Genomic DNA, 62,927 nt, shown 5'->3' with positions numbered 1-62,927 from the left:
TCAGATTCCTCAAGTCTCCAGCTACAATAAATTCAGCCTCAGGATATGCGGTTTCCAGTTTGCACAAATCCAGTGTATTTCCTTGAGAACCGTTGAGGTGTCGGGTTGAGGGGGAATATACACGGCCGTGACAATGACTGAAGAGAATAGTGAAGTATTTCTGATTGTTACCACAATTACACCATGAGTAGTTAATCATGAAACATACACCTCTGACTTTATTTTTCACGGAGAGCTCTTTCTTCATGTCTGTGCGGTGTATGGAGAACCCCGCTGGCTGTATGGATAGTATATCCGAAGAGAGCCATGATTTTGTGAAACAGAGTATGTTACAGTCTCTGAACATTAGCGAGTAATAAACTTGGAAAGGGTGGATGGTTTGCACGCCTCCTTAGTTGGACTAAAAGCACACTGTATTCCTCTTCTTCATTGGCGACGTCTTGGAGCAGCCCTGGGATGAGTGGAAATGCCTCGGTGGGTACGAACAAAGGATCCAATTCAGGAAAGTCTCATTTCTGGTCAAAATGCTGGTGAGAGACTGCCGATCTAATATCCACAATATATTTTCTACTGTAGGTATTTTCCACCAACAGAAACCTGATGGTGGACAATTCGTCATATACTGTATATTTTATGATTATGAATATGGCATCAAAATGTTGAAAATCTTATTTCCCTCCAGCTGATCATTGTCTGTAGCTGGCTCTGATCATAGTGTAGGCCTAATGAAACATGCAGGGAGAATTGGTTGGCAAAACCTCAACCTTTATGACCCGGAGCCCTGCGTAGCATTGACTGTGGCGGGGTGCATTTATGTTATGGCACGTTGGTCCAGCAGTACATTTATTTTTATTTTTTTGTTTATTTTTTGAATTTCACCCCCTTTTTTCTCCCCAATTTCATGGTATCCATTTGTTAGTAGTTACTATCTTGCCTCATCGCTACAACTCCCGTACGGGCTCGGGAGAGACGAAGGTCGAAAGTCATGTGTCATTTGAAACACAACCCAACCTAGCCGCACTGCTTCTTAACACAGCGCACATCCAACCCGGAAGTCAGCCGCACCAATGTGTCGGAGGAAACACCATGCACCTGGCGACCTTGTTAGCGTGCACTGCGCCCGGCCCGCGCTGGAGTGCGATGAGACAAGGATATCCCTACCGGCCAAATCCTCCCTAACCCGGACAATGCTAGGCCAATTATGTGTCCAGACTCCAGTCCTTCCAGATCAGTGAGCACTGAAGAGATTGAGAGCAGGGCATGGTGGCAACAAATCAACTGGTAATACAGTAGTATTACTAGTAGTACTAGCAGTATACTGTGCACTTTACTGTACAGTGAATTTTAATCACCGCCCTCCTGTCCCACAGGAGACTTTGCCTCTTGCCAGGCATTTGTTAATAAGAAGGTATTCTTAATTGACCTGCCTGTTAAAAAAATGTAAAATAAATACAAATAAAGTGAGTGTCTGAATGTGTCCCCCTACTGCTGAAATATGGATCTCTATGCAGACGAACAAGGCACATGTTACATTTGTTGCATACTGCCCGCCATGCATTCTCACACTTACTGACAGATGTATAAATGTATAAATCGAGCAGAGCCATGCAATCTCCATAGACAAACATCAGCAGTTGAATGGCCTTACTGAAGAGCTGTGACTTTCAACATGACACCGTCATAGAATGCCACATTTCCAACAAGTCAGTTCAACTTTTTGCTTCGTTAGAGCTGCCCCGGTCAACTGGAAGTGCTATTATTGTGAAGTGGAAATGTCTAGGAGCAACAACGGCTCAGCCGAGAAGTGGTAGTCTACATAAGCTCACAGATTGGAACTGGCGAGTGCTGAAGCGCGTAAAAATCATCTATGTTTGCAATACTCATTGTCGAGTTCCAAACTGCCTCTGGAAGTAACATAAGTACAAGAATTGTTTGTCGGGAGTTTCATGAAATGGGTTTCCATGGCCGAGCAGCTGCACACAAGCCTAAGATCAATATGCACAATGCCACGAATTGGCTGGAGTGGTGTAAAGCTCGCCACAGTTGGACTCTGGTGCAGTGGAAACGCGTCCTCTGGAGTGATGAATCGCACTTCCTCATCTGGCAGTCCAACGGACAAATCTGGGTTTGGCGGATGCCAGGAGAACGCTACCTGCCCCAGTGCCAAGTGTATAGTTTAGTGCAAGAGGAATAATGGTCTGGGGCTGTTTTTCATGGTCCAGGCTCCTTCGTTCCAGTGAAGAGAAACCTTAACATGACAACATACAATGACATTCTAGACGATTCTGCTCTTCCAACTTTGTGGCAACAGTTTGGGGAAGGCCCTTTCCTGTTTCAGCATAACAATGCTCCTGTGCACAAAGCGAGGTCCATACAGAAATGGTTAGTCGAGATTGGTGTGGAAGAACTTGACTGGCCTGTACAGAGCCCTGACCTCAACCCCATCGAACACCTTAGGGATGAATTGGAACGACGACAGAGCCAGGCCAAATCGGCCAACATCAGTGTCGAGCCTCACGAATGCTCGTGGCTGAATGGACGCAATTCCAGGGAGCAATGTTCCAACATCTAATGGAAAGCCTTCCCAGAAGAGTGGAGGCTGTTATAGCAGCAAAGGGGGAGGACCAACTCCATATTAATGCCAATGATTTTAGAATGAGATACTCGACGAGCAGGTGTTCTTTACCTGCTTTACAGTAGCCATGGATGACTTTAGACATTAAATTCAAGTGATCTAAGAGTAGCTATCACGTCAATGGTATTTGTCAATGCAAAATATCTTAGCCAGTCTTACTGATGCATGTTGAAGTTGGACTGAGAATAAATAATGAAAACATTGCTTAAAAATATTTTATTTACAGGCCACATTTGGATACAGAAATAAACGTTCAAAGATTACAGTGTCAAAAGACTTAAGCTTATTTCGTTTTGAAAGATCACAACCTATAGCCGTTGAAACAAGCAATCTGCAGAATAGAAAGACATACCATGACCAATAATACTTCACACAAATGAAAAACTGATCTAAAATGCAGTCAAATAAATACTGTACAATTAATAGTAGCCTTCTGGATATTAGGACCCTGCCAGCAGGCCAGTAATGCCATGCACGATCAAACATGTTGGATGCTGAAAAGTTAAACAGTTGAGTAACTGGAAAGCAACTCATGAGCTTTGCTTCTAAGAAGCTTTGTCTTTTTGTTATTGTTGTTTACAAGGGCTGGGAGTAGGTGAAGTCAAGTTTCTCTGATTGAATCTCTACAGCATATATAGGCAACCGCAAATGGCTAAATAGCTAGACAGGAGCGCAGCACAATTAACACGAGGTTGTAGAATAAGTCAGTCAAAGATGGGAACTCGGTTCTGGGTGGGTGGCACTTAAAGCTATTTGACATGCTTAAACCTGGAAGTTAGTGCAATATGTCTTGCCAGGTAGCACACAAGAATAGTGAAGATTTAGTGATGGCTTAATTTTACTTGGGGTCCCCTCTGTTGGCATGCTCTGTGCCAAATGAAATAAATGTTTTTATATTCAAAAGAGATTGCTTCCTTTGGGTCGACCTAAATATTTGAAATTCTTAGTCTAGAAAACGGTCACCATCAAACAGCCCTGAGCAGTCGTAACTTTGTCCACCATTCACGGTTTGAAGTGACAACAATTAACATGGAAAAAAAAAACACGATTTTGGAATGAAAGTTGGACAGGCTACAATTCCATTTCTATAAAAAAGGACTCAATGGGTACAACTAAAAGGGTTCTTAGTGACACTTGTAATACCAACTACACATAAAAAAAAAAAGAATAAAAAAAAGTGAATAGATCAATGATCAGAAAATGTGTCCACAATGATGTGTCATTTCATGTTGCTTATCAAAACAAACGTTTCTTAAGTCAAGAGCATGGGTCCCTGAGAAAGACACAAACTGGAGCAATCTCTCACTAAAAATGTAAGAGGTCTTTCAAGCCATTCATGGTGCTCACATTTTTGGCATTATCACAAAAAAAAGACCAATTCAAAATCCAACCTGAGGTCTTTCAAGCCAATATGAGGGTATATATAGTGACAGGGAAAATAAGCATACCCTTTAACAATAACTGGATCAGTAGCCTTAATTACATACAATAGCAAACTGTCACTTAAAGAAAAAAATCCACTCTTTTTTAAAAATTAGTCCACTGTTGATACAGTCCCAAAATGTTTTGCATATCAGCAGTCAAGTTTTCAAGATAGGATTTTAAGAAGCAAAGTGTCACTTTGCTTCTTGAAAATCCTATCTTGAAAACTTGACTTCTGACATGCAAAACATTTTGGGACGGTATCAACAGTGGACCAATGAAAAAAAAAAAGCCAAAATACAGTTGAGTGGATTTTTCCTTTGACACATTAATAAAAAAATAAATATTCTTTTAATTTCATACAAACAGCCAAATGTTCTTGACCAATCTTTTTTAATCAAAGTATCATACTTAGCCCAACTAGAAGATAGGAAATGTGTATAATCTTTTGTAGATTTTTGCTGAAATCCACCCATACAAATGTAAGAGGCAAAGTATACAACATCTTAGGGAAGAAAATCCCACATCCGTTACACTATCTATCGTAACAGGATTGTCATAGTCATTAACTCCCCCCCCTCATTACAGAATTCAATACCAGCAAAAGAAACAGAACAATAAACACCAAAAGAGAAAGTTAAATAAATTATGGATAACTTATTTTCTGTAAATAAATTCTGTACATTTTTTACTTTATATAAAAGCTTTTTGCAATTTCAGAAACCTTTAATAATAACAGCACTCTCAAGCTCCTGCCCTAATTTGACCAATAGATGGCACCAAAGGAACACATTTGATATGATCAACTATAGAGTGATCAACTATAGAGCAATAAGGCTCGTAACTCTTTTAGTAAACAGAAGCAGTATTCTTAATGTGGTGGGAGAGGTATTTTTTGGAATGGCTTAATGCATTAGGATTCATAGATAGCTTTTTACATACTGGGAGGCTGATAAGGCAAGGTGACTAGAGTGCTGCATCAAAATATCTCCCCCCTCTCTCAAATGCAATCACTGTTGTGATCGTGACAGGAGGCTAGGCAAAAAGGATAGCATGAATATACACTATAGCACCATTTCAAATTTGTTCCAACACCATAGCACCATTCTTGCTCTTCAGTCAGACTAACACAAGACAATCTCCCAAAAAGGTGATGAAAACCAGGTAGCAGAAAGCAGCATCTTCACTTGCCATTCTCGGCTTAAGCACAACATGTTTTGCTTGTCGTGGCATAACAAGTAGTGTTGGTTGGAAGGGCTAGTGCAAGCCTTGGGTAAAGCACCAGCCAAAACAGATACAAAAGCGTGTGGCTCAGATGCAAAGTTGTTGTATCAAAAGACGTAATTTAAATTCCCACTGCCATGCATCTTTGGACAATCCTGTGTTGTTGCGGTGCTTCAACTCTGAAACAAAGCCAAATGTACGGTCTCTCTCTTTTGATGACTACAACATATACAATCCAATGTCACTGCTGAGAATCCATGCAGTTGTTTTTCCAGCGGAACCATCACTTCACCATGGCAAACGGTGCGCTCGCTCGTGTCTTTGTCATCTAGCATGTGGAGTCAGTGATTCAGGGCAGTCCATCCAAGCGATGATTTTTGATAGAATGTGAGAGTCGAAGCTGAAAGAGACGCATCCTCAGTATATGGGCAGGGGTCGAGTTGTTCCTTAAAGTTTTTACTGGGGACATAAGGGTCTTGAGTGCTATAGCAAAAAGTGGTTGTTCCTGCTCAGCTTGAGAATCTTCCCCAGTCTCTGCTTGGTGGTGGCCATACCCTTCTTAGGACGTTTTCCTGAGAAGAAGAAACATTGCACAGAGATCAATAACAAAAGGAGGAGAGAGAACAAGAATGCTACACTCATTTCAACTACTATAGATTAACTAGGTCAAATAAAAATATGGAGTCAAACCTTTAGTCGCTTGATTACTGATGGGTGGGGTGTTTGGGGCGGACCTCTTGGAGGGGTGCAGGGGGGGTGACAGAGTGGTCTCACAGTACTGATAGTCAGTCCCTGGGCTGGGGTCCAGGCAGAGGGGGCTAGAGGCAGCCCGAGAGGGGCTCTGGTCCCCCCAGGCCTCGCTGCTGTTACTCCCACTGCTCTGACTGTCCATGAAGTTCTTGTTCTCCTGGATCCTCTGGCTGAGTTCAGCTCGACACTCCTTACGCATATGCTGCTGGGCCCTCCGCTCATCCTAAAGGACAGGGAGACATTGTTACTTTACATTAGATCCCAACTTGTTACCTAGAGAGGAAGATTAGTCATTCCAATACAGAGTGAGTGATTCTGATGTCCTCAAAATAGAGACGTCAGTCTTTAGAGGTGTCGGCGTCAGCATGTGCAGTCATGACCCATTCAACCTTGGCTATTGTCATTACCTGAAGGCTCAGTGTGGAGTTGCTGTCTGAATCCTGGCTCTCCTCCCCTGACGCAGGCTCTCTTTCACCTACAGGACAACCACAGGGAAAGTTTACTTCATCTGAAATGGATTGAATTAGGTCAATAAATTGAGACCTTGATGTTTATAAGAATTTCAGGACTGTAGCGCACCACAGTCAGGGGAGCGATGGGCTGGGCTGGACCACCAGGGCTCCTGGGCAGTGCTACTCTCCTCTGGTCGCTGAGGGTACAGCAGCCCTGCCATGGACAGCATGCCCTCAACAGCCTCCTCTTCTGTGGTTGGCGAGGTAGGATGTTCTCTACAAAGGCCAGCAAGTAAAGGAACAACTTCATATAATTTCTTAACTCAACTGGATAATGAATGATTCATGCATGACTCCTCAGCCACTGTGGCTAATGTAATACTAATGTCTCCCCATTGGATTCCTATTGCATTGAATTGCATTGCATACAGAATGCGTAGAACAAGAAGGCCATTTGGTCCATTTATCCATGCGTCCCCGTACCCTTTGAGTGGTTTGTGTTGGTGGCTGAGGGCCTGGCTGGCCTGCTGCAGGTCCGTCACACTGCCTGTGCCTCGCTCTGTCCTGCACAGCTCCTTATCCTCCTCATCTGAGCTCCCTGAATCCTTCCCAGAGTCCCTTTTCTGCACAAGGTCACACAGATGTGTCAGCCTTTATAACTTAAAAACTCTTCCTCTGTGTGAAGGAGAGACCGGGCCCTTTGGGGAGGACGTGCGATTAGTTACCTGTGTAGAGCAACGCTCTTCGGACTCAGAGTCTGAGATGTCGGAGTACACCGCAGTTCCTTTCCTCAGATCGGAATTCACTCTTTCGAAAAACTCTGAGGAAAAAAAAAGAGAAGGATGAATTACATATCTCTGCAATGGAATTTTAACTTTTCATTTGAATTCTCTGGCATTCAAAGATGAGCCTACCTAAACCGTTGATTGACAGCCGGTGACTTGACCAGTTAGACTCACTGCTGAGAGAGCTCGGTATCTCCCCTCTCTCTGGGTCTCTGTGCTGTTCCTGCATGGTGTCATTGATTTCTGTTTTCACCAGGACCCCTCCCAACTGATGGCCACCAGTCCTCTCACCTTCCCACACCGGACTATTCTTCACCTTGGTGTGACAACGCTCATCTCTGTGCACACATACACACACTAGTAAGAATGGGAGAAAAAGCCTGGAGGCAAACAACATAATTTGGCACTGAAAGCCATTTTACCTCATTTTATTTAGGCTAAATTTTGATGTAAGTGGTGAGTTGAAACATGTAAAGATTGCATAGTGCAGGTGGTCCATCTGAACATGTTTAGGCTGTACAACACCAGCTCTGTGTTGTAACATGTTGAGATCGCAGCCAGTAACGTGAGCATTATCAAAGCCAACCGGAGGTGTTGGATGGTGAGTAGAGTGAGTCACTGCTCTACCTGTTGGGAGGTGATGCATGACTGAGGACTTAGCGTGCGAGCAGAGAGATGCCGGCTGGCAGAGGAACCATTAACCCAGGCTCCAGATCCTTGGCTCCTTCCTTGAAAAGGTCACAGGCAGCCGGGGGCCAAGGGTGCCAGGGAGGGGGTGGGGTTCTTCTGGCTCACCTGATAATCCGGCCGTGGCACATCACCAGACGTAGGTTGTTGTCCAGGCTCCGCTCCACAGCTGCAGCAGATGCCACAGATGCCTTGTTGAACTTGGCCGTCACCGTGGAGCTGAACGGGGCATCCTGCGAAAAGAGCATAGAGATTTACTTTAACAAAAGTTGATAATTAACCTAGCCTCAGTGTAGGAGTTGGACATTGGGTTAGACCAAAGCAGCATGGGGGAAGATGGTAGTGTGTCAGTACCCTCACCTCCTCAAAGGGTCCCACTTCCAGCCTCTTGAGCACCTGTCGCGTGTGCAGCTCCAGGATCTCCAGGTTGGAGGGCGTCTTGGGCGCGTGGTGATGATGGTGGTGGTGCCGTAGCCGTCTGGCAGTCCTGCGAGCATGATGCCTAGCCCGGTCCAGAGTCGACCGAGTCAGCGGGCATCCTCCACTTCCCTGAGATTTCATTGGCTTGCTACCTCCAGCACCACTCTGCTGCTCCTCCTGTGGTTAAGAAGAGATACTAGTCAGTACAGAACCAGAACGCTGCAATAACCAGCTTGAAAGAAACACAGTGCCTTTGACCTGGTACTTAGAAAAGAGAAAAATGGAAATAAAAAAGAATGAGGGACAGCCTTTTACTCGGAACACAAATTGTTTAGAACCAGCTCCAAGTCGTCACACAACAGCTTGAGGCCCTCTCTCCCAGCCCCATCACAAGGCCTTACCTCCAGGTAGCGGATTTCCTTTGTGAGTTCTTTAATTAGACGGTTGGGTCTGATATGGTCCGGGACCTCGCTGGCCGGCTCTGTGACCTGAGGAGAGGCAGAGAGCGTTGGGACAATGAGGGCTCGTACAGTCTGTCTGCAGATGGTGGTTACAGTTTCCCAGCCTGGTCTTAGTCATACCACCACATTGGATACAACCTGCCCACTATTGACCTTTATAGAAGGTGCCCAATGTAGATGACATTAGAATGTATATAATGTGACCAAACGTCCTATTCTGTAGTCAGGTGTTACACGCACAAAAGAAGCTGATTTGTCATCTACAAATAAGGTTTCCTGTAGTATCTTACCTCTCGCTTCAGCCAGTTCTTCAGTGCAGTAATCAAGGCTTTCACTCCTTCTGTCAGGTAGGCTGGGGGCTGGCAGTTATCCTCTCGTAACTCTGAGAAGCCAGGAATCATATGAGAAGGATGTCAAAAAAAAAAGTGCAGAAAGTTACCAAAAGGGGACATCACCGACACAGCAACAAACTCTTCCTCCAAGTTGTATTTCTCTCACCCTTTAGAGTCTCCAGTAGATTCTTTGCCACATACCAGCAGATGGCCTCAAAGTAAGGGAATTTGAATAGGTCAGGAGTCTTCAACCGCCGCTCCATCTCATAACACCTGTAGTTGAGGATGCAGCAACCGAGGTCACACACACACACACACACACACACACACACACACACACACACACACACACACACACACACACACACACACACACACACACACACACACACACACACACACACACACACAATTGCTGGCCATTAAAAAGAGCAGTGTATTTAGCCATTCATTTCAATGTTATTGCTCTACAAAAGTAAAGAAAGGCAACAGAATGAGCAGAGGACAGAGGGTTTTCTGTGTGCTCACCTGAGCTGCATGCCTATGTTGAGATTGTGGAGGAAGTTCCCTCCGAAAGCCATGCAGTCCTGAGAGGTGAGAACAGCATGGATCCATCCTGGGGAACACAGAGGAGGATAGACCACATCAACAGCTGACCCACAGATGTGGAGCAAAAGGCCAGTAGCAGGCAGAAGACAAACATGCAATAAATCCAACATTTCATTTGAGATTCTTGTTCTCCAGCTGTGTTTCAGCCACATCAAAGGGTTTAGGAAATGGTTGAAAAACCTTCCACGTTGCAGCAGCGCATCCACAGAGGCGTGACGATGCTGGGCTGGGAGGCCCTAAACATTATAAATGCCCGGCCATGGAGGGTGCACAGAGAGCTGCTGTGGCCCCAGCAGAGGGAGGATGGGAGCCACTCAAGTGATTATATGGATGGCTGATAACGGTTGGGGTCCTCTCTCATCCGCTGCCTGTCTGCTACATATCCGCCATCAAGAGCCCAACCGTGTGACCTTCCCTACCAGGGGCCTTTGGCTTCCCGCAATAAACCATTTCAGAAATGGTATTTATGGTACAGCAGGGCACTGTGAATGCAGTTCATGAAATCATAATTTGTACATTCATCCAATAGCAGGTGGGCCCATGCTGATGGATCATTGTGCCACAGTTAAAATGATCAAATACTCTTTACTAAAAAATTAACATTCATTTTTGGACATCAGGAAATAGACACAGATTTGTTGTATTTGTACAATGACATTTTCCCCTGGGGAATGGTGGTTTTATTCGTTTATGTACCGAGGACCTGTGTGTGTGTGTGTGTGTGTGTGTGTGTGTGTGTGTGTGTGTGTGTGTGTGTGTGTGTGTGTGTGTGTAACCCAATATGGAACTGGGCCAGGGCTCTCTCCCAGCAGGGAGCCACTAAGAATCTCACGCTCTCAGTGTCTGCTAGCATCATCAGTCCAGAGACCTTTCACATCCCCAGCAATCCAACGGGGAAAAGCAGCCTTGTGGGAAGCTGTGTTGTTTCCCTCAAGTCAAAAAAATGTCACTATAAATAACTTGGAAATCTGCTTCTCCACCCTGTGGCTAGAGAAACTGGATAAATAATTAAATATGCCCTTTTACATGATATGCATCAATTCATTTTGGAGTGTCATCACCTATTTGACTTGCCATGTAATCGAAAGACCATATATATTTGATGTAGGGAAGTTCTGTGAACAACAGTGGGTGTCATGTGGTGCTATTGTCCTCGGTGACAGAGGAGGTCCACTCAGGCCCTTCAGAGCGCACAGTGGAAGACACAAATAACACAGGTCATCCTGTGAGGCGTTATATCAAAGGCTAGCTGCTCCGCTCAGTGCTAAATGGAAAAGCAGCTTTACGGCTCGTGTTTTTGAATGCCCTTGTGTCTGCAGCAGAGCTTTGGAAATATAGTGCTGTACACGAGGAATGTTGCAACAGTAGAGCAACTTGAACCCTTTGAACTCAGACAAGTTCCTTAAAAAAAAAAAAAAAAAACCTGACTTTGTCCTGTGGTGGAAAAGGAGACCGCTGCTTCTCGTAGCTTCTCCTAACCTGTCGGGATGAGGACAGTGGTTCCCTGCGGCACCACACACTTGTAGCACTTGTCCACCTTGTCGCCGAAGAACACCTCGCTCTGGTTGGGGGAGGAACTCCACGCCTCGTATAGTGCAAGATTAGCCTGGGTCGGCTTGATTAAGTAGAAGATCTTCTCTCCCTTCAGGACAGAGAAGAAAATATATATATATATATATATCTTTTTTTAAATTAGCAGAACATTATTCCAGTGCAATGGAATTATTAATAATACAAAACAATTTACACAAGTGTATCTGGAGGGGGAGATTTTCGGGGGAAGGCAAATTAACAAGACCCAGCATGTAGTCATTGGTGCTACAGTAAAACACTTGAGGGGTGACAAACCTCAGGAGAAGCATGAGGATATTCAAGCTAGGCTGTCAGACTACATAATCAACGCAAAAACGCCCCGAAGAAGACTATAAACAACTCTGGTGCCTAAACCCTAGCACATTTTACAAAAGGGATACACTGCTGTCTGTGAAGATATAAATCATGCTGAGCATAGCAATTCCACAGCTTACCCAGAGTACGTGGTACCACACGGATGTGCCTCCGAAGTCTATGTGGAAGTCTGTGTAGCTGTCCTTCACCCCCATCAGACAGTACTTCTGGACAAAAGGCTTAGGGAAGAAGGAGTCATCTGGCCAGTAGTTCTCAACCCAGGACATCTTCTGAGCGATATCAGGCACCACCACCAGCTCTGCCATCCTGAGAGGATATAAAGGAGTGTTTAGGGAAGTTCTACCAGTAAAGGCTGATTCGTTTTTAACGCTACTCATCTTTCAATACACCTATTACTGCACTCTAATGAGGCAGTATTGTTCATCACGTTACACAGCTTCATATCTATCCATCACTGTTCACCAAATTAACCAGGCCTTTACCAAGAAGATTCATTTAATAACGAATTTCTCCCCACCTCTTTGCTAATTTAGAGTGGTTTATTCTACCAGCTGTGCTGCTTCTCTGTGTAGCCCACGCATCACAGTAGGAAGGAAACCGCACAAAATGGACTATAATGTTGGGGATAAAGTTCGGAATTACACAATTTCATGTGTACAACATCTAAAGACCTGCATCACTATACTGAGAAGTTTGTCATTTTTTAAATGATATATTTTGGTGTTTTTTGAGCCTTAGTTCCTGTTTTCCCGTGACTCCCATACCGCAGAACAAGCAATGAGGAAGTCTATTGCGGGTGGGGTAAGTTTCTCAAAACCAAGTGAAATCGGAAAAAAATAAGTGTCTGGACCCTTCTATAATATGCCATTTACATAACAAATAGGATTATTCTAAAAATTGTGAAAATTCGGTGAATCCTAAAAATACGTAAGTGAATCCAAATGATACAATGATCAAAGCAGTAGCAGGATATGTGTTAATAGCGAAAAGTAACCAATACTTACTTGGTGTCTGAAAACTCCAGACTGATCACGTTCAGCACCTTTGGCCGATAAGGTTTGTAGTAATACTTGACGAACTCTCGAAGCTTCATTTTGCTGTCTGCCTGTCTGGCAACATCAATGACATCCACAATTTTGTCACCACCTGCAAGAAAGTAATGCTTCAGCTTAGAATATGGTTTCTGTGATGCAGAAAGTAGTCTGGAGGAAGTTCAAGATGGGATGGGACAGGCATTAACACTTGTAGAATGTAGTATGTTAAGTAAGGACAGGGGCCAGGTGGATTTGATATTACAGCATCGCCCCATTACTGCACAGTACTACTGACCAATACATGCGAAACCTGCCTTCTAAAAATACTGTAATATATTGAAATCTACCAGGGATACTCACAGGTCTAATCCACCACCCTCACCCCAGCCCAGACAGAGGGCCAGCCAGAGACAGACTACAGTTCTCATGTGCAGATGTCCAATGATGGAGGGTGCAAGGAGTGAAGCTTGCTGACATTTTCAGAATCCCCATAATACTCCTGAAGGAAGTGCATTGAAACATTCAAGGCAATCTCTCCGCATCCCATTACTGTCCTTCCATTGATGGAAGCTGGAGGAGCCTAGTAAGGGTTGGCTAATGTCTTTCATGTGTGTCAATAACACCACCTGTGTACAGCTGGCAAACTGCAAAAAAACAAAAAAAATGGCAGTGGGGGGTTGTGAACAGACTTGCAGTTAACACAGGGCATGACAGGACAGCTGGTGGCTGTGCAAGGACAGCCCTGTTGGGGCCCTGCTGGCCACCACCTGATGAAAGGGAACAGCTGGAGGCAGAGCAGCCTCACATACAGAGAACAGCCAGAGGAGCACTAGTGTACAGATGGGAAGGGGAGCTGCCTGGGCGTAGAACCACCAACGACAAGTTGGGGCAAAAAAAATCTCTCCAGCCACCAATGTCCTGGGCGAATATTTATGGTCCTCATTTTATCTTTCCATCCAGTGACACAGTCAGGGACTAGGAGCACAGGTCTCCTGGAGAATAGACAGGGCGGTGCTGGTCCCAGGTACTTTGAAAGTGTGATGTTAAAACCATGCTCCAAAAGGTCAAAAGACACTTTACAACAGGTTTGCCATTAGGGTAAATGGAGAGACGGCCATGGAAAAAACATATTGTTCAATACTTACAGGTCCCTGCTGAGCCTAGCAGGCAGAGTGCCAACTGAGGTGAATGGATGAGCTTGGGCAGCTGGCCTGTGGTGAATGCTTGGTAAAGCACGGGGCATTTAAACATTGTGAATATGAACAACGTTAAAGAATATTTTCCAACTAATAAACCCCCAAAAGAGACACACACATGAATACATTAAACCATTTGACGGTCATTGTCAGGCTGACACCTCAACCTACACTGATAACTCTACAGGCTTATGCCTAATCCAAGGAGCTTTCAGGAGTCCAAGAGCCATGAAAACCACAACATATCACTGTGAGAATGGAAGACTGTTCTTCTGCCAGTGACAAATAATATGCTGCTCAGAAACAGAGGAGTGGGCAGAATGTCTCTGACACACATCTCTGACACAGATGTGAGATCGAATTTGGAGCCTGAGTTCCCAAAAAGGAGGACCATACCATTAATCTTTTCTAATATCTACAGTTCGAATATCACACCATGACTGTAGGCATGAAAGAAAAAAACCCAGAGACACAATAAATCCCATGCTAAGAAAAACAATGGCCAGTGCTTCACTTTTAGTAGTCTTCTGGTTATGGTAATATGATACACTGGTCACAGGGACAAATTCTCAGGTTAGCAGCAATAGTGGGACGGTTTTGTCTCCACTCTTTCTGTTTGTGTAGACAGAAGGAGCAGAGTGAACGTAATTTGAACCTAAAAGAAACTTAGCCGGACATAAACCTGAGATGTCTGATAATGTACCGGGGATGTAAGGGGATCTCATAAGTACCAGACTCAATAGTGGAGAGAGGTGATAAACCACGGTGCTCCGTAAGCTAAGCCACTTTTAGCGACACACTTATTTCATTATTGGTGGATTAATGTAACATGTAAAAAGGTGGACCCAGTGAACCTCTCAGCTCTGTGAACTGAGATGGTCCCGAGGCGCATTAAGTTACAGTAATGTACAGACACGTTACACTGCAAGCACTTAGGATTAATATTTAACCCTCGACAAGATGCTCAGCTAGCATCTCATTAACAAACACGTTTGATTAAACATCCCACTCAGCGGTAAACGGTCCAGAAATGTCTAGAGAGCTGGTGTACATAGAAACAGAACATTAGCACACTGAAACAATTCTTTTGAAAATGGGTCTGTTTAGAAAATAAGTATGTCACAGTAAAATGTACACAAAGAAAACAAAGGCACCAAAACAGCACACTCGGTGAGAGGGCTCCAATTGAACAAACCTAATGTAATGGTAAATCTTAGTGCTGGTGGTAGTGTTGCAGGTTCTGGGGTGTATCAGAAATATTTGAGCTATTTTCACAGCGGGAATTTATGGGCGCAATAGCTGGCGGTGGTGAAAAAGGGCTGGGTTTTGATGAATAAATTAGTTGCAGGTGTGTCGAGGCTTAGCCCTTCACTGGCCAATGAGAACATGCTTCATGGCTAAATATGTGGTTGCTTCAAGTTGTGTATTTAAGGTATTTTTATATCAACTACAAATCGAATGTTAGTCCGTAATAAATAGCCTACAGAAACAAAATGCAGGCCTATCCCATATTAGATAATTATGTTGAACACATTGTTCTAAGTAGGGTAATTGCATGGTTTCAATAAAAAAATAAATATATATTTTAAAACATAGCATTCAAACTGATATAGGCCTACTGTAAATTGCCTTGTCTGAGCTATGCCAAACATTACACAATATTAAATAAGACCTAAAAAGACAGTGAATGATTCTAATAAAACAACTTGTTTTAAGTAGGCTGTGTCTAAATACAGTTACAGGCACCATAATTGCTCCCCGTGGGCATATAATATTATGACAACGTAGACTAGGGATAGTTTTACCCATATCTACACTTTTAAAAAGAACTGGAAACAGATCCAATGTAAAGATAAAAGGGGTGGTGGGGGGGGGTCCACTTACTGCACCCAAATATAATGTTTTATAAACATCATGGAACCATGTTAGAGATCATTTTCGCACCTCTCCAAACATAGCAGACAGCTTCTAAAATGCATTGCATGCGAGCCATGCATTCTAACAAAGCCATGGACAGTGAATCCTTCTAATAAGTTTGGTTTTTAATCCAATTAAACTAAAACAAGCAATATGTTTTTTTTAAACGGCAACTATATTTCTAAATAGGATGGGGTCAGAATCATGATATCAAGCATTGCATCTCTCGTTCCATGAACAGGCACACGTAGGCCTAAGGCCAAGAGCTTTTTGGCAGGAGTAGCCTATAATGTTTGTCCTATCCATTGAAGATATACCTAGGCTACTATTTAATAAACTATACAATATCCTAACCCTACAACAGTTACAACAGTTATAACAAACATGTAGCCTATCTAGTGTTCTACATTAAATTGGCTTCAACATGGAAGTCTTAGGCTATAGACTAGGGGTATTCAACTCTTACCCAAGGAGGTCCGCACGACTGCTGGTTTTCAATAACTAATTGCACCCACCTGGTATTCCAGGTCTAAATCAGTGGACATGGCTTCGAGGTCCAGAGTTGAGTATGAGGGCGTCTCCCGAGTGCCGCAACAGTCTAAGGCACTCTAAGGCATTGCAGTGCTAGAGGGGTCACTACAGACCGGGTTCGATCCCAGGCTGTGTAGTAGCCGGCCGCGACCGGGAGACCCATGAGGCGGCGCTCAATTGGCCCAGCTTCGTCCGGGTTATGGGAGGGTTTGGCCAGCCGGGATGTCCTTGTCCCATCTCACTCTAGTGAGTCCTGTGGCGGGCCGGGAGCATGCACGCTGACACGGTCGCTGTACGGTGTTTCCTACGAGACATTGGTACGGCTGGCTTCTGGGTTAAGCGAGCAGAGTGTCAAAAAGCAGCGTGGCTTGGTGGGGTCGTGTTTCGGCGGACACATGGCTCTCGACCTTTGCAGTGATGGAACAAGACTCACTACCAATTGGATATCACAAAATTGTGGAGAAAAATAATAATATTTTTTTTTATACCTTTGAGTGCTTTTTGTAAATGCATTGCATATTCAAACCACTAAGCCAACCATCACAGTTGATATGGACAGTAGTAACTTTGCCACGTGAAAGGTAAACAAACAGGCAAATATAGCCTACATGCGGATCCAGAACCATGGACAGTGATAGGAATTCCCGCGATTTGACAGAAATCCAACAAGGGAAAGTGGAAGAGGCATTTTTTGATAGCAGTCTTTTTAAAATAACTTGATGATCCTAAACAGGCTTCCTACAGTCACTGTCACCTTTAATGCAGAGTCCATACATTTCATAGAAGATGGAGAAAAATAAATGAAAATGGGGGATTTCATTAACTCTTTTGCTGATTATGATATTTTCAATAAGCCTACTGTGTGCGCCTCCGCTGACAAATTCAATGCCATCAGCAAATCGCTTTCCTGCTAAGACCAGCTTTTGGTCGGTGTTAAATATCTCTAGTTGCACTGGTTGAAATTGGCATATAGGTGCATGTTTTTTTAAGGACACTTCAGATTTCAACACCTCCTACCTCAGCGCAAGGCAGCTGATGGTAGACAGGTAAATTAACAACCCTTGCACAAAGGTTGGAAAAAAGCAGAGCGCTGGGTTTTACAAGTGAAAATTGCCTATGAGTGTGCGTTTCACACTAGCGCCGCCTTAACGCCAATCGGAAAGTGTCCAGAAAGCAGTCTATTTTTCAAATGTTCTCCTCTTACCAACGTACACCTCCACATCCCTTACAGAGAAGCTGGAGAGGGGCAGCTTGAGACCAAGTCCATCCAGTTTGGGAACGGTGATGGGGTAGCGGAAGCCCTGCTTCTCCAGGTACTTCTGTGTTACCTGATGGCCCTGCATCTGTACCATGATTTCATCCGCACTGCAACAAAGGAAAGAGGGGCATTTATATTACATTATTGGCAATCTACCTCGACTTATTCTACAAGATCTTGGCTCCTTCAGTACCTGGGAAAGGTCCTGTTCTGCAGCTCTCGTACAAACACAGAGGTCCCTGCTTGCACCGGCCTGCTGCCATCGTCAGGCTCTGTGTAGTCATGCCGGTGCCAGTTGTTACGTTTTTTCACTGGGAAGACAAGACAGCGAGTTGTAAAACTCCTCAACCGTCAGAGTCAATGATCAAACAGAGAAGATACTACACCAAGTTTGCAGGGGTCTGAGGGACATAGAAGTCTTGCATTATGGATCGTCTCCATTTCAGAAGATCATAAAGCCCACATTATCTCCAGCCGAACAAGGGCCATCTTCAATCTCAATTTGATGATTACACCATCATTCAATTACCCTAATGCGCCCGCCGTATACTCTGTGAGGTCAGACGTCTAGTGGAGAGCCAAATATTAAATCAACCGTGCTGGAGTGACAGAGTGTGTGGTGGTACTTACTCAAGGAGGGTCCGTGTTGGACATCACATTTGGGACAGTGGTAAACATCGATGTCCACGGCATGGTGCTCTTCCACTTGGACACAGCTGGAGAGGGAAGAGAACATTTTGATATTTAGACTCAGTTTTATGAAATAAGCTGGTTCTCAACACACAACATATCTGTAGTAAATATAGTTTAAACGTAGGGAGTGATCCAACATCACCCTCCAAATAGAATGGTTTACCAAGAAAACCTTCCAAAAGGACTAATTCGAGGTAAAAAGGATTGATTTGTTATTGCCCATTTGAATCCATTGCACAGGATGCAAACAGGTGACTGATGTTTCGACTTCAAGCTGACATCTTCCTCAGAGTGACCTGACCATTGCACATAGCTCCTATTTATAGCCTAGTGGCCCATTGAGACAATGTAAAACAAATATAATGATAATAATAAGAGGAAGTGTGTCTCGTTAATCAACAGGCCGTCAAAATGTACATAGGTGATATTTGGGTGTCTGTGAATCCGGAGACAAAACTACTGTTCCTAAATAACTGTTGCAAAATGTAAAATTACTACCCCTTCTCATTCAAGAAGGGATCCAGCCAAGTGGTCAACCAACTAGGGTACACATCAACAGCCATCTGTAGTAGGCAGGGATTAGGAGGAAAGGAAAGTCTCAAAGCTGCCATCTTTAAACTTGTCAGCAGTTTTAAGCTTTAGGAATGCATGGAATCCAAATCTAAGAGGCCTTTATCAAAATCACATAACGAAGTTATAAAAAGATTTCAGCTCACTTCCTTTCACATACAAAACATCCTGCCATCCTGATCCATTTGTCAAATAAGGATATCAAAATCCACAAGTCATTTTGACTACCTTAGCACCCTTGTTTTCTCAACGTTAACAACGTCAACCCCCTCAAGAAAGAGTGAGAACTATAAATCTGTGGTATATCTGGAGGTATCCATATGAAGCTTCTGCCTCGAACCCTTGGAAACTCTTTTCCACCTGCTCCTCCCTCCTTTATCCCCCCCCCCCCCCCGGACGACATTGTCAATCACTTTGAAAATAAAAGGTTGATGACATCCGCTACTCATTCACTCAGCCTATTGAGTCCACTGGTCTCCCTCACACAGAACTACGCTACGCCTTGACCTCTTTCTCCCCTCTCTCTCCAGATGACATCCTACAACTAGTGAGGTCTGGCCAACCTGCCCACTCGACTCATCTGATATCAAAACCTATAGACCTGTATCCCTTCTTTCTTTTCTTTCCAAAACACTTGAGCGTGCTGTCTCTGATCAACTTTCTCTTTATCTCTCTCAGAACAATCATCTTGACCCTTAACTAGGGTTGCACATTTTGGGGAATATTCAGGAGGTGGAAACTTTCCGTGGGAATATATGCAAATAAATACCATTTAAATGTAGATGTTTCTTGCATTGCATATATTTAACAAATCAGATAGAGACAGAAACATTGACCTTTTACCTTTCATAAGTAGACATAATTGCAAATGATTAAATCCTTACAATAGAAATAAAATAAACTATTTAGTTACGAATTGAACTTTAATTAAATGAGTTGACTCTTCACATGGGATAATTTCACTGAACAACAAAAGGGAATATTGAATGATCTCCAATGATCCATCGCATCTCCCAAAAACGTTTTCAACATATATCTGCAAAATGATAGTCTAGAAACTAAAGCTTTGGATGTCTTCCACTCAGGCTTCCATGTCATCTCCCTGGACCTCATCAATGTCCACCTCTTGAACATCAGACTCTTAGGCCTCATCTTCACTGTCACATTCAAACCTTGAGGATGGTTCGTTTTCAGGCTCAAAAAGTAAAAAATTTGCCCGGATGACCACCAATTTTTCAACCATTGTATTGGTCAGCCTGTTGCGTGCGTGTTCCCAAACAAGGGCCAGTTGCGCTCTGAGGCGGCTGATGTTGGTGGGATTTGGAGGATGATGGAGGCAACGGGAAAGAGCCTCAGATTCACAAAGTCCCTTCCACCAGGTGGCTGATGAGATATGTTGGCACGACTGCCATATTGCATCTTCATCCCAAAGCCCTTGCTTGGAAGTGTACTTCGTCAGACTGCCAACAACCTTGCCCTAATCCAGGCCAAGGTGGAGAGACACGGTAGTGATGACACCATAGGCCTTGTTGATCTCTGCACCCGACAGGATGCTCTTGCCAGCATACCTGGGGTCCAACATGTACGCTGTGGAGTGTATGGACTTTAGGCAGAAGTCTTCACGCTTTTTGATGTATTTAGAACTGCAGTTTCCTCTGCTTGGAGCAACAGTGAAGTGGGCAGGACAGTACGGATTTCTCCTCTCACATCTGCAAGCAGAGTCTGAACATCAGACAGGATGCCATTGTCTCCCTCAATCCGTGCAATGGCTACTGCTATAGGTTTCAGGAGTTTCAAGCTGCTTACCACTCCCTCCCAAAATACATCATCCAGGAGGACCCTCTTGATGGGGCTGTCCATATCGGCAGACTCTGATATGACCATTTCTTGGAGAGACTCCTTCCCCTCCAGGACACTGTCAAACATGTTGACAACACCACCCTAACGGGTATTGCTGGGGCAGCTTCAATGTGATGCTCTTATTCTTCTCACTTTGCTTGGTGAGGTAGATTGCTGCTATAACTTGATGACCCTTCACATACCTAACCATTTCCTTGGCTCTCTTGTAGAGTGTATCCATTGTTTTCAGTGACATGATGTCCTTGAGGAGCAGATTCAATGCATGAGCAGCACAGCCAATGGGTGTGATGTGAGGGTAGGCCTCCTCCACTTTAGACCAAGCAGCCTTCATGTTCGCAGCATTGTCGGTCACCAGTGCAAATACCTTCTCTGGTCCAAGGTTATTGATGACTGCCTTCAGCTCATCTGCAATGTAGAGACCGGTGTGTCTGTTGTCCCTTGTGTCTGTGCTCTCGTAGAATACTGGATGAGGGGTGGAGATGTAGTTAATTATTCCTTGCCTATGAACATTCGACCACCCCATCAGAGATGATTGCAATACATCTGCTTTCTGTATGATTTGCTTGACCTTCACTTGAACTCTGTTGAACTCGGTATCCAGCAAATGAATAGATAAAGCATGTCTGGTTGGAGGGGTGTATGCTGGGCAAAGAACACTCAGAAATCTCTTCCAATACACATTGCCTGTGAGCATCAGAGGTGAACCAGTTGAATACACGGCTCGAGCAAGACATTCATCAGCATTTCTCTGACTACGTTCCACCATAGAGTTAAAACAACTTCTATTTCCAGGAGGACCATGAGCTGTTGCTACCGATAAGGTGTCCAATTCATCATTTTCACCTCAAATAGAATAGAGGGAATTTTGTCAGAGGTCGCTTGTTGCAAGTGCTGAGGGAACTTTATGCACTTGGCCAGATGATTCTGCATCTTTGTTGCATTCTTCACACATGATTTGGCACAGTATTTGCAAATGTACACAGCCTTTCCTTCTACATTAGCTGCAGTGAAATGTCTCCACACATCAGATAGTGCCTGTGGTATTTTCCTGTAAAGATTATAAAAATATTCAATACAATTCCACGGCTCAGACAGTGTAGTAGTGTGGGCTCAATAGCATCTCATTCGAGTGCAAGATCTTGAGAATCAGCTGTACATGTGATGTAAAAGTGCACTGTGCATGTGATGGAAGAATGCCCTGTGCATGCAGAGGATTGTAATTCCATTGAATTGGAGATAGTTTAACCAAAATATTCCACAAGAACTAGAATTGCCTTGTGTATCCCACAAAAAATGTTTTTTTTGATGAATTTAAGCAAGATTCCCCAAATTCCAGGGCTTAACTTCCTATTGAAAATTTCAGACCCTTTTGCAACTGGTTGGAAGCATGCATAAAATGAACATTGGGTAACACAGGCAGGCCCCCCATCCATCCCAAAAAGGTTTCTCATATGACATTGACATGTCACAAAACAAAGCTTTATTCTGCTTATGTACAACGTTCTTTGTACCGTAGAATGCTGAAGTGTGAAAAATATTGACCAGAGTTAGCCTCCTATGCCCTGGGAATGACAGTGGTCCCCCCTCATGGTGTTGTGGTTTAACCTCCTACACAGGCTGATTCGTGGCTCCAGATGTTTGGTCTACTCTGGGACAATGGTGGTGGGTGGCATCCATTAGGCCACAGAGTGTGGGAACCAGCCCCGCCGGAGCAGCAGTTGAGGTGCCCACATCAAAGCCTCCAGCTCTCCCCTTCCACCAGGCTGGACGGAACACTGGTGTGAGGGGAGGGTGCCACAGGTTAAGGTGGAGGAGAGGAGAGGACCGGCCGATAGGCTGAAAACAAACAGTTTCTGTTCAGTGCCCAGAGGCGGGCCTGGGAGCAGTTCTAGCTGATATCTGCTTTGATCTGAGCGTAATTGCAGGAAACAAGGGAAGCAGTAAACAGAGAGTAGAGGGTCAATTCACTTACACCATGTAGTGTATACCAACTTAAATTGTCATGTGAATCCATAATAAAATCAGTTGTATTTGTTATGTAGTCCTTGTGAATTATTGTTGTGTGTTCCTTTTGATACACCTTATATGTCCTACGGGAGCCTCCGTACCTGCCTGCGCTAAAACAGTTATGTTAGTTCAAGAACGTGAGGAGAGTTGAAGCTAGAATACCCGAGCAGTTTCTAAAGAATTTAGCTAGTCTCGTTCATCTACATAATAGTATTCTCTTGAGAAATCGGAGTTCCTCAAGTTTCCCAGCCATAGTCTGCCTAAACTACATGCCTATGATCGAAAACAATACAAGTAGGCTGCAATTCTTTTCAAATATGTAGCCTATTTGGCTGAAACCTTAGCTTACAGCTCAATACAATTGAAACTACATATTTAGTCTACTTAGGAAAGATCATAACAATTCCTCCAATTCCTTTTCAACAAACGACTGACTCAATTTATCTGCTTATTTTACCAGCATTGCAGCAAGTAGACGTGAGAAAAATAGACTTGATTTCTAATTTGACGAGCTGATGCCGTACACACACGCAGCCAGTCTATTCTCTCATTCATCATGTGCATTTTAATTCCAGCGTGTAACTGTCCAAACATTTTTTTATATAGTACCAGTCAAAAGCTTGGAATCATTCAATGGTTTTTCTTTATTTCTACATTGTAGAATAATCGTGAAGACAAAACTATGAACACATATGGAATCATGTAGTAACCAACAACAACAAAAAAAGTGTTAAATCAAAATATATTTTAGATTATTCAAAGTAGCCACCCTTTGCACTCTTGGCATTCTCTCAACCAGCTTCATGAGGTAACCAAGATGGAGTAGCAGTGGGATGTCTGTTTTGATTGTCTTGTCCCATCCCGTCCCTTGTATATATAGTTTTCTTCGTATATATCGTTTTTCTTCGTATATATATTTTTTATCTCATTTTCCACCTACAGACTGAACATACTCTCCTGCAACCCACCTAAACCAATGTGGTATGGATCTGCCATTTTTTACACTTTAGAACTGGAACCCCTAGCTACGAGCTAGTAGTCAGTTAGCCACTGCTAGTGATTATCACTGTTAACTTGGACATCTGCCAGCCTCAGCTCAGGCAATTCCTGCCAGCCTGCACAGCTCAATATCAGCCCAGAGCATATCGGACTGCTTTTCTCTACCACATCTCCGGATTCCCACCCCCACATCTGAAACTTTACTCCGGATCCGAATGGCTACTCCTGGCTACAGTCTCTGTCCCGAAGCAAGCACCAGTTAGCCTCGAGCTTGGCCCATCTCCCAGCTAGGTGAAGAAATCCATCAAATAATTCCTGGGCTTCAATTACCTCTTTTGCCAATTGGCCTGGACCCCTTGCTGCCGACGCGGAGCCCCGCCAATCCATCACGACTGGTCTGCTGACATAACCGCCCGACGGGGTTTCAACAGGCTCTCCCGTTGCGACGTCCACCTGAGGCCCATCTGCTAGCTCCAGCCTGCAAGCAGTCTGAATCGCCGTGCTTCCAGCACGCCTAGCTACTCACTGGACCCTATGGTTACTCGGCTACACATGCCTCTGCCTAATGTCAATATGCCTCATAAAGTGCTGTTTTGGTTAGTAATTTTTGTCTTATTTCACTGTAGAGCCTCCAGCCCTGCTAAATATGCCTTATGTTCCATGCAGTGACCGCACCTGGCTTAAATGGTGTCTCTAGAGACAAAACCTCTCTCATTGTCACTCAATGCCTAGGCTTACCTCACTGTACTCACATCCTACCATACCCTTCCTTGTCTGTACATTATGCCTTGAATCTATTCTTCTGCGCCCAGAAACCTGCTCCTTTTACTCTCTGTTCCGAAAGGACTAGACAACCATTAAAAAAAAAACTTTAGCCGTACTCGTCCTACTCCTCCGTTCCTCTGGTGATGTAGAGGTTAACCCAGGCCCTGCAGCCACCAGCATCACTCCCATTCCACAGGCGCTCTCATTTGTTGACTTTTGTAACCGTAAAAGCATTGGTTTCATGCATGTTAACATTAGAAGCCTCCTCCCTAAGTTTGTTTTATTCACCGATTTAGCACACGCCAACCCAGATGTCCTAGCTGTATCTGAATCCTGGTTTAGGAAGGGCACCAAGAATCCTGAAATTTATCCCTAACTATATTATTTTTGAACAAGACAGAACTGCCAAAAGGGGGCAGTGTTGCAATCTACTGCAGAGTTAGCCTGCAGAGTTGTCATACTATCCAGTTCTGTGACCAAACAATTCGAGCTTCTACTTTTAAAAATCCACCTTCCCAGAAATAAATCTTTCACCATTGCCGCTTGTTATAGACCCCCCAGCAGTGCCCTGGACACCATATTTGAACTGATCACCCCCCATCTATCTTCAGAGTTCATCCTATTAGGATACCTAAACTGGGACATGCTTAACACCCCGGCCATCCTACAATCGAAGCTAGATGCCTTCAATCTCACACAAATTAATCAAGGAACCTACCAGGTACAACCCTAAATCCAAAACCATGGGCAATCTCTTAAGATATCATCCTGACCAACTTGCCCTCTAAATACACCTCTGCTGTCTTCAACCAGGATCTCAGCGATCACTGCCTCATTACCTGCGTGCGTTAAGGGTCCGCGGTCAAATGACCACCCCTCATCACTGTCACACTCCTTAAAACACTTCCGAGTCAGGTCGATGAGAAAGGCCTGCTCGCTTGTATCCTTGAAGAACATTGACCTCATCTCATCAGTAGAGGATGTCTGGTTGCTCTTCAAAAGTGCTTTCCTCTCAATCTTAAATAAGCATGCCCTATAAAAAAATTGAACTAAGAACAGATATAGACCTTGGTTCACCCCAGACTTGACTGCCCTTGACCAGCACAAAAACATCCTGTGGCGTACTGCATTCGCATCAAATAGCCCCCGCGATATGCAACTTTTCAGGGAAGTCGGGAACCAATATTCTCAGTCAGTTAGGAAAGCTAAGGCTAGCAATTCCAAAAAGTTTTGGGACACTGTAGAGTCCATGGAGAATAAAAGCACATCCTCCCATATGCCCACTGCACTGAGGATAGGAAACAGTGTCACCACCGATAAATCTACAATCATTTCAAAGCATTTTTCCACGGCTGGCCATGCTTTCCACCTGGCTACCCCTACACCGGCCAACATCTCAGCCCCCCCTTCCCCAATTCTCGGAACGACTGTTTTCTCTGTATATATATAAAATGTCGCTCTTGCTGCTGATGATTGTCTGATCCACCTCTACGCAGCTCACACCATTCTGTATACAACTGGCCCTTCTTTGGACACTGTGCTAACAAACCTCCAAACGAGCTTCAACGCCATACAACACTCCTTCTGTGGCCTCAAACTGCTCTTAGAATGCTAGTAAATCTAATTTCATGCTCTTCAACCGATTGCTGCCCGCACCCTCCCGCACGACTAGCATCACTACTCTGGATGGTTCTGACCTAGAATAATGTGGACAACTACAAATACCTAGGTGTCTGGTTAGACTGTAAACTCTCCTTCCAGACTCACATTAAGCATCTCCAATCCAAAGTTAAATCTAGAATCAGCTTCCTATTTCGCAACAAAGCCTCCTTCACTCATGCTGCCAAACATACCCTCGTAAAACCGACTATCCTACCGATCCTTGACTTCAGCAATGTCATTTACAAAATAGCCCAACACTTTACTCAGCAAACTGGATGTAGTCTATCACAGTGCCATCCGTTTATTCACCAAAGCCCCATATACTACCCACCACTGTGACTTGTATGCTCTCGTTGGCTGGCCCTCGCTACATATCTTTCGCCAAACCCACTGGCTCCAGGTCATCTATAAGCCTTTGCTAGGTAAAGCACCGCCTTATCTCACCTCACTGGTCACCATATTAACACTCACCCGTAGGACGCGCTCCAGCAGGTATATTGCACGGGTCACCCCCAAAGCCAACACTTACTTTGGCTGCCTTCCCTTCCAGTTCTCTGCTGCTAATGACTGGAACGAATTGCAAAAATCACTGAAGCTAGAGTCCTATATCTCCCTCTCGAACCTTAAGCATCAGCTGTCAGAGCAGCTTACCGATCACTGTACCTGTACACAGCCAGCCAATCTGTAAATAGCACACGACTACCTCCTCCCCATGTTATTACTTACCCTCTTGCACCCCAGGATCTCCACTTGCACATCATCGTCTGCACATCTATCACTCCAGTATCAATGCTAAATTGTAATTATTTTCACCTCTAGGGCCTATTTATTGCCTACCTCCCTACATTTGCACACACTGTACATACAAAAATCTATTTTTTGTGTTATTGACTGTACGTTTGTTTATGTGTAACTCTGTTGTTGTTTTTGGTCGCACTGCTTTGCTTTATCTTGACCAGGTCGCAGTTGTAAATGAGGACTTGTTCTCAACTGGCCTACCTGGTTAAATAAAGGTGAAATAAAAATTTATAAAATCACCTGGAATGCATTTCAATTAACAGGTGTGCCTTGTTAAAAAGTTAATTGTGGAATTTATTTCCTCCAAGTGCAGTCGCAAAAACCAGCAAACGCTATGATGAAACTGGCTCTCATGAGGAACACTACAGGAAAGGAAGACCCAGAGTTACTTCTGCTGCAGAGGATAAGTTCATTAGAAATTGCAGTCCAAATAAATGCTTCACAGAGTTCAAGTAACAAACAACATCAACTGTTCAGAGGAGACGGTGTGAAAACAGGCCTTCATGGTCGGATTTCTGCAAAGAAACCACTACTAAAGGACACCAATAATAAGAAGAAACATTCTTAGGCCAAGAAACACGAGCAATGGACATTAGACTGGTGGAAATATGTCCATTGGTCTGATGAGTCCAAATTTGAGATTTTTTGTTCCAACCCAGTATCTTTGTGAGATGCAGAGTTGGTGAACAGATGATCTCCGCATGAGTGGTTCCCACCGTGAAACATGGAGGTGGTGGTGTGATGGTGGTTTGCTGGTGACACTGTCAGTGATTTATTTAGAATTCAAGGCACACTTTACCAGCATGGCTACCACAGCATTCTGCAGCGATACGCCACCCCACCTGGTTTGAGCTTAGTGGGACTGTCATTTGTTTTTCAACAGGACAATGACCCAAAACACACCTCCAGGCTGTGTAAGGGATATTTGACCAAGGAGAGTGATGCATCAGATGACCTGGCCACCACAATAACCAGACCTCAACTCAATTGAGATGGTTTGGGATGAGTTGGACCACAAAGTGCCAGGTCGCAATTGTAAATGAGAACTTGTTCTCAACTCACACTGACAGCGTCGTGAAGAAGGCGCAGCAGCGCCTATTCAACCTCAGGAGGCTGAAAAAATTTGGCTTGTCACCAAAAGCACTCACAAACTTCTACAGATGCACAATCGAGAGCATCCTGGCGGGCTGCATCACCGCCTGGTACGGCAACTGCTCTGCCCTCAACCGTAAGGCTCTCCAGAGGGTAGTGAGGACTGCACAACGCATCACCGGGGGCAAACTACCTGCCCTCCAGGACACCTACACCACCCGTTGTTACAGGAAGGCCATAAAGATCATCAAGGACATCAACCACCCGAACCACTGCCTGTTCACCCCGCTATCATCCAGAAGGCGAGGTCAGTACAGGTGCATCAAAGCTGGGACCGAGAGACTGAAAAACAGCTTCTATCTCAAGGCCATCAGACTGTTAAATAGCCACCACTAACATTGAGTGGCTGCTGCCAACACACTGTCATTGACACTGACCCAACTCCAGCCATTTTAATAATGGGAATTGATGGAAATGATGTAAATATATATATATATATATATATATATATATATATATATATATATATATATATATATATATATATATATATATATATCACTAGCCACTTTAAACAATGCTACCTTATATAATGTTACTTACCCTACATTATTCATCTCATATGCATATGTATATACTGTACTCTACAACATTGACTGCATCCTTATGTAACACATGTATCACTAGCCACTTTAACTATGCCACTTTGTTTACTTTGTCTACACACTCATCTCATATGTATATACTGTACTCGATACCATCTACTGTATGCTGCTCTGTACCATCACTCATTCATATATCCTTATGTACATGTTCCTTATCCCCTTACACTGTGTATAATACAGTAGTTGTTTTTTTTTTTTTTTTTTGGAATTGTTAGTTAGATTACTTGTTGGTTATCACTGCATTGTCGGAACTAGAAGCACAAGCATTTCGCTACACTCGCATTAACATCTGCTAACCATGTGTATGTGACAAATAAAATTTGATTTGATTTGATTTGATTTGAACTTGCCTACCTGGTTAAATAAAGGTGAAATAAAAATAAATAAAAAAGTGAAGGAAAAGCAGCCAACAAGTGCTCAGCATGTGGGAACTCCAAGATTGTTGGAAAAGCAATCCTCATCAAGCTGGTTGAGAGAATGCCAAGAGTGTACAAAGCTGTCAAGGCAAAGGGTGGTTACTTTGAAGAATCTAAAGTATATTTTGATTTGTTTAACACTTTGTTTACTACATGATTCCATGTGTTATTTCATAGTTTTGATGTCTTCACTATTATTCTACAATGTATAAAATAGTCAAAACAAAGAAAAACCCTTGAATGAGTAGGTGTGTCCAAACTTTTGACTGGTACTGTAGATTTTTACAGACAGAATGATAAGAAAAGTATTTATCCACAATGGACAAGTCTGGTCCTGTAGTGTCTTAACAAAACATTTACGCTGACTTCATCCAGTGTCCACAATAACTGGTTTGCGTGATATACACATATGTTCATATTTAATGAGACGACATCACCTTATTTGCATATTTAGTTAAATATTTCAGAAAAAAAATATATAAGTCATTTGTGTCTACATTCAGCTGGTAAAAGTTGATTGTGATAGGATTGGGGGGGGGGGGGGGGGGTGTAGTACCTGGCCTTAAGAGAGAGTCTGCCAGACTCTTGATAACAACACCGCTGATTTGTCAGCTTATTTCACCTAAAGAGTCCACATCTTCAGAACATAGCCCCACTGAAAACCGGGTAACGAATCACACAGTGGCAGTGTGTGTTATTGAGAATGTCTGGCTCTGAGAGACGGTCCGGAACTGACTACAAACCACACACTCTCTCCCTACGTCATGACTGCAGTTGTGCATTGGAACAGTGGGCCCTGTATTCTCACACTGCTACTTCCACTCACTATTACGGAGTGTGAAAGACACAGAGCTAATAATGACTCACAGCTCCCTTTGTTGCAGAGCAGGCTAATGATGAAACAACCACCCTCTCAGGAAACACATTAGTCACCAGGCAACCCGGTAATTATGTCAGAGTAGGCTTAGGCCTAACCTAAAAGAACTGCAACAGAACAAATCAAAATAGTACGGGGCAGAAGAAATTAAGCGCAACTACAGACAACTGTACTCAACACCATTTCATGCTCACCTCCAACCCGAGCCAGTGACGTTCTTCTGTTACTAGGCTATACCATTCTGCCTTTGTTTTCATCTCCTCTTCAAACATGGAGAGAATGATGCCACTTTCTCAGTCATGCAGCTCACTCCTGTGGCTAGGAGTCTCTAGCCTAGCGGAAGGAAGCCAAACACAGCAAGATCACCAGCACCTCACTGAGAGCGACTAATCAGTGAGCTTACAGAGGCAGACGAAGAAAGGATCATGATGGGAGCAATGAGCATGTGATGAAGATCCAGAGGTGAGCTCCGCTCTTTCCTGGTGCCGTAGTTACCCCCAGTCTCAAAAACGTAACCACATGTAACATTTGGATTTGCATTAGTAAATGCTTCAAAAGCCCAACGCAAAGTTAAAACCTCACTTTTCTATTTTTCGAGTCATTACATAAAACGTTTTGAGGGGCAACATGTCAGAGGACCCAGCCAGTCAGTCTATTCCCTACAAGGTACTTCGACATATCTTCAAAATGTATCACTTCAAATTAAACCTAATTGTGTACCTTCATTACTACTGGTTTCAATAAAATATAAAGTTGGCTGAAAATGTAATTAATTTACCGTTACAAATTAGCTTGCAAAGTTGCTAGCCAAATAACATTAGTCCTACTAACCCTACTACATTAGCATTGCATGAGTCAGCCAGCAGCTTTCAACACCTAGCTAGCTAATTTACAGCTTTAATAGTGAATTGAGCCACATTAAAGTACACCAAAGTTTGAGATGCATAATGTCACCTAAGTCAGTTATATGCATTATCTTAGCCAACAAGCTAGCCAGCCATCTGACATCATTAACTATTTTAGTCTGCTAACTAGCCTAGCCAGCCAACCACCACAATCAGCATAGGTAGCAAGCCAGAGCCAAACATAGTTAACAACTTGAGACCAACTAGCATAGGCAGGAATCCACAGAACACAACTAGAACAAATCGAGCTGATCAAAAGCAAAGAGACAGCAGAGACTTACAGATTGACAACTGGGTCCCATCAAATGTTAAAAGAGTGGCTGAGTTACTAATGAGAGAGCCAGGAAGAGAGGTGCTTCAGAGGTAGAGGCCATTTCACGGGGCCGAGGGAAAGTCTGAGGGTAATCCAAGAGATCTAGCGAGGAAAATCCAATGTAGATCGATTCCAGAGACAATAGTCCAGATGCGGCAGAGGGCACAGGAGATGAGGGAAACATTCAACAAGTCGGCGATCGAAGGAAGGTGGAACAGGCAGGTGGAAAAGATCACAACAGCACAGTCCAGACTCAGCTGTGAGTCAGCTAGCACTAACCCAAGTTTGAAAGGTTAGAAAACTCGGTTAGTCTACTTCACAGAGAACAGGCCGAAAAGTTTACGAAACAAATAGAAGGACAAAAAAAAACTATGAACAGACAAGGTACTAAACAGTTGCAGCAAGCAGGAATGATTTTCCCCTTTCGTGAGACCGAGGCAAGAAGAGACAAAGAGCCTGCCTGCTGAATATGCAAGATTTCCCACATGTGGGGAATGCTCATGGATTGGTGATACCAATAATAGCTTGTTTAAAAATCACACTTCCTCATTATTTGTGGATTGTAGCCAATGAGAGAGAGAGAGAGATAGACATCTATACACACACATAGTAGATGGGAGCACTGTTTTCAAGCCACCGCACCTCTATCTTGGCACTCTCCCACATTGTAAAAAATATTTTGGAAGCTATAGAAACGCATTTGTAAATGTCTACGTTTGTTTTTGCCATAATTATTCAATAACAGACACCTTAATGCATACTTTAAAATTGACATGAGCTAAACATAAAAAAATATATAAAAAACATTTTCCATGAAGTATACTTTTTTGAAAGTTCTAATGTTACTGCCCCCACTTCAACAACAAAAATACTTAAATACATGTAACTTAATTGAAATACTGTAGAATTCCATTCATTCCTATGGAGGATGGCTTCTTCTGGGGAGTGCCAGTATGGCCAACCGGTGGCTCAAAGCCTCTCATTGGCTAATCCATAGCATCAGCAATCCAGGGTTTATATACATCATTAATTGTAGTTTACCACTGCCAACACTAGGTATGGAATGTAATTACATGCTCGCCTGTTGAGTGGTTAACATTAGCCAGCTCAAGCTAGCAAACAAACTCTGTACCAGAGTAGGTACCCTGAAGGACAGTAGCAATAGTGCATTGTGGGTAGGTAACCGAAAATAAGTAAATACATATTCTGAAACCAAAAACATTATTTTTGGAATTAGAAGTAACCAGATCGCGGATTTGGATATCCATTGTAACAACAGAGACTTCTTTCTCCCACCAAGGGCTCCCGAGTCTCAGTGCTAGAGGCGTCACCACCTGGTTCCATTTCAAGCTGTATCACAACCGGCCGTGATTGGGAGTCCCATAGGACGGCGCACAATTGGCCTAGCGTCGTTAGGATTTGGCCGAGGTAGACCGTCATTGTAAATACAAATTTGTTCTTAACCGACTTGTCTAGTTAAATAAACGGTTAAATAAATAAATGATATTCTGTTGGATTTGCACCTTGCATGGCTGCTGTTGCGTTTCCCTACATACACACATCAGGCGGTTGCAGTGGTATTGCACCACTGTTGATGTGGGAGGGAGAACGTCTTTGGAAAAAACAAACACCAGAGATGTTACAAAAACAAATCAGCTTGGCTACGTGTATATTTGTATTATTTTGGACTTGAATGTGAAAAATGTGGTATTCTGGTGGATACCGGTAAAATACCAAGGATAAAGATTAAATGTAAAGAAACCCTCCTCAAAAATGGCCAATGTTAGCCAGATAGAAAGGAGGGGGAAAAAAACCAGACAAACAAGTCCATGGCTGTTGGCCCCCGGCTGCACGCGTCATGCCTTAAAATGCTTAAATCCCTCTAGAGAGTGACTGTCTGTGCTTGAGAAGGCGACAATGGGGACTGTCTGCCAAGAGGGTGGGTGGGTGGGTGGGGGTTCTAGCAGCACTAGCAGGGAACATAATGAAGCAGCACTCCAGAGATAGATAAGGAGCCAATGAGGGTGAAAATCCTCTTCCTCTGCCCAGGAACCCAGTGACTGACACGGACAATACGTCGCCTCATTGCCTTCGCTCTAAAGAGACCTGCCATCTTGTCTGAGTGGTGTTGTTCATTAGTCAGATGTGCAGTTAGAGGTTCATTGTGTTGATCAAGGGGAGAAACACATTTGAGCAGACAATGGTAGGAAATAAGACATCTGTCTTTATTAGTAGCATCCGTGAGGACATGGTGCCAACATTCGGCTACAAGAAACTGGTTCATGTTTGATGGTGCTCAAAAAAAATCCTGGAGAGTACCGTTAGTGGGGGTCATCAAGGTGATATTGAACATAACTGGGTGGGTTCACTTATGAAGTACCCTACTTTCAAATTTCCAGTAATTTCCCCCTGGCCTCTGCACTGAGAAGCGATTCCAAACAAATAACACAATCTATCAGAGGCTGCCCTCTGCTTCACCTAGACTGGTGGTGGCACAAAGGTGTCTCCATGGTGATGGCAGGCACACTGGCAGCGTTCCTGTCTCCCTGTACAACACGTCTGCTCACACACCCATACAGGCAGAGACTGAAGCTGCAGCCCCATTCCTCTGCACCATACCAGAGTTCTAGACAAAGCTGAGTGTTGGTGAACAATGTTGGTGGACATAGGGCTGTGACAGTAATTGAATAACCGTGTAATTGACACTTATGGATAAAGACAGTCGTGAAAATAAAATAAGTCAAACTTTTAAATAGGCCTACATTATTGACCAAATTAGCTAAATGTATTAACTTTATTTTCGTGTAGATACACTTTACCTAACAGCGGGGGTATTTACTAATGAATAAGCCAATGTTCCGCTAACTTAAGCTAGACTGTCTATTAAAACGGTCTGCATCTCCTCTCTCCAAATGTCGCTTGATGCTCCAGCAGCTACACCGCTAGATGCACGGAGGTGTAGAAGCGCTAGCCTATAGGCTATTGCACTTGATGTGTGGACTTTCTTTTATACAATGCATGTTTCCATTGCTTGCTTGTAAATAAATATGGACAATGCGCCAATCCTCTCCAACCTGGCATGGTATAACTTAATGTGTAATCTTCTCTTAAGTTACAGACATGTATATTTGTTTCCATTTGAATGATTGTCAATTTAATACTATCGCGTAACTCCCTCTCCCCTTCATACTTTCCTTGTCAATTCATCTTATTTCCTAATTTCAGAAAGCCTAAGGTAGGCCTAGGTTTTTAAAATATGTTTTAAGGAAATAATAAATATTTTCTTGTGTCTGACATACGCTGGTGGCTTTGATTGACGGGTCCTTTTACAGGGATGTGTGTGTGGAGAGAGAGAGGGTTCGCTGATTCTCTCTATAGGCCTAGATGTCCATCGATTGACCGCAGCATCAGGGTGTGATGTTACATTTTGAAAAAAAACAAAAAACATTGGACTTCGCGCGAATAGATTTGTGTGTCGAAATAGGATCCGTATTGAATAAAAAAAATATATATTTTTTTTAAATAGCAGAAAAGCCGACAGACATGGATGGATAAGTTAGGCATACATCTATGTTGACTCAGTCATGTGCTAATTGTGTGTCAATACAAAAATGTGATAGATCCTCTCCAACCTGGCATTTCTTAAATTTTAGATTCATATTTATAAGTAATAACCTGAATAATAATTATAATAATGAAGGACCATGATAATAACAAAACTAGTTTCAAATAAGTTTTATTAAGAAGCATATCCATGTAAACAAGTGTGACCTCCCTTTTTACATTGGGTAAGGGTTCCGTTTGTTTCCATCTGTTTCACGCACTGTAGACGTGCAGCTATTTAAAGCATTCACGTCTTTCTCACTCGAATAGAGGAAACAAACATTTTCCGCACCTTACTAAGAGGCCAGTTTACAGACAGGCCTACTATTCTCGGTTTAGGCTAAACTTTGTATGTGCCAAGCTTGTGATAGGTAGGGCAGTGCTAGCCTATTCATTCACAAGAGCACACTGAACATTCACATAAGGTAGGCTTGATAACGGAATTATCAGAATCAGCCGTGACCAGGGTTAGTTTCCCACAATGGGCCTCAAACCTATCCCCAGACACACATTTCCTCCTTCAGATTCTCTGGATCACATTTCCACCACATCGCATGATGAAACCATGGAATTTGAGCTGGGAGTCTAAGCTGCTATGAGCACATAGCTCATATGGCTATGAGTCAAGGTACCTGGCTATGACCTTGGTAGTCATCGGTCACCGATTTCACCGGACGATTAACATCCTCTTCTAGGTTAGCTTCATATTGATTAATTAACGTCATTCATAAACACAGACTTGCCGAGGGGCAGGAATCTGTGAGAACAACTTCTCACAAATAAAGACTTCACTCACAGTTGAGAGGCAGGAAACGCAGCGAAGAGAACAGAAGAGAAACTCACTCTTCCCCCTCATTCCTGGGTTGTGTCCTTCTTTATTCGAACCAGGGGGGAACGACTGCTTCCTCTCATTGAAGCCAATAAGTTCAAGGCTGACTGCGGTACTGCAGGCATTGTTTGCAAAACATAGGAAAATCTTTGTAGTCAATCGTTGTGTAAATACATTTTTAAAAATTGAAGACAATCATTGTATGAATAATTAGTTCTATTATATCAGATGCATGTTTTTTAACTGATTGTTTAAAACAAAATCATACACAAAAGTATGGATAATTTAGTAACTAATGGCTGCCTGCAGTAATCCAGTTGGCCTTTTATTTAACCCTTATTTTACCAGGGAAGTTGACTGAGAACACATTCTCATTTACAGCAACAACCTGGGGAATAATTGCAGGGGAGAGGAGAGGTTGAATGAGCCATTGTAACCTGGGGAAAATTAGGTGACCGTGATGGTATGAGGGCAAGATATGGAATTTAGCCAGGACACCAGGGTTAACACCCCAACTCTTACGATAAGTGCCAGGGGATCTTTAGTGACCACAGAGAGTCAGGACACCCATTTAACGTCCAATCTGAAAGGCAGCACCCTACACAGGGCAATGTCCACAATCACTGCCCTGGGTTATTGGGATATTTTTTTAGACCAGAGGAAAGGGTGCCTCCTACTGCCTCCTACTGGTCCTCCAACACCACTTCCAGTAGCATCTGGCTCCCATCCAGGGACCAACCAGGACCAACCCTGCTTAACTTCAGAAGCAAGCCAGCAGTGGGATGCAGGGTGGTATGCTGCTGGCCACGTTGAGATACTCAATGAGGGAGCAGCACTGAGCTAGCCTGCAACATCACTTCCTGGGAGTAGCTCAAACTGCACATACTGTGTCTACATAACTCTCCCACGAGACACCATCTTAGCAGATTTCCTGGGCTTCAAATGCACTATTGAGTCTTCACATAGGAATGAATGAATGGTGTCATGTGATTGATGGCTTTGTGCATTTATATATGTGACGCGATTCAGGAAACTAGGTGTATGTAGCAAGTCACAACTTTACAGGAGAGAGTTTTGAAAGTAAAACATATTTATCAAAATGTGTTTTTTGGCAGAAATGCCTTCTCGAACATGTGAACTTTCATGTGTCTTAATATCAAACTTATGTCATCCGTAAATACATAAGAGCCTAGTTGGTTTAGACACGGAAAACCTTCCCGCTAGCCATGATTGGCTGAGATAATGAATGGGCTGGATATGCCGAGAGAGAAGTTTGAATTGGTTTGCGATGTTGCATCTTGCGTCTATAAAATGACCTGCTCATAATGCGTAGATTATCCTTTTACTGCAGTTTTTTTGAAAGATATGTTAGCCATGGAGAACTGCAAATATGTTGCAACTGCTCTCAATAACATTGCTGGCCGGAATTTATCAGGCGCTATTGACAAAGGTCCGTTTCTGGACGACGATTGTGCCATACAATGCTGACTCTCATTTCATAACACGTTTTGAAATCAGTGGAACACAACGGGCCAAATAAGCTGTGCAAACTAAATGGAAACACAGGATGTCTTATAAAAAGGGTTTGCAGACTGCCATGAAGCTTTCATCCATGTATACAGGTAAGAATCTAGCTACAGATTCAGATATTATAGGTTTCTAATTTTGCCCGAAAATTGTTTTCATTGCAAGCTAAAGCTTGCTGTTAGATAGCCAGCTGGAGTACGATGGCTGGCTTGCTAACTAACATTGAATCTAACGTTTTTTGGTTAACTTTAGCTTGCTATGATAATCAGTTTGTATTGTAACATTACTCTACAGAGTGGAATTATAGTTCATTTTTTTAGCTAGCAAGCTAATGTTAACGTGACATGTCTAAACAAAAGACACCAAGTTAAAGCTTGCTGTTAGCTCACTAACATTAGGTGGCTGGCTTGCTAGTTAACATTAACTTGTGTATGAAGCGTGTGTAACGTTAGTGATGTTCTCAGAATGCCATTTCGCATTGCTAGTTATAGCCTAATGTTAGCTAGTTAACATTTAACTTGTTGGTTAACTTTAGCTAGCTATTGGTTAACTTTAGCTAGCTTGCTGTTAGCTAGCCAGCTGACATTAAATGGCTGGCTAGCTACAGTAGCAAACATTATCTGTATGAACTGTGTGTAGTGATGTTCTCAGGATGCCATTTCGCATCCATTGTATAATAATGCTAAAATATTTGCATCTGGAATGTGTCTTTCAGCATTAAATCAGTAGAACACGCCCGACTCTAATCCGCCAGTCATACAGTCATCCAAAAGAGAGCTGGCCCAAGCAAGCAAAGGCAGCAGCGCAGTCATCAACTACATGCACCATTTCTTCCCCAATTACAGAGTTGGACCTGAATTGTGATAAGTGCAGTGGCCAAAACAAGAACAAGTGTGTGCTCTGGTATTGTGCCTGATGGACCAAGCTCCATCACAATCTGGACCTTCACTTCCTGATCACAGGCCACACCAAGTTCGCCCCGGACTGGTGCTTCGGCCTCATCAAGCAGCGCTTCAGAAAGACCAGAGTGAACACTGAGATTGCTGATGTTGTGAAGGACAGCACTGTGACAGGGGTCAACATCCCACAGCTGATTGGACTGGAGGATGGTATGGTGCATGTGGAAAATTATGGAGGGCAACAACATCTGACTCCATACTTCAGGCCATTGCCACAGATCAAGCAGTACCAACACTTCTGGGTAAAACATTTTTTTTTGTATGAGGTTATTCTTATCTAAACTTGGGAGGTGAATTAATGTTGTGCAGGGTTGTAATGTCTTCAGATTTTTTGTTATTCCCTATTTTACAGCTTTGATGCTCTGGAGCCTGGTGTTGTCACCAAGGAGCGTTCCGACTGTCGAGCAGCGCTGACATCCTTCCTCCCATAGGTGGTCCCATTGTTCCTCAAAAAAATGCAGTGTATGATATACCCTTTTGTAGCTCGGAGTCTCTACTTTTATCCGATATAAAAAACTGAAATTAAAATTTTGCTACACAAGACCGAATCCAGGTGGTGAGTAACATATACAGTCATTGGTTCAAACACCGCCAGGCTGCAGCCTCTCTCGGCCGAGAAATTTCTTAAGAGCTTAAGGACCATGGAGAATAATGAGTGTAGGAAGTGTCACCTCCACACCAGAGGAAGCAGCCCCTCCCTCGGCCTCTGCTGACAAAGCCACTGTCTTGCCTGCCTCTCAGAGACAACTTCATGTGACATGGTCCAAGCTGAGAACATGGGCTTCACACAACAAACCCCTTGTATGATTAGCCTATAGGGACCAGAGTTTTTCTTGGTCAGGGTATATGGGTCAGAAATCTTGGGCCAGGAGTTACCGTCAAGTAACCGGAGCAGCACAAACTCTTGGACCCCATGTATGAAAAATGGCATAGGCCATTGTGTAGATCCTATCATTTACAATATCCATGCGTCAACTACGTTTCCTTAGTTTTCATAAATATCATAAGGCACGGCAAGTGGGCTACAATGCAATAACAATAACCATAGTCAGAGGCCATGCATGAAATGCATCAAATTTCTGACAGGTCAAGAGTTTCTCACATGACAACCTGTGCTTCATCAGTGCTTTAGCAATTAATGAGCAGAGGGTTGACCTCGCTTTGCCATTGTGGAAAACCTGGTTAGGGAAAGGGGATACTTTGTCACTTGCGCAACTAAATGCATTCAACCGCAATGAGTTTATGCATTTAACCCAACCCCTCTGAATCAGAGAGCCTTAATCGACGTCATTGGCGCCCGGGGGGGGTTAACTGCCTTGTTCAAGTGCAGAACAGTGGATATTTCCACCTTGCTGGCTTGGGGATTCGAACAAGCAACCTTTCGTTTAATATCCCAACACTTTAATCACTAGGCTACCGGCGGAGGAAAATTTTGTTACCAGTTAAGGCTGAAATAGTTTCTCTCCTGTTAAATGGCTTCCTGAAAGTTACCATGAGAGTCACTGAATGAAGGCTATGAAGTCCTGAAAATGTGTTATCCAAGCACTTAATGAAATGGACTAGTCAGCGACATATTCCCAGTGCTGTACTTCATTCATAAAATGTAATTGATTTATTGTCCATGTGAATTAGGCTTATGTTCCCTATTTAATCATCATTGATCTGATCTTGATTATGATCTGATCAACACAGACATAGCATTTCAATGGATACGGTAAAAGGACTCAAAATCAATTACTGTAAATGAAGGGTAGTGCAACATTGGATGATTAGAGGTAAAGCAATACATCTATATGAAACGTCAGCCTCTCATATGTGGCCACACACACTTAAAATGATATCACCCATCACAAAGCAATCATAATAACATAATAGCAGCCTAAATAGTGTAGAGTAAACCACCAGACCAATCCCACTAAAAACTTAAGGGTTTAATCACATGGATCATCAATCTCTCCCCAGTATTTTCATCCTGCAAGGACATTGATAGATGAGTGCTGAACTTGCCTAAAGCCAGTGGCAGTGCAATCAGTCTTCCTCAGTCAGTCACACATGCACACTAGTGATGGGCATTTGACATTATTTCACTATTCAAATAATAATCATTTATTATTTTCAAATAGTCTAAATATAAATATATTAATAAATAGAAACGCTCTCCATTACATGGCCTATGCAGAGTCACCAGAAAACGCTAACATCCTGTTCAGGGATACAGCATTTTCAACTGGCATTGCTAGTTATAGCCTAATGTTAGCTAGCTAACATTGAACCTGGTAGGTTAGCTACCTGCAGATTCATGCAGGGTAGTAATGTTATGAGTTGGGATTATTGTTCAATGTTTAGCCAGCTAGCTGTCTAAACAAAATACTCCACTTTGCAAGTGACCATTTCACTACAACTTCTGTATCCTGTGCATGTGACAAATACACTTTGATTTTATTTTAAATAGTATGTGTTTACCAGAGACAGTAATGTGAAGAACATGACCTGCACCAAAGGCAAATTAGGATATAACGTTAGGCCAACGAGTCAGTGTCCAAGTTATGAAATTCTCTGGTAGAATACCCTGCTTTTATTATTTCGTCACACTCACATCTGTAGGCTATTTTCTGTACTTGGCTCGCCATTAACTTGTAAATAATGATCAGGTTGTGAGTTTATTTTCCTGTAAAAAATTAAGACAAATGAGCTAAAGTGAAGACGTTGTGGAGATGTTGCTATATGATATGGTCATTATTTGAACAAGCTAGAAACGAACCAAAATATTGTTTAGAAAGTTGCTTTAAGTTGCCGGGCTTGCAAGATTGCCATTTAGTAAATTAATTTTTAAAACAGATGTGTTTATTGGCGTTAAAATACACTAGTTATGCTATTTTGGACCACCAGGCTGCTGATGTCATGCAGCCTGTAGTTTACATTTTTTGATAACGACAAGTTTGACATTGGACGAGAATAGAATGTTCATGATGTCACTGCGACAACTGTCGATAGACGTAGTATAAACCAGTCTTTATTCTTAAAATCTTTGGTTGTTTAAGTAACAGTGCATTAGAAAAGTATTCAGACCTTGACTTTTCCACATTTTGTTACGTTGTAGCCTTATTTAAAATTATATTAAATAAAACAATTCTCAATCTACACACAATACCCCATAATGAAAAAGCGAAAACTGTTTTTTAGAAATGTTTGCAAATGTAAAAAAATATATTTCTGCATTTGATTTGTTTTACATAAATATTCAGCCCCTTTACTATGAGACCTGAAATTAAGCTCAGGTGCATCCTGTTTCCATTAATCATCCCTGAGAAGTTTCTACAACATGATTGGAATCCACCTGTGGTAAATTCAATTGATTGGACATGATTTGGGAAGGCACACACTTGTCTATATAAGGTCCCATAGTTGACAGTGCATGACAGAACAAAAACCAAGCCATGAGGTCGAAGGAATTGTCTGTAGAGCGCAGAGACAGGATTGTCGTGGCACAGATCTGGGGAAGGGTACAAAAGAAATGTATGCAGCATTGAAGGTCAACCAAAGAACACAGTGGCCTCCATCATTCTTAAATGGAAGTTTGGAACCACCAAGACTCTTTCTAGAGCTGGCCGCCCAGCCAAACTGAGCAAACGAAGGAGAAGGGCCTTGGTCAGGGTGGTGACCAAGAACCCAATGGTCACTGACAGAGCGCCAGAGTTCCTCTTCCAGAAGGATAACCATCTCTACAGCACTCCACCCATCAGGCCTTTTGTGGTAGAGTGGCCAGACAGAAGCCACTCCTCAGTATAATGCAGAGCAGCCCACTTGGAGTTTGCCAAATTTCGCTTAAAGACTCTCAGACCATGAGAAACAAGATTCTCTGGTCTGATGAAACCAAGTTTGAGTCACGTCTGGAGGAAACCTGGCACCATACCTACGGTGTAGCATGGTGGTGGCGGCATCATGCTGTGGGGTTGTTTTTCAGCAGCATGTTTTTCAGCAGATGAACAGAGCAAAGTACAGAGAGATCCTTGATGAAATCCTGCTCCAGAGTTCTCAGGAGCTCAGACTGGGGGCGAAGGTTCACCTTTCAACAGGACAACGACCCTAAGCACACAAAACAATGCAGGAGTGGCTTTGGGACAAGTCTCAGAATGCCCTTGAGTGGCCCAGCCAGAGCCCGGACTTGAACCCAATCAAACATCTCTGGAGAGACCTGAAAATAGCTGTGCAGCAATGCTCCCCATCCAACCTAACAGAGCTTGATAGGATCTGCAGAGAAGAATGGGAGAAACTCCCCAAATACAGGTGTGCCAAGCTTGTAGTGTCATACCCAAGAAGACCCGAGGCTGTAATCGCTTCCAAAGGTGCTTCAATAAAGTACTGAGTAAAGGGATAACTTCGTTGGGATCGGTGTCCCTTCCTCTGGACGGTTGAGCTAACGTAGGCTAATGTGATTAGCATGAGGTTGTAAGTAACAAGAAAATGTCCCAGGACATAGACTTATCTGATATTGGTAGAAAGCTTAAATTCTTAATGTAACTGCACTGTCCAATTTACAGTAGCTATTACAGTGAAATAATACCATGCTATTGTTTGAGTGCACAATTTTGAACATAAGGTTATTAATAAACAAATTAGGCATATTTGGGCAGTCTTGATACAACATTGAACAGAAATGCAATGGTTCATTGATCAGTCAATTTGCACATACACAGCTAGTGGCCAAAATGTATATTGCACCTGGGCTGAAATAATACATTACGGCATTTCTCTTGCATTTCAAAGATGATGGTACAAAAGAAGAGTTGTTTTTGTCTTTGTATTATCTTCTACCAGATCTATTGTGTGTTATTCTCCTACATTCCTTTCACATTTCCACAAACCTCAAGTGTTTCCTTTCAAATGGTACCAGGAATATGCATATCCTTGCTACAGGCAGTTAGATTTGGATATGTCATTTTAGGCAAAAAATTGTAGGCTGAATGATAAAACGGCCATTTCCATGTAAAAATGTTATGGGATGCGTTTTTTCCAGTTTTTAATTTTTTTTTTTTAAATGGTAGGCGACTCTGGTAAGCCCACATTATGATCAAATAGCCACAGTAGCCTACTTGGCCACTGTCAAAAATGTATCTTAAGAGGTACAGCCTCAGTGGTCACAGTAAACACGCACCGGAAGTTACAAAGAATTTTCCCATCGTTCAAGTTTGCACTCAGTGCCCCAAAAAACTAGAGGGAACATTAGTAGTACTACCTTTTTATGTATAATGTTTTTAGCAAGCACTCTTATCCAGAGCAATTTACAGGATCAATTCACTCGACAGCACAGACACCCCACCCACCTAGTCGGCTCTGGATTCGAACCAGCGACCTTTCGGTTACTGGCTCAACACTTCCCCTCTGTTATCTGCCGATTGCTTGCTAGCACCCACATGAGGGCGAGGCTAGCGTGGCTAGGAGAGTGCCGCTTGTATAATGTAAATGGCCAGTGTAACACACACACACGCACACACACACATTGGAGTGTCAGAATTCTAGGCAGCCATCTAAATACTAACATATTTGATGCCACTGATTAAAGTAGGAAATCAATACTCTCCAGGAAAGAGACTGAAGAAAGACCCAGGCATATAAAATGTGTGAACAGCATCCGTAAGAGTTTAATGTCTGGCATGAATAGCAAAAATGCTTCTAATAGCCTAATCCCCCCCGAACACTCTCCCCTCTGCAGCTCCCCAGCTCCCAAACTGGCCTGTGCTCAGTTCCTGATAATAACACAGCCTACCGTCTGCCTGCGGCTAGACAGCATAATCCCATTGGTGGCAGGCAGCACTGCAGACAAGAGGTTTTCCAACAACAGAAAACACACAGGCTCAGGCAAGGCAACCCCACCAAAAAGGGATGTGAATGGGCCCGCGTAATCTACCATGCAGGGGAGCAATCCGGGCCTTGGGGACAGAGGAATAAGGGAAGAGAGGGTGTAAGAGATAAAAGCTCCTAACTACAATCCCTTTGTTGAGAGAGCCTTCAGTAAACAAGTTTGTGTGTAGACAGACACACAGTCCCAGGTGAACCTTGGCATTCCTGCACTAAGTTAGGCCATAGTGAGCTTGCTCACACTTGTTTGTTAATGAGAAAACAATGAGTTGAAGTGCAGCGTTCATGCCTCAACCTCTCTCGGCGTGCAGGCAGAAGCCATGAATTCCTTGCTCAGTTTCTGGCACCACACTTTATAGTTAAACCCAGCTGTTACAGTGCAGAATAGTTTTTTTCAGTAAAGCTAAACATGACAGAATGTGCCATACTGTGGACCACCTCTGACATGCATGATGAGAGGCCTCATATTGGCGTGAACCAAGCAACTGGGGTGAGATTTTATATATTTAACTAGGCAAGTCCGTTAAGAACAAATTCTTATTTACAAACCCGGACGCTGGGCCAATTGTGCACCGCCCAATGGGACTCCCAATGACGGCCTGTTGTGATACAACCTGGATACGAACCCGGGTGTCTGTAGTGATAGATCATTTATTCATACCTCTTATCCTAGCTCCTTATGAACAATGTCAAGTTTCGTCTTTGGGAAAACATGATGTTCGAGCGACACGTCAAACACGTGCACTTGCTTTAAAAATGTGTTTCTGAATTCTAACGCTAGATGGCTCTCGCCATGAGGACATCTTTGTTCGGGAAGGGACATTTAAATTCCCGTCTTCGATTTTACCACCCAACACTCCCATTTGGTCCTTTTCTCAATGATGAGACAAACATTTTCCAACATCAAAATGTTCTCTAGAATTCAGGCCACTTCCTCTTCATGTACTGGCGTGGACGGCAGTACACCCATTGCCTTGCCTATTGTTTATTGCCCCCCAAACCCACTAAAGTCACTTATTTGAAATAAGTTCATATCAAGTTAATATGGCATCCTCACGGCACGAATCGTGACATGACAACTAGTTAACACAGTAACAAACACATTTAGCTACAGATGAGGGTTTAGGATTTCTGGCTGGCTGTCAGAAGACTCAAGACAAAACTTGACAAACACTAAAACGACAACAGAGCCGAGACAACTGTGCTTGATTCGAAGTTTCTGCTCTAAAACTGACTAGATAACGTTACATCTACTGCAAATAAAGTACAATTGGCTGACAAATTAACTGTTAATTCTACTCCTAACCAAATACTATAAAATAACTAGCAACCGCAGGGAGTTCATTTCCGTATAATTGCGTGCTGTGTTTACTTGTGCAGAGATCTGGCACTGGGATAAAAAATAAATAATCGTTTAATGACTCAGATTTCAACTACCACATCGTCCGTTGTATGTCTAAAAGAAAGTAGGTAAACAAACGAATATGTAGCCAAGCTGCGCAAAGGTCTGTTCGCTCGCGCTGGGTGCTCGCAAGATGCTCTGCACGGTCTTGATCGAACCTCTATTCACAGAGCGAGACTGACATCGCAATACGACTTGACTTTCCTTAACAGATTATTAGGACAGTCGTTGACGCACTCCTGTCATTTTCAGGTATGTCATTAAGGAATATGTCGGCTCCTTACCTGCCATGAAACCAGTCATTACAAATGTCGCATTCAATCATAAACCGGCTAACATCGTAAGACTGCCGGCAGACACAGTACAGCGGGGCCGCCGCCATCTTCTTAGTGTCCAAACAAACAACGCAGCCAGAAAGTTGGGCGGGGACTGTTTTCAACATACACGGAAAAAGCCGAGGGCGAAACGATAATTTACGATAACGTTGGGAGACCACACGACCACTCTGCGAAGCATGATATTTGTTAATAATAATAAGCAATCATTTACTATTATTCAATCCAAGCAACAACCGCAACACCATAGTGTCGGCTATATTAACTCAACTTGCATGCACGCTAAATAAAATAACAAGTTGTAGAGTGTTATAAGCCAGATATCTTTGATGTGGCCTGTTGGCACCAGGTGCTCCAAATTGTTAATAAAAGAGCGTGGTCTCTGGTATAAACGTTTGGCTAAAGCGGCGATTCCGGTTGGACCAAACGGCGAACCCAAAGTATGGAAACTAGTGTGGGACTGGAATGTGATGTGGCATATCTTTAGGACTTTTATTGTGATATCCATCCATACCTGTATTCTAATTGGCTCCTGTATTAGAGCAAGGGCTTCTGGGTAGAAGATCAGTCAGCGCTACCATGATGTAGTGTGTAGTGTGTGGTGTTGTGCCAATCACTCTCCCATTATTATGTATTCTATATATTCCCTTATGAGATATACAGTCTCATCATTAACATATGAAGTCTGATGCACTGGTGCTGCATTCTGTTAGCTTCTTCAATTACAAGACCTTCAACCTACGTCCTCACACTAGGAACAACATTGCAACTGGTAGTGTTTGTAGGCATTGTAGCTGTACATTTATAACATACACTTTTCTTCTGAATCGAGAAGAGAGAAAGTATTGGCAAGAACAGGCTTTAGTTAAAAAGTTACTGAATCCTTTCTTCTAGAATTCACATATTGCAGTTTTAATGTGTATGGTTGTTCCATATAAGTTCAATATCTTTCTGACTATACTCCTTTATATTTGAACGAAACCTTCCAAACATGTTTGCCCATGGTAGGTGGTCAGAAAGTTACAATTTGGACCTGGATGCCAAAACATTTAGGAGACAGAGTTGCTTAAAGTTGACTCATTTTGTAGCTACAGATTGTACACCAAAGTATAACCAAAGATTTTTGGTGTCCATTGACAAATCTATGGTGGCGGTTGGTGTGAGGTGTTCCTGTAACGTCCAGTAATGGACTTAAAAAATATTTGATTATATCACATTATCTTGCGTACAATCTGTAGCTAACCCATTTTGCATACCCTACCATGAGACATCCATGTCGAGTTTGATATTTTTGAAAGCAAAAATAAAACATGTACTTTTTTTTCTTTAAAGTCAATGACCTAAAATTGTAAACCCTGAATTTTCTCATGTTCACATATATTGAGACTTAGATCCTATTTTAGATCATCTGGGGTTTTGTGTTATGCCCGCCATTGGTTGAGACACAGCATTCTCTTAAATACAGAGAAGGTGGGTGTCATTTCAATCATAGAAACAAATCATATCCATCAATCAAATGTATTTATGAAGCCCTTTTTACATCAGCAGATGTCACAAAGTGCTAGACAGAAACATAGCCTAAAATCATAGAATACTTCAGACCACTACAATTTAGCTGGTACATAGAATTTTTAAGTTTCAACAAAGTTATGGATATACTGACAAGATAGATGTCTCTACAACCTAACAATGGGAGTCGTTGTCCACAAAGCATCATTGTGGGCTGTCTAGCTCCTGCCTATCCTTTCTTTGGATTGGTGGATGCATCTTATTATTGTAATCCTTTTTTGAATATTTGATGAGGGTTGTTGACGTCAACCGCCTGTATTCAATGGAGAGAAATGCTATGCTACTAGCCTCATGCCATCAATATGGATAGCCATCTCAGTGTTTTTTCTCAAAGTTGCCGGGATTTCACGTGTCCTACTTACATCAGTGTACTCGCAACAATGTAAGCATTACAAAACTTCTATTCGGTCAAATAAACCTCATGGAGAAAATAAGCCATACATTTTGTTGTTGACCAAATTTGACACTCATTGACCTCCATACAAAAATTCCTTGCTTGGTGGGCAAAACAACAACAAAAAATGCCACCTGCTGGAGGGAGACAGGTTTTCCGTGGAGTGGCCGATTTGATGTTTAAGAAGTGAGTAGGCTATTTGTACAGAAGTGTGTAGGCATAAATAATACACTTAAAAATGCTTCAAGCCAAATGGCAGCCCTACCCCTTAATTTGCTGAGGATAGGGATAGAGAAATGTAATGGAGCTTCGGTGCATTGATTGACAGTCCATGGCATAGGCACTTTGAAGTTACATTGTTTGTACAATGACATCGGCCTATACCAGTGTTGATTTTAGCATGTAAATCTTGGTGGGGCAAACGAATAAAAAATGTTTTAGATGCATGCCAGCAAAGCCACTACACAACAAAACACTAAACAATACATTAATTGCACTATAAAGGTGACGAAAGGTGCCCACAAACTGTTAGGGCCTGCATAAAGCTGTCCCAACAGCAGAGTCCCAACACCTTACAACTGCTACACCTGGCTATCAGCGGAGCCTTGTCTCGTAGCAAAACAGTTCATTCAGCCTCATTTACTGCCTTTAACAAAACACAGCTGATATGACTGACTTGCTTCAATAAATGTGGTTCCTACTGACAATTGAGATGTAGAAATTATGGCATAAGGAGACGACAAGTGGATAAGAGGCAATTAAGATTTAATTAAAAGGCTAATTTTGTCATTAAACGTTGTCATCAAAGTCTGGCATTCTCTTGATTTATGGTACTTTTAAGACAACTGTGAACTTGAAAAACCCCAAAGTTGAATCATGACATTAGTGATCTTCAGGTCGAAGCTCTAGAAAGAGGCCTGAGTTCCCGACATGGAATTCCGAGTTGGATGACCGTTCAAAACGTATTTTCTCAGTCTGAGCACATTTTTTTCCGATTTCCCAGTTGTCTTGAACTCACTGAAGTCTGAGATTTCCCAGTTCCGAGTTTCCAGGTGTTATGAATGCAGAAGAAGTCATGCTGGATTGACAGCATGGCCAATGTTGAATGTTTATCTTTTTAAGCTTGGAAAAGAGACCCTTAAACCCAGACTTGGACCACACACCCACTCCACTGAATAGCAGGCTAGTGATTGCTTTGCAATGCTTGCATGCTAAAATCGGTTTCCTATTGAACATACTTATTTCCGAAATGAATATTAGTTTGATTACATTTTAGTAAAGGAATAAATATAGACGTATTTTGATTTGTTGAAACAAAGTTTATGGGTAGATTTTCGGATTCCTTTGTCTGCAAGTTGAACGAGTGGATTACTCAAATCGATGGCGCCAACTAAACTGACTTTTTGGGATATTAAGAAGGATTTTTATCTATCAAAACAACACTACATGTTATAGCTGGGACCCTTTGGATGACAAATCAGAGGAAGATTTTCAAAAAGTAAGTGAATATTTAAACTTTTTGTGTGAATGTATGAAACCTGTGCAGGTGGAAAAATATTTTGATGTGGGGCGCCGTCCTCAAACAATCGAATGGCATGTTTTTGCTGTAATAGCTACCGTAAATCGGACAGTGCAGTTAGATTAATAAGAATTTAAGCTTTCAGCTGATATAAGAAACTTATATGTACTTTAATGTTTAAAATCCATCATATTTATCATTATTTATTTGAATTGCGCGCCCTCCCGTTTCACTGGAAGTTGTCCCGCTAGCCGGACACCGATCCTTAAGGAGTGTTAAACCTAGACTTGGACCACACATCTACTCCACTGAATAGCAGGCTAGTGATTGCTTTACAATGCTTGCAGTTAGCCACTGATTCCTTCCAAACCACTCATTGTTTAATTTGCGATATCCAACTTGTTTTGTAATGTTTCTGTCCAATGGCCGATGAGCACCGATACGTTTTATCTATAGAATTCTAGCATCTTGGGTGTTGACATAGAGTTACAATAGAAGTGGACTTGGATTGGAACCGGTGTTATTGTCAGATGACATGGTCTACATCCTTCAATCGTGGATAACGACCACCACCCTGCGGAGTTTTGATAAAACAGTTTATAGTAATTCTCCGACAGACTAGAGTTTGGGGCGTCGCCTTTATGTTACTGGGACCAATCAGAGATCTGGCAGAAACTTTGTAAACAAGTCTTACACGTTGTGGGAAATATATTTGATTTGATCGTTTCAGTGAGTTGTATCGTTGGGAAACCCGCAGGACTGGAAGACTTCACTAAGGTAATGGAAAATGTGGTTATATTTTGTAACAAAATATTTTGCTGCTCATCTTTTATGCTGTTGCATTGAGCTCGAGCGCAAGTGAAACGTTGGCAGACATCCGGTGAGATAGCATAGCTACCTTAAATAGTTAAACACATCTCAGTTAACAGCCTACACAAATAATTTCCCTAATTTTCAACTGTAGCAACACAAACTTGAGTTTTGATTGGCAATTGTTATTTTTCAATAATAACCAACTAAACTGTCGTGATAATCGCCAGCCCACTATTGCGCAATTGTCTGCTTCTCGCTACTATGTAACGTAACGGCTGTTAAATGACAGTGGCTGTAGCCTGTAGCTGTCGGCTACAGCTCTGGCACACACATTCATTGAAGCACCTCAGTCACGCCCCAATAGTCTTCCTTTCGTAACAATAGAAAAGTGAACTAACCATTAATCCTGCTCAGTTCAGTTTTAAATGCTTTTCGAAATTGAGAGATCGGGTGTTTGCTCCTGATGTGTTCCGATTGTGTGAACGAGCCTGCGTAGGCTAAATGATGAGTGGATACCAACTGTCTGGAATAGTTTACACATGATAAAATAATGAACAATTGGGACCTATAGGCTATTACACAGGCCAGTGGTTTTCAAACCTCTAGGACCCAAAACGATTCACAATTTCGTTGAAGCCCTGAGCTCACCTGATTCACCTATTCAAGGGCTTGATGATTAGGTGAACATTTTACAATCCCCTGTGCTAGCTGTGGAATAATTAAAATACATGGAACGGCTGGGGGTCCCCAGAGGAGAGGTTTGAAAACCCCTACCATAAACTACCCCCTCTAGATCAGGGATTGTAAACTTTGATGGGGTTGGGGGGCACAAAACATCTGAAATCATCATGAAGGGCGTCAGTTGCTCACATCTGTGTACTCACATCATATTAGAGCCAGAATACAATGAGGCTGTCTGTGATTCTATATATTGATTTATGGTTGACCCTGAGTTTGCAAGAACAACTGTCCTCTTCAGAACCCATCGTTTTGCCCAGGGAGTGCCAAATGGAGGTTGGGTATATAGATGGTGTCATGGAGAATACATGTTTCGATATTACAATCAATCACCAAAATAATTCACATTAGAATGCATTTGTAATACTTGTTCAAGAACACACACTAACGAATTCCCTTTATTCCCCTATGCGTTTTCTTAAGACCATTCCCCTATGCAAATGGTCTTATTGACAAGAATTGTTTTTTATTTGTTTATGAATAAATCACACTTTGCAGTGTGATGCAGTGACTTGACAAGGTATTATTTGGAATATTTTGTGAATTTTCAAGAAGGAATTTACACATTTTCTCACTTTCATAAGTCACTGTCCTAAAGATATCAAACAGCTTTAGTAGAAACAGATTGACGTCACCATTTCCTGTCATATCTCAAATACAAAGAGACATCACCGCAGTGACACAAAAATAAGTAAACAAACATTACATGGTCTTGTTTTGTACCTGTTGAACTTATGACAACTTGAAATGATACGTTATAGTCTAAAGACTATGGTAAAATACACATTGTTTAATTTATTGACAGCAATAAGACAGACAGCTTTTTGAAAGAGTAGATTGTGAAGTGAAAATGTTTTTGTTTGTGTGGCAGTCACCACAGCTGTTCTAAGGAGTGGCTCGTGTTTTTTCTCTGTCTTCTGGTAAATGCTATTGATGCGTATATGGTAGTGTTGAGAATTCCCCTATACAGTGCCTTCACACCCCTTGACTTTTTCCACATTTTGTGTCACAGCCTGCATTTAAAACAAATTCAATTGAGATTGTGTCACTGGCCAACACACACTACCCAATGATGTCAAAGTGGAATAATGTTTTAAGAAATGTTTACAAATTAATTAAAAATTAAAAGCTGAAATGTCTTGAGTCAATAAGTATTCAACCCCTTTGTTATGGCAAGCCTAAATAAATTCAGGAGTAAACCAAGTCACATAATAAATTGAATGGACTCACTCTGTGTGCAATAGTAGTGGTTAACATGATTTTTGAATGACTACCTCATCTCTGTACCCCACACATACAAATAAAGGTCCCTCATTCGAGCAGTACATTTCAAACACAGATTCAACTACAAAGACCAGGGAGATTTTCCAATGCCTCGCAAAAGGGCACCTATTGGTAGATGGGTAAATAAAAGCAGACATTGAATATCCCTTTGAGCATGGGGAAGTTATGAATTACACTTTGGATTGTGTATCAATACACCCAGTCACTAGAAAGATACAGGCGTCCTTCCAAACTGAGTTGCCGGAGAGGAAGGAAACCGCTCAGGGATTTCACCATGAGGCTAATTGTGACATTAAAACATTTAGAGCAGGGTTATCCAACCTTCTCTAGCATGAGAGCTACTTAAAAAATGTTTTATAAACATGTAGCGAGCTACTAACACAGACTGACAGGGGCAATATTGCTGGAAATGAATGGACAGATATTGTGTTAGGTTTGGCTTTTTAACCCAATAGTGGCTAACCGGGGGGGGGTAATGTTGCATTGATGAGATATTAGCTGGGAGCTTGCAATGTCATACTTGTGTGATTTGTTTGCAGTGGAACACGTGAAAATTGCATGTACTTTCAACCTGTTGGAGAACCCTGATTTGGAGTTTAGTGGCTGTGATAGGATAAAACTGAGGATGGATTGTAGTTACAGCAACATTGTAGTTACTCCATAATACTAACCTAAATGACAGAGTGAAAATAAGGAAACCTGCACATGATAAAAAAATATTCCAAAACATGCATCCTGTTTGCAACAAGGCACTAAATTAAAGCTGCAAAAAAAGTGGCAAAGAAATTAACCTTATGTCCTGAATATGTTATGTTTGGGGCAATCCAACACAACACATTAAATATGAAGAGTACCACTCTTCATATTTCCAAGAATGGTGGTGGCTGCATCATGTTATGGGTACATATGCTTGTCATCAGCAATGACTATAAAAAAATAAAAATAAACTGCAATAGAGCTAAGCATAGGCAAAATCCTAGAGGAAAACCTTGTTCAGTCTACATTCCAACAGACACTGGGAGTCAAATTCACCTTTCAGCAGGACAACAACCTAAAACACAAGGCTAAATATACACTAGAGTCGCTTACCAAGTGGCATAGTTACAGTTTTGACTTAAATTGGCTTGAAAATCTATGCAAGACTTGAAAATGGCTGTCTAGCAAAGATCAACAACCAACTTAACAGAGCTTGGATAATTTAAAAAAAGAATAATGTGCAAATATTGTACAATCCAGGTGTTCAAAGCTCTTAGACTTACTTAGAAAGACTCACAGCTGTAACCACTACCAAAGATGATTCTAACATTTATTGACTCATGGGGTAAAATTATTATGTAATCAAGATACTTTTGGTCATGTAGTGTATGTGGACACCTGCTCGTCGAACATCTAATTCCCAAAATCATGGGCATCCAGAAAATGATGTAATGGCTTTAGAAGCTTCTGATAGGCTAATTGACATCATTTGAGTCAATTGGAGGTGTACCTGTGGATGTATTTCAAGGCCTACCTTCAAACTCAGCGTCTCTTTGATTGACATCATGGGAAAATACAAAAGAAATCAACCAAGACCTCAGAACAAAAATTGTAGACCTCCACAAGTCTGGTTCATCCTTGGGAGCAATTTCCAAATGCTTGAAGGTACCACGTTCATTTGCACAAACAATAGTATGCAAGTATAAACACCATGGGACCATGCAGCCGTCATACAGCTCAGGAACGGGACATGTTCTGTCTCCTAGAGATTAACGTACCCCTGGTGCAAAAAGTGCAAATCAATCCCAGAACAACAGCAAAGGACCTTGTGAAGATGATGGAGGAAACAGGTACAAAAGTATCTATATCCACAGTAAAACGAGTCCTATACCGACATAACCTGAAAGGCCGCTCAGCAAGGAAGAAGCCACTGCTCGAGAACCGCCATAAAAAAGCCAGACTACAGTTTGCAACTGCATATGGGAACAAAGATCATACTTTTTGGAGAAATGTTCTCTGGTCTGATGAAACAAACATAGAACTGTTTGGCCATATTGACCATTGTTATGTTTGGAGGAAAAAGGGGGAGGCTTGCAAGCCGAAGAACACCATCCCAACTGTGAAGCACTGGGGTGGCAGCATCATGTTGTGGGGGTGCTTTGCTGCAGGAGGGACTGGTGCACTTCACAAAATAGATGGCATTATGAGGATGGAAAATGATGTGGATATATTGAAGAAACATCTCAAGACATCAGTCAGGAAGTTAAAGATTGGTTGCAAATGAGTTCCAAATGGAGAATGACCAAAAGTATACTTCTAAAGTTGTGGCAAAATGGCTTAAGGACAACAAAGTCAATGTATTGGAGTGGCCATCACAAGGCCCTGACCTCAATCCTATAGAACGTTTGTGGGCAGAACTAAAAAAGTGTGTGCGAGCAAAGAGGCCTACAAACCTGACTCAGTTACACCAGCTCTGTCAGGAGGAATGGACCAAAATTCACCCAGCTTATTGTGGGAAGCTTGTGGAAGGCTTCCCAAAACATTTGACCCAAGTTAAACCATTTGAAGGAATTCCTACCAAATACTAATTGAGTGTATGTAAATGTCTGACCCACTGGGAATGTGATTAAAGAAATAAAAGCTGAAAGAAATAATTCTATCTACTATTATTCTGACATTTCACATTCTCAAAATAAAGTGGTGATCCTAACTGACCTAAAACAGGGATGGTGTAGCTGGTGTCATGGAGAATACATGTTTCTATATTAAAATCAATCACCAAAATAATTTCCATTAGAATGCATTGGTAGTATTTTTTCCAAGAGCACACACTAACGAATTCCCTTTATTCCTCTATGCATTTTCTCATTTGCACACTGCAATGTGCAAATTGTCTTATTGACAAGAATTGTTTGTATTTGTTTATGAATAAATCACACTTTGCAGTGACTTGAAAACAGAAAAGGTATTATCTGGAATATTTTGTGAATTTTCAAGAAGGAAATTACACATTTTCTCACTTTCATAAGTCACTGTTCTTCAGATATCAAACAGCTTTAGTAGAAACAGATTGACGTCACCATTTCCTGTCGTATCTGAAATACAAAGAAATATCACAGCAGTGACATGGAAATAAGTAAACAAACATTACATGGTCTTGTGACAACTTTAAATTATACATTATAGCCTAAAGCCTATGTTAAAATACAAATTGTTTAATTTATTGACAGCAATAAGAGACATCTTTTTGACAGAGTAGATTGTGAAGTGATCAGTGAAGTGAAAATGTTTGTTTGTGTGGCAGTCATCACAGCTGTTCTAAGGAGTGACTCATGTTTAATTCTCAGTCTTCTGGTAAATGCTATTGATGCGTATATGGTAGTGTTGAGAATTCCCCTATACAGTGCCTTCAGAAAGTATTCACACCCCTTGACTTTTTCCACATTTTGTGTTACAGCTTAAATTTAAAATGGATTAAATTGAGATTTTGTGTCACTGGAGTACACACACTACCCCATAATGTCAAAGTGGAATAATGTTTTTTGAAATGTTTACAAATGAATTAAAAATGAAGAGGGGGATAATGCCAATGTTGCATTGATTAGATAGTAGCCGGGAGCTTGTGGTTTCATATTTGTGTGATTTGTTTATGACAATTTGTGGTGGAACATGTGAAAAGAAATGTGGCAAAGAAATTAACTTCATGGCCTGAATACATTATGTTTGAAGTAAATTCAACACAACACATACAATATGAAGAGTACCACTCTTCATATTTCTAAGTATGGTGGTGGCAGCATCATCTTATGTGTACATATGCTTGTCATCAGCAATAACTAAAAAGTTTTTTAAAACGCTATAGAGCTAAGTATAGGCAAAATCCTAGAGGAAAACCTTGTTCAGTCTGCATTCCAACAGACACTGGGAGTCAAATTCACAGTTTAGCAGGACAATAACCTAAAACACAAGGCCAAATATACACGAGTTGTTTACCAAGTGGCCTAGTTACAGTTTTGACTTAAATTGGCATGAACATCTATGCAAGACTTGAAAATGGCTGTCTAGCAAAGATCAACCACCAACTTGACAGAGCTTGGATAATTTAAAAAAAGAATAATATGTGCAAATATTGTACAATCCAGGTGTGCAAAGCTCTTAGAGACCTACTTAGAAAGACTCACAGCTGTAACCGCTACCAAAGGTGATTCTAACATTTATTGACTCATGGGGTAAAATTCTTATGTAATCAAGATACTATTGGTCATGTAGTGTATGTGGACACCTGCTCGTCGAACATCTAATTCCAAAATCATAGGGATTAATTCGGAGTTGGTCCCCCCTTTGCTGCCACAACAGCCTAAACTCTTCTGGGAAGGCTTTCCACTAGACGGTGAAACATTGATGCGAGGACTTGCTTCCATTCAGCCACAAGAGCATTAGTCAGGTTGGGCACTGATGTTGGGCGGTTAGGTCGGACACTAATTTTAGGAGGTTAGGTCGGACACTGATTTTGGGCGAATAGGTCGGACACTGATGTTGGGCGATTAGGCCTGGCTTGCAGTCGGCATTCCAATTCATCCCAAAGGTGTTCGATGGGGTGAAGGTCAGGGCTCTGTGCAGGCCAGTCAAGTTCTTCCACACCGATCTCGACAAACCATTTCTGTATGGGACCTCGCTTTGTGCATGGGGGCATTGTCATGCTGAGACAGGAAAGGGCCTTCCCCAAACTGTTGCTACAAAGTTGGAAGCACAGAATTGTTTAGAATGTCATTATATGCTGTAGAGGTACAATTTTCCTTCACTAGAATTAAGGGGCCTAGACCGAACCAAGAAAAACAGCCCCAGACCATTATCCCATCTTCACAAAACTTTACAGTTGGTACTATGCATTGGGGCAGGTAGCGTTCTCCTGGCATCTGCCAAACCCAGATTCATCTGTTGGACTGCCAGATGGTGAAGTGTGATTCATCACTGCAGAGAACGTGTTTCCACTGCTCCAGTCCAATTGCGGCAAACTTTATACCACTCCAGCCAACGCTTGGCATTGCGCATGGTTATATTAGCCTTGTGTGCGACGGCTCGGCCATGACAACCCATTTCACAAAGCTCCCGACGAACAGTTATTGTGCTGACGTTGCTTCCAGAGGCAGTTTGGAAATCTGTAGTGAGTGTTGCAAACGAGGACAGACAATTTGTACGCGCTTCAGCACTTGGCGGTCTCATTCGGCGAGCCATTGTTGCTCCTTCACAATTACAGCACTTGCAGTTGACCGGGGCAGCTCTAGCAGGGCAGAAATTCAACTAACTGACTTGTTGGAAAGGTGGCATCCTATGACGGTGCCATGTTGAAAGTCACTGAGCTCTTCAATAAGGCCATTCTACTGCCAATGTTTGTCTATGGAGATTGCATGGCTGTGTGCTTGATTATATACACTTGTCAGCCACAGGTGTGGCTGAAATAGATGAATCCACAAATTTGAAGGGGTCTCCACATACTTTTGCAAAACAGTATATATTAGTATTCGAGTTCTTATTAATCTTCTACAAATGATACAATTCTTCTTCTTTGTGTAAATCATTGACAAACAAATGACAATTAAATCAATTTTTAATCCCACCTTGCAACACAACAAAATGTGGAACAAGTCAAGGGGTGTGAATACTTTCAAAAACCACTGTATATCTATGTGGTGTAAACCCAGACAATTCCCCTAACAATCTCTAGAGATAGTCTTGGTGATTCTGTAAAACTCATACATCCTCTGTCCTCTGCTGAGTTTTTTTAATGTAACAGTAGCCTTGATTATTTTGTTTAGTTAGGAGATATCGCAACCAATGTCTTCATCTACATTGTGAAGCAGTGCTAAAACACAGTCCAGGTGAGATTTAATTCAGTAGAAATTGGATAACAGCCTTTTATATGCTCAAATGGTTATGGTCAAATTGTCCTTCAGTTGTCAGCGTGTAAACCTTTTTTTTCCTGACCACATGACTTGACATAGTGCAGCGGTAATCCGTCTGGTAATTAGCAAATTATCTGTGTTGCGAATGTCCATGTGACTTGACCGGGAAAATCTCCCATATGGTCAATTTCACAGTAAAGGAATTACGCTTTGACTCAGATTTTTCACTTAATATGAAATATCCTTCTGTTGCATATTTGGATATTATTGTAATGAGCTCCGCCCCAAACAAGACCGCATTTGGTTGGTCCGGAGCAAAATACATCTGAAACAATCAATGACGTCTGTTTCACAAGATTGTTTTGTGCACGCTGACACGGTCGCCAGGTGTACGGTGTTTCCTCCTTCCTCCGGTGCAGCTGGCTTCCGGATTGGATGGGCATTGTGTCAAGAAGCAGTGTGGCTTGGTTGTGTTGTGTTTCGGAGGATGCATGGCTCTTGACCTTCGCCTCTCCCAAATCCGTACGGGAGTTGCAGCGATGAGACAAGACTGTAACTACTACCAATTGGATACCGTGAAATTGGGGTGAAAAAAATAAATAAAATCAAGTATGTACAATGTATGTATCCAGACTATTTTTAGGGGGTACATTAGGAGAGGAGTCAGAGCCAAAAAGTACTAAAAAGGCATAGCGCCTCAAGTACAGATGTACCTTGCTTTAAACATAAAAAAATAAAAAAATACAATAACTATGTATTTATACGATGATCCTCCCATTGTATGGAATGCCCACAGCCCTCATATGTCATGTCTGTTAAAATGTTTTTCTTGCTTCTTCAATGATAGATGGAACAGATAAGGTGAAGTTGGTACTCGAACACCTAAAGATAAAAAAAGAGACATTTTACATTTAAAGAGGAGCTGAGTTATAGAGACCTATGCTGCCACATACTGTAGTAACAGCAGAGGTGTAGCCATCTTGATAAATAAGAATACACAATGTCTCTTTATATCCAAGCATATGGACCAAGAATGTCATTTTCTAATATTGAGTTTTTATTTATGAACATTTGAACATATTGGCCATGTTCTGTTATAATCTCCACCCGGCACAGCCAGAAGAGGACTCGCCACCCCATAGCCTGGTTCCTCTCTAGGTTTCTTCCTAGGTTTTGGCCTTTCTAGGGAGTTTTTCCTAGCCACCGTGCTTCTACACCTGCATTGCTTGCTGTTTGGGGTTTTAGGCTGGGTTTCTGTACAGCACTTTGAGATATCAGCTGATGTACAATGTCCTATATAAATAAATTTGATTTGATTTAGATAGCATTCAATATATTATTTTAGCAGGTGACCTAAATCACACGTTTGATAAGACAGTAATAAGACAGACATAGTAATAGAAATGGCAAATTTAGGGAGCCTCCAAAGAGGCTGAAAAATTTCAACATTACAAATAATTTATAGGATACCTGGAAATGACTATTCCCACCGACAAAAGACTGTTCCTTTTTTTCTAAAAGTAAGAAAAGCTATTCAAGAATTGGCTCAAATTCATGATATACTGTAGTGATACCGGATCATGCTTAATTACAATATATAACAATAAATAATAATAGAACAATAGAATTTGGAGAATGAACAGAGCGCATCTTCTGGACCTGAATTTGATTAAATATGTAAATGAAAGAAAAAACAACTTTTACCGTTACAAATGTAGACAGAGGAAAGCTGGCCCCCTATACAATGTGTGATCTCTTTAAAGTGTACATTAGGGGAATGATAATCATACTCTGCAAAAGTTAAATCTGATTTAGAAATCAAAAGTAAGAAAAATTATTCAATATCTTAGAAAAAGGCAAAGAAAATAAAATTTCTGAACTTAAGCAGGAATATGATCTTTTACTTCCGAAAAGAGCCAACAACTACAGGTGAAACTCAAATGAAGCATTCTACTTAATTACAAATAATGACAATTATTTACTTTTCTATTAACATTTATATAAATCAAAATGAAAAACAGTGGGACGGATCCTATAGCCTTCTTAGAGTCAACAACTCTGATGCAACTAAACTCAGCAAAAAAACGTCCTTTCACTGTCAACTGCGTTTATTTTCAGCAAGCTTAACATGTGTAAATATTTGTATGAACATAAGGTTCAACAACTCAGACATAAACTGAACATGTTCCACAGACATGTGACTAACAAAAATGGAATAATGTGTCCCTGAACAAAGGGAGGGGGTCAAAATCAATACTAACAGTCCGTATCTGGTGTGGTCACCAGCTGCATTAAGTATTGCAGTGCATCTCCTCCTCATGGACTGTACCAGATTTGCCAGTTTTTGCTGTGAGATGTTACCCCACTCTTCCACCAAGGCACCTGAAAGTTCCCGGACATTTCTGGGGGGAATGGCCCTAGCCCTAGCCCTCGCCCTCCGATCCAACAGGTCCCAGACGTGCTCAATGGGATTGCGATCCGGGCCCTTCGCTGGCCATGGCAGAACACTGACATTCCTGTTTTGCAGGAAATCACGCACAGAACGAGCAGTATGCCTGGTAGCGTTGTCATGCTGGAAGGTCATGTCAGGATGAGCCTGCAGGAAGGGTACCACATGAGGGAGGAGGTTGTCTTCTCTGTTACATATAGAGTTGAGATTGCCTGCAATGACAAGAAGCTCAGTCCAAGGATGCTGTGACACACCGCCCCAGACCATGACGGACCCTCCACCTCCAAACCGCTCCCGCTCCAGAGTACAGGCCTCTGTGTAATGCTCATTCCTTCAACGATAAACGCGAATCTGACCATCACCCCTGGTGAGACAAAACCGTGACTCGTCAGTGAAGAGAACTTTTTGCCAGTCCTGTCTGGTCCATTGACGGTGGGTTTGTGCCCATAAGCGACGTTGTTGCCGGTGATGTCTGGTGAGGACCTGCCTTACAACAGGCCTACAAGCCCTCAGTCCAGCCTCTCTCAGCCTATTGCGGACCGTCTGAGCACTGATGGAGGGATTGTGCATTCCTGGTGTAACTCAGGCAGTTGTTGCCATCTTGTACCTGTCCTGCAGGTGTGATGTTCGGATGTACCGGTGCTGTGCAGGTGTTGTTACACGTGGTCTGCCACTGCGAGGACGATCAGCTGTCCGTCCTGTCTCCCTGTAGCGCTGTCTTATGCATCTCACAGTACAGACATTGCAATTTATTGCACTGGCCAGGAAAGTACAAACAAGATTTTGGTTTACTTGTCGCGATGCGATACCATGGACATATAAAATACGCTGCATGATTTATGAATGTCAAAGAGAGATTGACTTTTATAAAGTAGTCAACACTTGCTGTTCCGTCTTCAGTCAAAGCACAGTAAATAGCCTATGCGCCCGACTGTGGCTGTATAGGCCTAGGAAACACGCAAAATGAAATAAATGACTGTGCTACAAAACAACACTTAAGTGGTTTTCAACTCATCATTACCACTTACATTACATGGGTTGTGTAAATCACAATCAGGAGACGACGAAGAAGCATCATACTCTCCCTCCTCCGTGAAAATAAATTTGACTACAACTCACCAGAGGGTACAAAAATAACACAGGTACAGAGAGGTGGGACAGACCAGCAGTTTCCCTGTCATCGCTCGCTTTGTGACTGACAGGCGCCTGTCTTATCAATAGATTACTAGAAGATGCCTATACTCAATCTAACGGGAGAAAGCTGTACATAGTTTTCTGACCATCGCGTTGAAACTTTTAACTTAAAACAAGCCTAGGTATTTTCTGACGTGGAAAAGTAGCCAGCTTACAACGAGTTTGTTATCAGCTATTTCGTCAACAGTCGCTGCTTATGGAAAACACTGCTCCTATAAACTTCACGTTGTCTCTCATAGGTTCTTTTACATGGAAATGCCCATATGATGAGTGATTATATGTAATTTCATAGAAAAGGAAACACTGACATCTATAGGGTGCTGAACTCCCAAAACAGTAAAATACAGGACAGACCATTGAGATTACCTGGGCTCGGTTCCCAAAAGCATTGTGACACTGAGATCTTCTTAATTCTATTGAAACTAAATGGATGAAATATTATTTTAGTGCTACGATGCTTTTGGGACATGTTCAATATCTTGACATAACTCAATTATGATTTATGATTGAATAAAAAAATAATTCAATATATATCTTTCTGTAAGGTAAATCGTACAGAAATGCTTTAATGATGTTTAATGTCCATGGACAATTGGAGGGTAGGTGAATTTAAAAAAAACATTTATTGGTAATACAGGTGACACAGCAGACAGTATTAATGGGATGTTTCACTTATCTTGCCTCAGCTTTTTTTTTTTTTGCCTTCTTTAAAGGACATTAAATCAACTGTATTCAGTTAAGGCCTTTTTTCTTCCAGCCATGCATTGGCCTACTCATAACCACTGGGGGGCAGTGAAGTTCTACCATTACCCAACATAATGCAGTCGAAGTAAGTTGCTGGCTGTGAAAACATATAAACAACATCAAGCATGTTTGTCACCTTTGCAACTTTATAAATGTATATTATCGGGCAGTTTGATCGGCGCTGATACAGCAAAAGTAATGTGACTTCAATGTCAATGCTACCCTCTTTCTACATTGTTTTCAAATTGCGAAGAAGTGTTGCGAGGACCATTTGAGTACCATTTGACCCATAATGCGTTATAATTGCCGGTCAGTCATTTGTCGCCTATTTACTATTTTCAACCATGCGACATGTTGAAGTCTATTGATAGTGTGCCTCCAGGAACATGCGGCGTGTGTTGTGTTGGGATGTGTCTCTGTAGTCGACGAGCGAGAAGGTAATAAGCCACAATTGAGGGCTCAGTTGTTCCAGGCCTGTTGACCTCCTTTGAAGTTGAACCTACGTGGCCTACTAAAGTCTCCTTGACCTGCCGGATGACCCCCGTCTGGAAGCTTACACTGGAAGGAAAACCAATATAGTGTGCCTG

The 62,927-nt window shown here is 42.2% G+C and overlaps 1 protein-coding gene across 3 annotated transcripts; it reads right to left on the bottom strand.

Annotated features, from left to right (window-relative positions):
- Positions 1-2,832: 2,832 nt before the first annotated feature.
- Positions 2,833-45,813, bottom strand: kdm7ab (lysine (K)-specific demethylase 7Ab). Of its 3 annotated transcripts, none has more exons than XM_046311236.1 (20): positions 45,707-45,813; positions 18,252-18,337; positions 17,815-17,932; positions 17,568-17,728; positions 12,690-12,831; positions 11,805-11,991; positions 11,257-11,419; positions 9,697-9,784; positions 9,335-9,441; positions 9,127-9,218; positions 8,777-8,863; positions 8,316-8,552; positions 8,064-8,188; positions 7,398-7,606; positions 7,209-7,303; positions 6,967-7,106; positions 6,611-6,759; positions 6,439-6,506; positions 5,972-6,254; positions 2,833-5,853 (listed from the first exon to the last, which is right to left on the bottom strand). In XM_046311236.1, the coding sequence occupies exons 1-20, from the start codon at positions 45,802-45,804 to the stop codon at positions 5,765-5,767; spliced, it is 2,724 nt and encodes a 907-aa protein (XP_046167192.1). In that variant the 5' UTR covers positions 45,805-45,813; the 3' UTR covers positions 2,833-5,764. The 3 variants fall into 3 exon arrangements, with proteins under 3 accessions (XP_046167192.1, XP_046167199.1, XP_046167205.1); XM_046311243.1 differs by having other exon boundaries at positions 7,443-7,606; XM_046311249.1 differs by lacking the exon at positions 45,707-45,813 and adding an exon at positions 31,212-31,581.
- Between the last annotated feature and the right edge of the window lie 17,114 nt (positions 45,814-62,927).

The sequence above is a fragment of the Oncorhynchus gorbuscha genome, linkage group LG02, assembly GCF_021184085.1.
Source record: "Oncorhynchus gorbuscha isolate QuinsamMale2020 ecotype Even-year linkage group LG02, OgorEven_v1.0, whole genome shotgun sequence".
NCBI classification, from domain to species: domain Eukaryota; kingdom Metazoa; phylum Chordata; class Actinopteri; order Salmoniformes; family Salmonidae; genus Oncorhynchus; species Oncorhynchus gorbuscha.
Note: the sequence above shows the minus strand (reverse complement) of the source record. Positions and strands in the feature narration are given on the sequence as shown.

Bases quoted from the DNA above. Each gene is read 5' to 3' on its own strand.
- kdm7ab (XM_046311236.1), bottom strand. From the start codon at position 45,804: ATGGCGGCGGCCCCGCTGTACTGTGTCTGCCGGCAGTCTTACGATGTT. The intron at 11,420-11,804 runs GTAAGCTGTGGA...TCTGTCCTGAAG, and splicing joins TGTGGTACCACGTACTCTGG to GGAGAGAAGATCTTCTACTT. The intron at 5,854-5,971 runs GTTTGACTCCAT...TCTTCTTCTCAG, and splicing joins CAGTAATCAAGCGACTAAAG to GAAAACGTCCTAAGAAGGGT.